Genomic DNA, 56,044 nt, shown 5'->3' with positions numbered 1-56,044 from the left:
GTTCCAATGATCTTCTGATTCCCGTGGTTCCGGCTTTAGAAACTGACTGGATATACATAGTGGTATTCCATTTTGGCTATTCAAATGTTTGCAGCATCTCTCTGCTCTGAAGCAAAAGTTTTTAAACTCATTTTATTGAAGGAGGTACATAAACACAGATGGTAAAAGAAACCTCTGGGCCCCCGCGCAGCGGAGCTCTGAAGCAAAAGTTGTGTAATCCGGCATCCTCTTAAACCCTTTAGAAACAGACAATTTTTATTTTTCCATCATTGCATTCCAAAAGCCATTACTTTTTTTTTATTTTTTCGTCTACAGCCATCATAACTCTATTGGGTTTCGTTTGACGACTTGTTTTTTGCGGTACGAGTTGTAGTTCTTAATGGTCTCATTTAATGTACTGGGAAACTTTGTGGGGTGGAATGGGAAAAAAAAAACAACGATTTCTTCGTGTTTAGTTGTTACGGCATTCACGTGTGACAAAAACGGCATGCACTTTATTCTGCGTGTAGATCACAGTGATAACAAATTTATATAGTTTCCTCCATGATGTAATATTTGTTTAAAAAAAAAAAAAAGCCTTGTTTTGTGTCGCCATTTTCGCAGAGCCATAACTTTTTTATTTTTTCGGCAATTGAGCGGTGTGGGGGCTTTGTGTTTGTGGGACGAGCTCCTAGTTTTAATTGGTACATACATCTTTTTGATGACTTTTGCTTATTCCATTTTTTTGGGGAAGCAACGTCACCAAAAAACGACAATGCTCGTGAATTATTATTTTTTTTTAATACGGTGTTCACCCGGCAGGCTAAATAATGTGATATTTTATTAGTTCTGACATACCTCCATGGCAGGTATTTTTTAGAATAAAAAAAGTTCTGGGCGGGTGATGTATTGGGGGTCTGCCTCGGACAACAGGACAAGGGAAGTTCTTATCTTTGATGTAAACTGTGAAATCTCAACTCTCTGATACGGAGGGTAGGCTTATACAGTGAAGGAAATAAGTATTTGATCCCTTGCTGATTTTGTAAGTTTGCCCACTGTCAAAGTCATGAACAGTCTAGAATTTTTAGGCTAGGTTAATTTTACCAGTGAGAAATAGATTATATTAAAAAAAAACAGACAATCACATTGTCAAAATTATATATATTTATTTGCATTGTGCACAGAGAAATAAGTATTTGATCCCTTTGGCAAACAAGACTTAAAGGAACAGTGTCATCACAAATAATTTGTTTATATGTTAAAGATGTTAGTGCCTTAATATAAACGTTTATTTACATTTGTGTGTTTGTGTTTTACTGTTTCTTATTTTCACACTTTTTCTTCCCTATGGGGGCTGCCATTTTTTGTTCCATTTCTGTGTGTGTCGATTAACGACACACACAGACATGGAATACGGCAGCCACAGTCCCATAGGGACTGCGAACGGCTCCCGTCCCATTGACTGCCGTGTACGGCGTCTGTGTGGGAACTGCGCATGCGCCGCTCCCACACAGTCCTATTCGAAATTGGCGCCGTCCGGCGCCATTTTCCTGTGGACCGGAAGTCGCGGCTGGACAGTAATATTACTACTTCCGGTCGCGGCTTCCGGACAAGTGCACATGGAACAGCGGCAGCAAAGGGAGCGGACGGGCCGCGGCGGCAGGAGCAGGTAAGCGATTTCAATGTATGTTAGTGTTTGTGTGTGTTTACTACTGCATGTAAACCTACTACACTGTGGGTTACCTCAAAAAATGGCGACACACAGTGTAGGAGGTTAAACCTTTCAAACCCCTCGTTTATCCCGGCACTAGCCAGGATAAAGGAGGGGGGGATGCTGAGAGCTCACTAGAGCGTTAGCTTTTAACCCAATGTTGCAATGCTGCAATTTTGTGAACTAGCTCCAAACAGCTCCATCTAGTGACCAAAAATGGGTAGTATTATAAATTTGAAAAAATGTATAATATTTCCTGACTCGCGAAAAAAATAAAAAAAATTTGAACAATGTTTAATCACCCACACACTAAATGTTTAAATTTTTAAAAAAAAACATGTTTTTGGGGCGACACCATGCCTTTAATACTTGGTGGCAAAACCCTTGTTGGCAAGCACAGCAGTTTAGCCGTGTAGTTTTCGGCTGAGCTCTCACCTTCCTCAGGATCAAGGATACCCCACGAGGTGAGATTTTGCATGGAGCCCCAGATCGATGTCGATTGACAGTCATTTTGTATGTCTTCCATTTTCTTACTATTGCACCAACAGTTGTCTCCTTCTCACCCAGCGTCTTACTTATGGTTTTGTAGCCCATTCCAGCCTTGTGCAGGTCTATGATCTTGTCTCTGACATCCTTAGAAAGCTCTTTGGTCTTGCCCATGTTGTAGAGGTTAGAGTCAGACTGATTAATTGAGTCTGTGGACAGGAGTCTTTTATACTGGTGACCATGTAAGACAGCTGTCTTTAATGCAGGCACCAAGTTGATTTGGAGCGTGTAACTGGTCTGGAGGAGGCTGAACTCTTAATGGTTGGTAGGGGATCAAATACTTATTTCTCTGTGCACAATGCAAATAAATATATATAATTTTGACTATGTGATTTATTTATTTTTTTTTAATATAATCTATCTCTCACTGGTAAAATTAACCTAGCCTAAAAATTCTAGACTGTTCATGTCTTTGACAGTGGGCAAACTTACAAAATCAGCAAGGGATCAAATACTTATTTCCTTCACTGTACATGTTGTCCTTGAGATACCTGCCCAATAGATTGCATATCCACTGTAAGGCCTCCGATAAGATTCTCCAATCTTTCACCTCTGATCTCCAACTGCTGAATAGTTGGTGAGCATATAACCCTGATCGCAGACAAGTCACGCATTATTTACATGCTCAAAGGTCCAGGATTGATTACATTTTTGTTGGGGTTTCGCTGCTGCCTCAAATATCCAATCCAGTTACAGAACAACTACTCATCTCAGACCATTTACTGGTCTGCATAGACATAGTTGAAATTCATGTTTGTGGTACACGCTACATTTGGCGCTTCCCATAGTTTCTTATTAAAGATTATGCCTTCATAGAACTTTTAAGTAGCTAGTGGCTTGAATCCGATTCTTTCAACAATGGCCATAGAGAGAACCCTCCCTTTTGTTGGGAGACGGCGAAGGCTGCATTACGAGGTAAATTGATAGCCTAGGTCTCTAGACTTAAGAAAATCACTCAACAATAATACCAGGCAAGCAGTGTTGCCCTCAAAGAGGCATTTAATAGGCACTTCTCACAGCCCACAGATGACACTTTTTTTTTGTAAATTCTATGTTTATTAATTTTGAAAAAACAACAGACATTGATAATGCAAATTTCATCGGACATAGTTATAGTCAATCACAAAAAATAACAGTCTAGAAGAAGTCACAAGCAATGAAAGAAATACATAGACTGAGACCCATAAACTCACTAAGATATTAGACAATCAAATCCAATTACTAGTAAAGTGGAGAATCCAAGAATATTAGGACCTGCAGGTACCAAGGAACTCGCATAAAACACAAAACAGTGACATACACCAGCAAAAAACGACAATCTTTTGTAATCTCTCAGAAACATCGGGAAATAATATTATTAGGAATATTAACAGTCTCCAATGTATATTCAGGTACATATGAAAACAATATGAATAAATTGTCACGAAAAGAATGCATAAATAAGAATTACACAAACAAGAATTAAACACAGTGATAAAGCCTATCAAAATGAATAGACATAAATGAATAGATATAAAACCCCCAATCTCCATTATCTTGCTAGAAAATCATTCCAAGGTTGCCAAGTACAAAGGAAAGAATCTCTCGTGAAAATATTCCATCCCACTAGTTCCTCCAACCTATGGATTTGATGCATCTTGTCCCACCATTGCTCAATCGAGGGAGGGTCAGTATCTCTCCACCTCAATGGAATCAACATTTTCGCTGTGGCTATCATAAATGTGATCAAATCCTTTTTTGACGGATTAAAATCAGATGTAGGCAACCACAGCAGTATCAATTTGGGGTCAAGTCGTATTTCCTTACCCGTAACATCCTTAATGGCCCTTTCAATCTGAGTCCAGAAGTTTACAATCCTAGAACATGACCACCAAATATGAGAAAGCGACCACGTGGCTTGGCCACATCTCCAACATAAACTCGTGGGTATAATGTGCAATTTATGAAGCTAAACCGGAGTGCGATACCATCGCTTGACTAGTTTATAAGACTTTTCCTGGTATTTCACACAGCGTGAAAAACCATGACTACGAGACAACACAAGCGACACCTTCTCAGACAATGTAACACCTGATTACTTCTCCTATTCCACCAAGAAGGGGGGTTTCAATGGGGTAAGATAAAGAAGACCCTTATATAAGGTGGATAGTGGTTTAGAAGGCATTGAAGGTAAAAGCATATAGTTTTCTAACCAAGTCGGGTATGGGGAGGGTTTGGTAGTGTTAAATTTGCAGCATGTTGAAGTAAAATCACATGTATGGAGGAAAGTCAATGAGGAAGCATGCAGACTAGTACCGGGTAGCTGTGTCAAAAGAGAATTCAAATCTGAGGTGGCTGGAAATTTAGCAACATCATAAATTTTTAAAACATTGAGTAAAGGCCATAACGAGGAATTTATAGCTGTAGTCCCATCAGTATAGATGGGAAGTATCCCCAAGGGAGCTAAAGAAGAGACTTGCCTCGTGGCCAAGGTCAGAGCCGGTGACTTCTGACACGTTTTTGAGCATACCTCTAGTTAAATCACTGACCAGTATCCCCTTCGGGGGAAGAGGGAGTTTAAAGAGGCTCTGTCACCAGATTTTCAAACCCCTATCTCCTATTGCAGCAGATCGGCGCTGCAATGTAGATAACAGTAACGTTTTGTTTTTTTTCAAAAACGAGCATTTTTGGCCAAGTTATGACCATTTTTATATTTATGCAAATTAGCTTTTCTTAAGTACAACTGGGCGTGTTTAAAGTTATGTCCAAGTGGGTGTGTATTGTGTGTGTGTACAGCTGGGCGTTGTGAATATAAGTGTATGATGCTGACGAATCAGCATCATCCACTTCTCTTCGTTAACACCCAGCTTCTGGCAGTGCACAGACACACACGCTGTGACGTCACTTCCTGCCCCAGGTCCTGCATCGTGTCGGACGAGCGAGGACACATCGGCACCAGGCGACAGAGGCTACATCGACTTACCTGCAAACGCCGATGCTGCTGCAGAATCAACTGTAGCCTCTGTCGCTTGGTGCCGATGTCTCCTCGCTCGTCCGACACGATGCAGGACCTGGGGCAGGAAGTGACGTCCCAGCGTGATCTCTCGAGAACACGCTGTGTGTCTGTGCACTGCCAGAAGCTGGGTGTTAACGAAGAGAAGTGGATGATGCTGATTCGTCAGCATCATACACTTCTATTTACAACGCCCAGCTAGTAAAACAAGTAAAAACGCCCCGATGTACATACACAATACACGCCCACTTGGACATAACTTTAAACACGCCCAGTTGTACTTCAGAAAGGCTCATTTGCATAAATATAAAAATGCTTATAACTAGGCCAAAAATGCTCGTTTTTGAAAAAAAAAAACGTTACTGTTATCTACATTGCAGCGCCGATCTGCTGCAATAGGAGATAGGGGTTTGAAAATCTGGTGACAGAGCCTCTTTAACCCACAACAAAGGAAGCAGCTCTTCCGAGAAGATCTCCCGCTCAATATCTAGATAGATTGTTTTAAGTGAAGGATTAGCTAACTGTGCCGAACGCAAAAGTTGAATAGCTTCATAATAAGTTCTCAAATATGGCAATGCCATGCCACCTTTCCCTTTTTTAAGGATAAAAAATCTGTATGCTATCCTGGAATATTTCCCATTCCATAAGAATCAGATAAAAAGACTTTTAAAATGATAAACGAAACTGGATGGGAGATCAATAGGTAGACTCTGCAAAGTATACAGGATCTGAGGAAGCATATAAGTAGCCAAAAAGTTATTTCTGCCTATCCAGGATGAATAGGGAATTCTGAATTGGGAAAGGAATTTTTTTTATTTTCGGAAAAAGGGGGGCAAGATTCAGGGAGTAAAATTTAGTGGTATCAGCCGGGATCATCACCCCCAAATATTTGATAGCAGTAGGGGGCCGTTTAAAAGGAGCAATGGTTTTAAGTCTCGAGAGTTCATCCATGGGAAGGGCAATGCCTAGGGCTTCGGACTTTTCATAATTCATTTTAAAATTAGAGATCAGCCCAAACGGACTGACTATATCTAATATCAGAGGAAATGCCTCCACAGGGTTCGTGACTATCAGTAACAAATCGTCCACGAAAGCCGCCAATTTATGTGTATGATTACCCAATTGCAGACCACCTATGCCCTCTGTTTGTCTGAACTTAGAAAGAAGAGTTTCCATCATAAGAATAAACAGGGAAGGGAACAAGGGACAACCCTGTCTGGTCCCATTAAATATAGAAAAAGGCTCTGACAAGGTACCATTAATTTGAAATCTGGCTGAGGGTCATCTATAAAAAGTGAAAAAATAGCCTCAATAAATGGAGGAGGGAAATTAAATTTAAGTAAAGTGGCCTTCATGTACTCCCAACAGACCCTGTCAAAGGCGTTCTCGGCATCGGTACCCAGCAAAACCATCGAACGTTTTTGCTGTTTCACATGGTAGATAGAATATAAGATTCTACTGACATTATAATTACCCTCTCTGCCCTTTACAAAACCTACAGATGACACTCTTAGCACATGGAAAACTACCAGGGCACAGTTCGAACTCTGGCTGGATCGTAAAGAAAGATTTAATCGATCTATGTTTAAAGCTGAACTATTTCGCTATGGTAACAAGTCTGGCAGACTCTCTAACCTGGTTGAGGGCTCCAGAACCCACACTCATATAACCAAGCTCTGAGATAACACTGGCACAATCCACACCAGCCCATCAACCCATTATATACACGTTTAAATAATTCTACCGTCAATTATATGATGACTCTGCTCCTTTTGACACAGACCTTGGCCAACAATATTTGCAGTCCATACAACGGGACGAGGTATCACATACAGCATTTACTATGTAAAGAATCACAAAGTCCCAGGGCCTGACGGCTATTCGGCTGAGTTTACAAAGCTCTACGTCAAGAAGCCTCTTCTGCCCTAGCCGCCTACTTTACTTTACATGGCACAGCTATTCTTCCTGCTGCAAATTTAGCCTATATTAGAGAAATTCCTAAAACTGGTTTCCCTAGTCATTCCACCCAATTTCCTCGATAAACCAGGACCTGAAACTTATAACGAAAATATTTGCTGATCGCCTTTCCCGGATACTACCTGACTTAATTACCCTGACTCAAGTGGGCTGTGTGCGCAACAGGGTGGAGGTTTCTAATATTAGGAGAATTTTGACAGGCAGCAATATATTTACAGGGTTGTCGGTCCTCCTTATTCACTCTTAAAAACAGCACTAGACAGGGTTGCCCCTTATCCTCTTTGTTGTTCAAGCTAGTTCTAAATGCCCTAGCTCGCAATTTATAAAAGTCCTTCATATTTCTGGTAATACAGATAGGCTCCCTTATGACGCACAGCACCCTGGTTGCAGATGATACTCTGCCATTTATGGCAAACCTAGCAAAGCATCTTGGAGCCGTGTTCCAACACATTCAAGATTTTGGGAGGATACCTGAACTCAAAATTCTTCCTGACAAACTCCATAGTTTACATTCACTTGACCGCACTGAGATGTCGACCATAGACTCAGTGGGATTGAAAATAGCTTCCTCTCATATCACCTAGTTGGGGGTTAAGATTGGGAAAACTCCTAACTCCAACTACACTCTTACTTATCCACCTCCGAATACTCAAGATACAAACCAAACTCCAATGCTGGGAATCGCTCCCTATTAATTTGATGGACAGTGTACACCTCATCAAAATTATGAACTTTTCTAAACTCCAACCTATACCGCTTCTTTTGAAACATTGTGACATAACCACCTTGAATAAAGCATTTATGAAATTCTTATGGCATGGTAAATGACCCAGAATATTCTTGGCTAAGGTGTCCCGGAACAGGGAGGACTGAACTTACCTAATATCCGGGGCTACAACCTAGCGTGTCTGGAAAGACACATTTTAGACTGGGTACACCATTCTAACTATTATTCCAATTATTACCTGGAGTCCACTTTAGTGGAACCCCATGACCTAACACGACCTTTTACACAACACATATGCTACTCTCGAAGAACTCGGTTGTCATACGAGATATGGTATCCACGTGGAAGGAGCTCTCCAAGAATTTCAAGCTGGACAGCATAATAAATTGTTTGAGGGTTGGAAACAGAGGCATCTATACCGTAGCACACATACTGCATGACATGGAACCCTGTATAAAAACCTGTCTAAATTTACACAAGATTATGACTCACCAGGCAACCAGACCTTCCAGTACATCCAACTCCAAATCTTTTTGCGAAAATAAATGACTTAACTTCTCTAGTGAAATTTCTGTCATTGCTTTTGATAAAATAGTGGGATCACGCCCATTTAGAAAAATCGGTTTCTGATCTGTACTCGGCTGTCCGAGACAAATGTGGGCTGCAAATACATACACTCTTACTGGGAGAAAGTACTCCACACTTCAGAAGTCTTCAACCTGAAATTCAAGACCTTATGATGAAATTTCAACATTCCACATGGTACCATACTGAAAATCGGAAGGATTCTTTGGGGATTCTGAAGCAGCCAAACTGATTTACCCAAATCTGTTCATTACAATGTTTCTTTTCACTTAGGTGCTTATTGCGGGTCCTCTCTGCACATTGTTGTATTGTAACATAGATGCTTATTTGTTTCGTCTTCTGCGATGCTTAAAGAGGCTCTGTCACCAGATTTTGCAACCCCTATCTGCTATTGCAGCAGATAGGCGCTGCAATGTAGATTACAGTAACGTTTTTATTTTTAAAAAACGAGCATTTTTGGCCAAGTTATGACCATTTTTGTAATTATGCAAATGAGGCTTGCAAAAGTCCAAGTGGGTGTGTTTACAAGTAAAAGTCCAAGTGGGCGTGTATTATGTGCGTACATCGGGGCGTTTTTAATACTTTCACTAGCTGGGCGCTGTGAAGAGAAGTAACATCCTCTTCTCTTCAGAACGCCCAGCTTCTGACAGTGCAGATCTGTGACGTCACTCACAGGTCCTGCATCGTGACGGCCACATCGGCAGCAGAGGCTACAGTTGATTCTGCAGCAGCATCAGCGTTTGCAGGTAAGATCGACTTACCTGCAAACGCTGATGCTGCTGCAGAATCAACTGTAGCTTCTGGTGCCGATGTGGCCGCCACGATGCAGGACCTGTGAGTGACGTCACAGATCTGCACTGTCACAAGCTGGGCGTTCTGAAGAGAAGAGGATGTTACTTCTCATCAGAGCGCCCAGCTAGTGAAAGTATTAAAAACGCCCCGATGTACGCACATAATACACACCCACTTGGACTTTTACTTTTAAACACACCCACTTGGACTTTTGCAAGCCTCATTTGCATAACTACAAAAATGGTCATAACTTGGCCAAAAATGCTCGTTTTTTTAAAATAAAAACGTTACTGTAATCTACATTGCAGCGCCTATCTGCTGCAATAGCAGATAGGGGTTGCAAAATCTGGTGACAGAGCCTCTTTAAGCTCAATGTCTGTCATTTTGTATGCTGCCTGGTTTGAGCGCTTGTTGTACTTCCAGTTTATTTATGATTTGTATATTGGAATATTTATGGTACACTGTTCCTACATTTTGTCCATGTATTTACTTTTCCAATAAAGTTCTTTTAGGAAAAAAAAAGTAGAACAAGTGGTATCAATTCACAAAATAAACCACATAAGGGAGTGTATTCTAACAGTTTGGGTGCGGTTTTTTTATTGCAGTTTTAACTAAACCTCAACTGCAATGTCTGAATACACCCTAAAAACCCCATTTAACCCCAGCCTTATCATAAACAAGAATTAACAGAGCTCAAGGCCTGATGCAAAAAAACAAAAACACTTTATTGGAGGGGGAGGGAATGTGTTGCTGCTTGAACTAAAATAAAGAGAATTTGCAGTAGAGTAGAAAATATGCTTTCCGTGATGTCCACAACAGCAGCCGCAATGGGGATTTAGGACTGAAAGGGTTATTCCCAATGGCAAACAGTACCTGCAGTCAGCCGAGCGGTCAGTCCGGCTCACTGACTGATTCGGCTTACAGCAACGTTATGCAGCTTCTATGTAAAGTGGATATAGAGAAGTTGCACTACTGCAATGCTATAAAATGTTTAATAAATATATATTGAAAAAAGTGATTATAATTACCATATACATACATTACAATAAAAAAAAATAAATCAAAAATCAAATGTTTAGATAGCCTTTAGGAATAGTAATAGCTTCGTTTGCATCATTTAAAGAAAGCCATCTTGATCCTTAACCCCTTCCCGCTTTGGCCACTTTTGACCTTCCTGACAGAGCCGCATTTTTCAAATCTGACATGTTTCACTTTGTCGTACTAACTTCGGAATGCTTTTACCTATCTGCGATTCGGAGACTGTTTTGTCATTACACATGGACTTTATGTTACTGGCAAAATTTCAAAATTTGCTCGGTACATTTAGTATTTATTTGTGAAATACACCAAAATGTAGTGAAAAATTGAAAAAATTAGCATTTTTCTCAATTTAAATGTATCTGCTTGTAAGATAGGCAGTTATACCACACAAAATTGTTGCTAATTAACATCCCAAATGCATCTACTTTAGATTGACAATGTTTTTTGAACGTCCTTTTATTTTTCTTGGACGTTACAAGGCTTAGAACTTTAGCAGCAATTTCTCCCATTTTAAAGAAAATTTCAAAAGGCTATTTTTACAGGGGCCAGTTCAGTTGTGAAGTGGCTTTTTGGGACTTATATATTAGAAACCCCCAATAAGTCACCCCATTTTAAAACTTCACCCCCTCAAAGTATTCAAAACAGCATTTAGAAAGTTTCTTAACGCTTTAGACGTTTCACAGGAATTAAACCAAAGTAGAGGTGAAATTTACAAATTTCATCTTTTGTTGTTGCAGAAATTCATTTTTAAACCATTTTTTATTTAACACAAACGCAACTCAATATTTTTTGCCCAGGCTCTGCAGATTTAGGAAATATCCCACATGTGGCCCTAGTGTGCTACTGAACTGAAGCACCGGCTTCAGAAGCAAAGGAGCACCTAGAGGATTTTGGGCCTACTTTTTATTAGAATATATTTTAGGCACCATGTCAGGTTTGAAGGGCTCTTGCTGTGCCAAAACAGTGGAAATCCCTTGAAAATTGACACCATTTGGGAAACTTACACCCCGTAAGGAAATTATCTAGGGGTATAGTGAGCATTTTGACCCTACAGATTTATTGCAGAAATTATTGGTTAGTAGGCCGTGAAAATGAAAATCTACATTCTTTCAAAGAAAATGTAGGTTTAGCTAATTTTTTTCTAATTTTCACAAGGACTAAAGGAGAAAACCACCACAACATTTGTAAAGCAATTTCTCCCGAGTAAAACAGTACCCCACATGTGGTAATAAACGGCTGTTTGGACACACAGCTAGGCTCAGGAGGGAAAGAGCACCATTTAGCTTTTGCAGCTCAAATTTAGCAGGAATGGTTTGCGGAGGCCATGTCACATTTGCAAAGCCCCTGAGGGACCAAAACCGTGAACCCCCCCACACGTGGCCCCATTTTGGAAACTACACCCCTTTAGGAAATTATCTAGGGGTATAGTGAGCATTTTGACCCCACAGTTTTTTTTCAGAAATGATTGGAAGTAGGCCGTGACAATGAAAATCTACATTCTTTCAAAGAAAATGTAGGCTTAAAGGGAATGTGTCTTTTAGTTAAATAGTTAGTGTATAAATGATTAAACATTGTTCTAATTTTTTTTTATTTTTTCACGAGTCAGGAAATATTATAAATTAGATTCTAATTTATAACATTTCCCAGTGCTGGTCACTAGATGGAGCAATTCCCAAAATTGCAGTATTGGCATGTGGTAAAGCAATCACATTGCTTTATGCTGCAAAATTTGAGAATACACACTCGCTCTAGTGAGCTCACAGAATCCCCCCCTCCTTTATCCTGGCTAGTGCCAGGAGAAAGGAGGGGATTGAACGTTCAAACCTCCTACACTGTGTGTCGCCATTTTTTGAGCTAACACACAGTGTAGTAGGTTTACATACAGTAGTAATCACACACTAAAACACGTACATACACAGAAATAACTTACCTGCTCCTGCCGCCACCGCTCCCTCCGCTCCGTCTGCTCCCTCCGCTCCAAGTGCTTGCATTAGAACACAAGTCCGGAAGCCGCGACCGGAAGTAGTAATCTTACTGTCCGGTCGCGGCTTCCGGTCCACAAGAAAATAGCGCCGGACTTCGCTTGCCCGAAGACCTTCAATTTGGACTGTATGGGAGCGGCGCATGCGCCATTTCCACACAGACGGCGTACAGCATAGTGAATGGAACGGGTCCCGTTCGCATTCACTATGGGGCTGTATGTGCCGTATTCCATGTCTGTATGTGTCGACACAGAGATGAAAAAAAAACTGGCAGCCCCCATAGACAAGAAAAAGTTCAAAAATAAAAAAAAGTAAAACACAAAGACACAAATAAATAAAACATTTTTTAATAAAACACTAAAAGCAAATTGATATAAAAAAATTTTTTTTCACGACACCCGTCCTTTAACACATTTTTTTCACACTTCCACAATGACTAAAGGAGAAAAAGCACCACAACATTTTTAAAGTAATTTCTCCCGAGTAAAACAATAACCCACATGTGGTCATAAACGGCTGTTTGGATACACGGCAGGGCTTAGAAGGGAAAGCGCGCCATTTGGCTTTTGGAGCTCAAATTTAGCAGGAATGGTTTGCGACGGCCATGTTGCACTTGCAAAGCTCCTGAGGGACCAAAATGGTGAAAACACTCAAAAAAGTTACTCCATTTAGGAAACTACACCTCTTGAAGAATTCATCCAGGGGTGTAGTGAGCATTTTGACCCCACTGGTGTTTCATAGAATTTGGCAGTGAAAATAAAATCCTTTTTCTTCAATAAGACGTAGCTTTAGCTCAAAATGTTTCATTTTCTCAACAAATAAAGGAAAAAAGAACCCCAACATTTGTAAAGCAACTTTTCTGAAGTACGGAAATACCCCATATGTGGTCATAAACTGCTGTTTGGGCACACGGCAAGGATCAGAAGAGAAGGAGCGCCATTTGGCTTTTGGAGCACAGATTTTGCTGGATTGGTTTCTTGACACCATGTCGCTTTTTCAAAGCCCCTAAGGTACCAGTACAGTGGAAACTACCCAAAAGGTATTCAATTTGGGATACTACACACCTTGAGGAATTAATCTAGGGGTGTAGTGAGCATTTTGACCCCACAGGTGTTTCATAGATTTTATTTGAATTGGGCAGTGAAAATTAAAATACAATTTTTTTCCCAATAAGACGTAGCTTTAGCACAAAATTTTTCATTTTCTCAAAAAATAAAGGAGAAAAATAAGCCCAACATTTGTAAAGCAATTTCTACCAGGGACGGCAATACCCTATATGTGGTCATAAACTGCTTTTTGGGAACACGGCAGGGCTCAGAAGGGAAGGAGCACCATTTCGCTTTTGGATTGCAGATTTTGCAGGATTGGTTTCTGGTCGCTAGGTCGCATTTGCAAAACCCCTCTTGGACCAAAACAGCGGAAACCCCCCAGAAGTGACCCCATTTTGTAAACTACACCCCTCAAGGTATTCACCTAGGGTTGTAGTGAGCATGTTAACCCCGCAGGTGTTTTTCAGAAATTGGTGTGCACTTGATGTTGCAGAGTGAAAATGGGATTTTTCCATAGATATGCCAATATGTGGTGCCCAGCTTGTGCCACCATAACAAGACAGCTCTCTAATTATTATGCTGGGTTTCCCGGTTTTAGAATCACCCTACATGTGACCCTAATCTTTTGCCTGGACATTCGACAGGGCTCAGGAGTGAAAGAGTACCATGCAAAATTGAGGCCTAATTGGGCGACTTACAAAGTATTGGTTCACAATTGCAGGGCTCTGATGTGAAGTAATAAAAGAAACCCCTGAGAACTGACTCCATTTTGGAAACGACACCCCTCAAGGCATTTATTAAGGGGTGTACTGAGCATTTTCACCCCACAGATCTTTTCCATAAATTAATGCGCTGTGGATGGTGCAAAGTAAAAATTTAACTTTTTCCCCAGATATGCCAATTCAGTGTCAAATATGTCATGTCCAGCTTATACCACTGGAGAGACACACCCCAAAAATTGTTAAAAGGGTTCTCCCGGATTTGGCGGTGCCATATATGTGGAAGTAAACTCCTGTTTGGGCACACTGTAGGGCTCAGATGGGTGGGAGCGCCATTTGGCTTTTGAAGCGTAGATTTTGCTTGGTAGTAGTTTTTAGAGTTTTACTGGTATTTCAGTTTATAATGTGGGGCATATGTAAGCTGGGCAGAGTACATCAGGGGCATAGTCATTTTGCGGTCCGGGCTCATTGAAATAAATGTACACTGCCATGTGCACGGCCCGTGATTTGCGGGCGGCCCGCGGATGACACTCTGTCCGAGCCGAACTAGAGACCAAACTCTTAAAGATATGGAAGCGACTTACTTCGCTTTAGTTAGACAACAGAAAGCGGACGCTAACCTGGATTTGCGGTCTAAAATTGAGGATGCCCATACTGAGCTTAACTTATACATTACAAGCATAGCAGAACGTCACATGCGATGGACGCGATACCGATTGTTTTGCCCAAAGTGACAAACCCGGCAACCTATTAGTTCTGAAACTTGCTCCAACGTCTCGTAATTTTATTGTCCCTAAACTAAGGCTAGCGAATGGTAATCGCACGCAGCATCCTGAAGAAATTCGTAATAGGTTATTTTCATTCTATTCCTCCCTATATAAATCCCCTCCCCATCTAGATGAAATGAAAGCTGATAAATTATTTAAGGATTGCCCATATTATCAGATCCTCACAGAGATAATATGGATGGCCATCCTCCAGACTTAGAGAGCAGAAGCCTGATGCCGCACTCAGACCAGGAAGCCCCAACTGCTATAGTGGAATAAGCCTTAACTCGGAATGGGGGATCCCTACCCTTGACCCGGTATGCCTCACTGTTGGTCAACTTGATCCAGCTTACAATGGCGGCCTTAGAGGACGCCAGGCCAATAAATAAGTAATCTGTTCAGCAGTAGGAAGATGTGTGAGACACAGGAAAATATGTAAAGCACAGGCAACATCCAGGCTGTAGATAGAACATTCCCTAGGATGAACTGGGGACAGGTAGAAAGAAGGCAGGACTAAAAATTCTAGAAAAGACCTGGCCATCAGAATCGTCTGGATAACACGCTCCAACAAGCTGCGAGCCCCCAAAACGGCTCCAAACGCTGGTGGAAGAGCCGTCCCCGAGAGAGAGCAGATTGTGCCGAAGGGGTATGTGACAGGGAGCATCGGCCAGTAGAGATACCACCTCAGCGTACCAAGATCAGTAAGGAGAATTTTGTGCCACGAAGATGCCAAGAGATATCTGAGGTAACTTGCTTTTTTTGCTGGCGAATACGGTAGAAATAACCGACTCTGAAAACTCTCTTTCTAAGGGTAACCATTTCTGTTTCCAGGCTGTCAAATGTAGGTTGGATATCTACAGATGGACTACTGGACCATAGAACAGGAGATCTGGCTTATCTGGAAGAAGCCATGGTTGATCTAATGACATCTTCCTTAGGGGGCGAAGGGAGGGAATGCAGAATTTTGAAAATTGTATGTAAATTACCAGAGAAGAGTCCTGAGATGAGTCCGGGTGTACTGACCTCAGGCTTCATCTGAGTACTGAGCATGTGCAGGATGCCGTCTGACTCATCTCAGGAATCTTCTCTTGTAGATTACATACAGCAAACGCTGTAGAACAACTTCTTTTTAGGCTATTGCTTCCGGCAAAGCGACGGATCCGGTGCACAAAAAAGACAAACAAACCAAGGGGCACCGGCTATGTGTCAGTTTGTGTCTGCTCAGGGTCCCGTTCCGACGGAAACCTCAGACGGAACGTCAGAACGGGACCCCAACACAGATGTGAACAGAGCCTTAAATGTACACATATTACTAAAAGTACTAAATATAAAATGTTTTTAATAAATATAGAAAAAACACACGTAACAATAACAACACATATACAGAGATATGTTAATCCAAATACTGCTAACTGTGCAAAATAGTTTCTTGACCTCTTAGGTCAAGATTACACTCAGTTTTGATGCAGTTTGTCTCAGTTTATTTAGCCAAACACAGAATTGGACACAAAAAGAAAGAAGAAGCATCAGTCTTTTCTTTATACCTTTCCTTAATTTTTTTGAGCCAAAGCAAGAAGTGGATCCAAAACAGAGGCAAAAACTTCATCAAAACGGTGTGTGATACTGGCCTTAAAAGCGTTGTCCTTTTTCAGACATCTCAGTGGGTCTAGTTATTCACTCTATTAGCCTTTATGAACCCCTTAAAATCGATGTGGTCTGGAAGAGGTCACGGCATGAACAATTGTGCTCATAGGACAAATCTAATGTCACATTTTGTCAGTCATTTTGTCATTATTTGTGTATAATAGCGTGTTAGGATAAATATAATTATTATAAAATGTATATTTTACAGCTAAAATTATTAAAAATATAGATTAGAAAATACATTTGCATTTTTAACCCCTTGATTTTTTTTACATCACATATTGTGCAGACTACAAAGGCTATGGGGACACTTAATTGTACTTCATCTGTGACACCACTTAACTATGTATAATAAATAATTATACAAGGAGTCATCCACAAATAAAATGTACCAAATGTTCTAGGAGTCATATCTCCAGATCAGCACCGATACTTAAGCCTCTGAGTCACAGAACAAGTGGACGTTATAATACAGTAAAGTCTACTGTGACAGCTTCTCTTAGGCCTTATTCACAAGAGCGGATTTCACGTCCGTGTTACGCGCGTTAAAACAATGGACATCACAGGGTCCTATGCAATTTAATGGGGCCATTAAGAAATTGTGTTTTTCAAAAAAACACCTCCTTCAGTTTTTTTTGCTGACATAAACGCGTGATACGGCTGACATACGCGCGTAAAAAACACAAACGCCCCACACGTACACGTATGTCACACGAAATTGCAACGCTGGAAGAACGCTGTATTTTTTTACGCATGTAAAACGGACACGTTTGTGTGAATAAGGCCTGTATCTGCAACAAAAAAAAAACAGCCAAAAATGATCATCAGAGATGTTACGAATACATCACGCCACAGGAAGCCATAAGCTCAAAAACCACTGAATTACACAATCAGGAGACTGCAATTTTATAAAAAAAAAACAACAATTTCCTTAGTCATCATTCAGATTTCACAAACCAAGTAGGGTATATTATAAATTGAAGTGCAGCCTCATGGACTACACAGCTGCTCTCTTCCGATGACTTGTCAGAAGATCGATTTTGGGCAGATTTACCTTTTAGGCCAGGATCACACACAGTGTTGATGCAGTTTTTTGAGCCAAAGTCAGAAGTAGATTGGAAAGGTATAAAGGAAAGACTGACGCGTGTATTCTCTTTTGTGTCCACTCCTTTGTTTGGCTAAAAAAAACAGACAAAAACTGCATCAAAACGGTGTGTGATCCTGGCCTAAAGGGCACACCTTGCAATATGTAACCTTTTGACAATTTGTATATACATTACAGAGCTACACTATTATGTGGAAAAAGAAATGCTTGCAATCTGGCACGTCAGGTATTCAAGCTGTTGACTGCTCAAGTTGTAATGTTTTTGTAGAGCTCAAAAGGTCCATTGGAAGGCTCTCTCTAGCCTGTTGCATTCGTCTCCTTGCTCTCTGGAAAGCATCTGCAGAAGATTAAATGTTGCATTAACATAGATGATAATATATATATCCTTGTCAGACCCCAAGCTCACTTTAAATCCTGATGGATCTTCAGCAATTCTAGCACAATAAGACTTCATCAAGAAGCGCGACACAATTCTTCATCAATTCACAATGAAAGTGTAATGTTATTTTTGTGTATTGTATTCCTCTTCTTGCAGCAGCCCCTATATTTTCTACACCGGAAAACTCTTTGGCTTAAGTGTACAAACATACTTTCAGAAATGTTTATTCGAAATCAAGGTGTAGTGACATGGATAGTTATGATGCAGGTGTAATAGTGGCAATGGAATAGTGGCACTTGAGCAGAGGTATTGACACAGCAGTAATGAAGCAGGAGTGGTTGCAATGAACAGTAGTAACATTATAGTGGAAGCAGAGATGCCGGAGTAATGATATAAGGGTACTAGTGATAGAGTATTAGTATGTGCTTTGTGAGAAAGTGGCAATACAAAACACACAAGACTCTCTAAGAACCCATCTCCAGCACCTACAATCTGTATACCAGTTTCTACTTCCGGTTTTTATTAGTCATAGGCAAGAGTGAAACCTAAAATAATGGGGGGGGGGGGGGTGACAAAATTGGAAGCTTTATACTTCTACTTGTTTTGGGATCCATTCCCAGTTTGTGCTAAAAATAAACTATAAAAAAGCTGCATCAAAATGTAAACTGTGAATTAAGCCTAAGAAGATTAGTGCTGACGTCACCGCTGACCTCCTATTAGTAACTCTGCTGGCTAGGCAGTAGAGAGTCTCTTTCCTGCAGTTCACCAAGAACTGTCCTAAGGAAGTGAAAAAAATGTGTGGTGCAAACACATTTTTTTTGTATATATCAATAATACTTATTATAATGAGCCAAAAAAAGGCAATAGGATTCCATTAGGAAACCTGTCACATTCGCCACAGTATAAACTGCAATATAACAAGTGACCACTAGGTGGCCCTCTGCTACACACAAGCCTTTAGAAAGAAACACGTACCAAGGACATTGAGTATAGAGCTTTGCTGGCTGGGGCCTCCCAGACGATCCAATACACTTTGCATTCTTTTCCTCAGAGAGCTCCTGTCAAGGAAGGATCTACAGAGCACAACACATACTTTAATGGAGAGAAGATACAGCTCAGAGATTCAGTGAATTACAAGTCAGATGGAAAAAGTGTGCCAAGGAAAACAGTCTTCGCATCAGAGAACATTTAAAGTACTCCGTTATTTACTAAAGTTTTTCTTAACACCTCACCAAGTACCCTAAGGTGATTTCATTCGTGTCAATGCCAGTGGTTAGCACAAGTGCTTTTTCTATGGAAAATCCTCAAACATGACCTGATGGGTGCGCCTAAGAACTGGGAGTTGCTGAAAGCAGTAAAGCCTTGTTAGGCTAGGGCTCCTCAATATAGAGACGTTACAGCAACTTGCGCACAACTTCAATGTTTCCCTATGGGCAAAAAGTCGCAAAAGACCCTGTCACCATTGCAAGGGACAATTAATGTGGCGCAAGTAGCGGTAATGCCGTGTTTTTACCCTGTCCATTTGTAAAATGGACCTACATGGGTCACTCAACATATCTTTGTCCTCCAATTGCCACTTATATGTCCCACAAATGCTTATTTGCTATGGGTATTATTCCAGTAAAAGTCCAGGTTTTCCAAGGATAAACCACTGCTGCTGAACGGCTCTGAGGCGGCAGCAGCGGTTGCCAAAGTGACATCCACCGCATTTGTGGTATAGCCAATAGCATCAGAGCTACAGGTACCGGGTACTAATATCATTATTGACTGCCCGATTCATCACCCACCTGTTCTACTTCATGTTGGAGAGCGCCCCCCCCATTGTTATCTATTTCTCGTAAACAAATTTAATATTTTGGCTATTGAATCCTCACCCTACAAACACGCGACTCATCACGGATTAAATAATTTACTGGATTCAACTCCGGTAGAGAAGTAACACATTCATAAATTCCTAAACCATTATTCATGCAGAAAATAAGCATTTCACATATTATAATGAGTGGAGGACGAGTCTGCTTTTATTCTCTGTGTGTGTATGGCTGTAAATGTTTGTTGTACTATTGGCCAAAGATGCAGTCGGACAAGCAATCGATTACGCGTGACGTCTTGTTTAAAACTCATGTCTATCGTTAGTTTTGCACGATTGTCTTATTCCAATATTTTCAAGACTAATTGAACATTATATGTTCTCATACCGTGATTGATGTATGGAATGGAAGCGAAATGTCACTCTGCCGGTTGTCTCTGTCCTGAAACCGAAGCGACTGAGACGTTCCCCCTGTACGACACAAGGAAGACACAATGTAGTTATTGTCTGTTTCTGTAAGGTATGATTTATAGGGAAGAGGCAACATATTTAAGCAAAGTATTTCACCTGGAAGGTTCCAGGTATCCGGACATAAGTCAGGTCCTCCAGTTCAGGGGAACCACCGATGAAAAACCTTCTGAGCTCAGATACTGTTCCCTGTTCCACAGGTCGCCATGTTTGTGCTGTGATGTCGTGCATTCCTGTAAAATATTAGGTGTTAGAATAATTCTCCTACATCTCTTAGGCCTCATGAACACGAACATATTTTTTTCCTCCCGTAAATACTGGAGTAAATAAGTGGTCCTTTGTCACACGTATTCGACCCGTATTCCACCAGTATTTACGGACCCGTGCCCGTAAATACGGGTCCAGTGTCACCAGTATTTCACCCGTATTTACAGACCCGTTTTCTCTGCACTAATCGGCAGCCCCTTCTCTCTATCAGGATAGAGAGAAGGGGCAGCCCTTTCTGGCAGAGTTTCCGCAGCGTTTGAAAGTTAAAAAAAAAGTTAATACGTACCGTTGTCTTCTTGACGCGTCCCTCTTTTGACATCCAGTCCGACCACCCTGGATGACGCGGCAGTCCATGTGACCGCTGCAGCCTGTGATTGGCCTGTGATTGGCTGCAGCGGTCACATGGGATGAAACATCATCCCTGGAGGCCGGACAGGAGGAAGAAGAAGAGGAGTTCTGGGTAAATTAACTTTTAAAACTATTAACTCCAGCGGTAGTCACTGTCCCGGGTGCTGAAAGAGTTACTGTTCATCAGTTAACTCTTTCAGTACCCTGGACAGGGACTATCCTTTGACGTCGCCTAGCAACGCTCCCGTAATTACGGGTGCACACACGTAGCCACCTGTAATTATGGGAGCCTCATAGACTTCTATGGGCCTGCCTGTGTCGTACTTACGGCCTGAAATAGGACATGTTCTATATTTTTCAACAATCCGGGCACCTTCCCGTAAGCAAACGGGAAGGTACCCGTGGCCAATAGAAGTCTATGGGCCCGTAATTACGGGCGTTTTTACGTTCGTGTGCATGAGGCCTAAGTAGAAGCGATGTGTATGGTCTACTCCGGACCATTAGATTGCTTTTGAACTGACAAGAGAATTACATCATACATCAAAGTACAGTCACTTAAATTACTTAGTTGGCCCATTGTAGTCAATTGTCAGCAATGCGGCCTCTGGGAAAAATGAGCAGAGCGGACAGGAGACAAAATGGCATGGCGCTATCCTAGCTCTACTGACACTTCATTCTAGTGACTGGGAGTGGACACGGTGGTCAGACCGATGGCCTACCCAAGTAATATGGCACAAATGTTTGACCAGTTATCTGTGACACGGTTATACAACTTAAAATTAAAGGGTAACTAAACGTTTGACAAACTTCTGACGTGTCATAGTGACACGTCAGAAGTTTTGATTGGTGGGGATCCCAGCAGAGACCCCCACAAATCACTAAAACAAAGCGGCAGAAGCGCCCGCGTGAGCGCTCAGCCGCTTCGTGTCCGTTTTACGGAAATCAATGTATCGGAGTACAGACTCGATAGAAAGTCTATGAGCCCGTACTCCGATACATCGGCTTTCCGAAGAAAGCCGAACAGTAACGAAGCAGCTGAGCGCTCACACGACTGCTTCTGCCGCTTAGTTTTAGTGATTGGTGGGGGGGTCTCAGTGCTCGGACTCCCACCAATCAAAACTTCTGACATGTCACTATGACACGTCAGAAGGAAGTTTGTCAAATGTTTAGTTACCCTTTAAGAGTACCAGTGTGCTGCCTTTATACAGCTATACTAGTAATGTCATTGCATCCACTAAATATTCTCCACTTGTCCCTAAATTGAAAGACATGGGGTCTGAAAAAAAAAAAAAAAAGGAGCACTGCTTCTGTGTATACAAGTCCACTGTCCAGCAGCACCAGTGTTCTAAAATATGGGAGGGTGCACGCCCCAGGGATCTGACCAATATTCCCTATCCAATAATATACAAAAGTAGGCAGCGCTCCAAGTAATGGTGAAAAAAGTGAGTTTCTTTATTCGCCCTGGCGCGACGTTTCGGCTCAAACACTGGAGCCTCTCTCAAGGATGATGCTTGTGCTGCCTTCTTTTGAATATTTTCTCATACTTGTTCAGTGTAGTTACATGGTGTATCACATGATCCCTCTAAGCAAGTCAATCGCTCTGAAAAGGATCACGTGATGCAGTCTGTGACTCCTGTTTGAGACGTTGTGGAGCGTATACTAATTTATCCTTTCAGATCTGGTAACCAATCAAGTGGGATCATGTGATACATCATGTGACTCTGCAGAACCGGGAAGTGGGGGATGTTTGTGAATGCAATTACACTCACTAATATTTGATGCAGATTTTGCATGCATTTTTTAAAGGCAAAACGAGAATTGGATCCAAAAGAGAGACTTTTAAGGCTTTCCTTTGTGTTTTTCTTCTATTTAGGTACCGTCGAAGGTTTTGTTTAAAAAAAAACACATGCAAAATCTGCATCAAATCTGCACCGTGTGAACAAGGCCTGACTATTAGGGCATCACATTGATGCTCTAATTTAAGAAGGTATGTTCTCTTGACATAGGCTAGACAGATTTTGAGCACAGAATAAAGTGAAATCAGCTTTTTTTTTTGTTCAGACTACTTGCCTGGGGTTTGTGGAAGCACAACGGATCCATATCCTTCTACACGATATCTCTGCCAAAAGTCCAGAGAAAGGACCTCAAAGTACAGAACTGGCCATTGTGGGACATCTGGAATGAAGAATTACAAGATGTTAATTTACAGCATTCCCTATGTGCAGAACAGTCGGATTCCTCTTGAACCTACCCTCAGACACCACCTCCTCCTCTGACAGGAACATCTCCAAACTAAAAGGATGGCAGAAATACGCAACATTCTCCTGGAGGACGAGAGAATAGTGAATAACTCAGACAGTGGCTGCAATGATCTAGGAAACATGTTTTATAAGAAAATTAATGAGAAAGACGGATGCTCCAAGAAATGCTACTACTTCGTTTTTAGTAAAAAAAAAATTCCTAATTTTCTCCTCACTGACTTAAAGGGAACGGGTCAGCAGTTTTGACCCCCTCAAAACTGCTGAAAGCGATATATACAGAACAAGGCGTGTTGTTTAACTATGCTGGTGTTAGCCATGAATGTTGCTTGACCGCCCCCGGCGCCGCAACCGCAAGTAACACGGAGGCAGCCGTAGGATGTTTAAGTGCTCCAGGCTCTCCTCACTGAACGCCGAACAGGGGCTGGTAGCGTTCAGTAAGGAGAGCCTGGAGGACTTAAACATCAAGGGGCCACCTCTGTCACTTGCGGTTGCGGCACCAGGGGCATTTAAATGTTGGTTTCTCGGTCATGCCTTTCATGACCATCACCATGGGTATAGTTACACTACTCTCTCCAATCCGTATGTAGCGATGAAAGCCATTTTGAGCGCTTAAAACTGCTGTCGGGTTCTATTTAAATCAGAAGTAAATATTTCACTACAATGGAAACAATTTATATTACAATTTCTACCGATTTCCTAGACAGGGCACATTACATTCTTTATACAAATGATCATAAAAACTTCTCTGTGTCAATCTAATGCATGACATGAGAATATAGCAGTGGTACAGGAATTAAACCACAACATTCACGTATAGCAATATAGAATCAAAACTGCACATGACAACTCACAGCGGGCACTTACCCTTTCATGAGTTTTAGATCTACAGCTATGAGTAACTCCTGAAAGTTCCTGGAAGGCAGGACTGGACCAGTCTGCAAAGGAAATATAAAAAATAATAGAAAATGGTTGCTTTATTAAAATGTAATTTGAAATGTTACATCATTTTTTAGGCTGTGAGCTTTGCCATGGGAGCCCCAGCCCAGAATCAACAAGAGGTTTTGCAATGCTGTATTAGTCGGATATCACATTACTGCTTTAGGGTGCATGGTTATTGCAAAGATTCCAGAACGAAACTCTCGCGTGATCTTAAAATGGGTTGTTTGGTTTACAAAACTAATTTTAAAGTGCATCAGTCAGCAATTTTTGGGGTGTAATCAGTATCAGTTTATGATATATTCCATTGTAGACATGAAGGTCAATGATATCTTTTACTTTCTTAATGCCTTTTTATCTAATTTTCAGTTACTTTTACTTTAAAACAAAGGAGTCTGAAAGGTCTATTTGTGTCTGAACGAGTCTAAAGGCCGGCACTGCAGTGAGGGCTCCAACTAATCAGATTCAGTATAGTATGCCAGGAGACATGATGGACCAATCAGCTGCTTAGAAGGAGGGCTTAACAAGGCAGATTCCATCAGGAACATCCATGAGCAGCCATTTTTGTTAAGATACATAGATAAAATTGAAGACAGCCGCAATGTAGGTTACTGGAAGAAAATAACAGTCACATAATGGAGAAAATATTTATCATATTCTAGAATGATTGCTCCAAAAACACATAAAAGGGAGCAGTTTGGTGACAGACTGTTTTTAAGTTACACTATTAGGGAATTCCGAGTTAAAGGGGTTGGCCACTATCAGCATACAATTTCAAAAGTGCCCCAGACAATAAAGAAAGCCCTATGGAATTGTTATGAGGGCAAATGATGTAAATAATATGTGATTTATGTCGCCTCCCTGCCTTACCATAGTCCAGTAGAAGTGCCCTCTCTGCAGGCTTGTGTGGGCGGGACATGTTAAAAATCCCAGCATGCAACATTCCCAGCACAGCACAGCCTTCTCTGCCTGTCATCTTGTGAGACGTACACCTCAGTCAGCGGCTGCTTCACCTCAGCTACCACTGTATAATAAAGTGTACCTCACTGTACACCCCAAGAGTATAATAGAAATGATACGATTCTCCAATTCCCATCTCTGAATAAAGATTTATTATATCCCCCCAAAACTGTGATCTCTCTCTCTCGCTCTACACACGAATATATACATTTACACACACAAATAGATATATATTCTACATCTCTCAGGTAGTGCTTCAGGCAGTGTCTACGATTGCTCTATAAATGTATAGAGAGAGAGTGGGGGAGGCAATAGATAGATATATATGGATATATACATAGATATGTATGTATCTATCTCTCTCTCAGTAGCGTCTCTGCAGGCATCTCACGTATTTCTGGAATATGTGCATTTTCCCCCTAACCTCTAACAAAAAAAAAAAATATTTTATACATATATATATATATATATATACATATACATACATACACACACATACACATACGCACAAAGTTAGATAACCATATATAAATATAAATTAGAGAATATACACTACCGTTCGAAAGTTTAGGGTCACTTAGAAATTTCCTTATTTTTGCAAGAAAAGCACAGTTTTTTTCAATGAAGATAACATTAAATTAATCAGAAATACACTCGATACATTGTGAATGTGCTAAATGACTATTCTAGCTGCAAACGTCTGGTTTTTAATGCAATATCTACATAGGTGTATAGAGGCCCATTTCCAGCAACCATTACTCCAGTGTTCTACTGGTACATTGTGTTTGCTAACTGTGTTAGATGGCTAATGGATGATTAGAAAACACTTGAAAACCCTTGTGCAATTATGTTAGCACCGCTGTAAACAGTTTTCCTGTTTAGAGGAGCTATAAAACTGACCTTCCTTGGCTGAGGACCCAATGCCTAATGCGGAACTCCACTTATCCCATTTCCTTCGGATCCCTTCTTTGTGGCCCATACTTGAGCCGCATGGATATAGCCCTAGGCACTCCTTGCCAATACTCAAACTAGCCAGGCAGGTCTGGTCCCACGCTAAGAAAGTCCTGAACTGGGAAGTACATAGTTGCAGAAATGCCTCTTTGGTCTCATCAGGGTTTGTCTCATTTTGGGGGGATGCAGGATTCCGATTTTTGGATCGAATTAGGCATAACAAAGGTGCAAAACCTGATAGATGATGAGGGACATATGATATCCGCCGGAGAGATACAGGATATATTCCGGGTACCTGAGAGAGAGGCATTCCGATGTGTTCGGATTAGGCATGCTCTACAATCTCAGTTCAGGGAAGATCAGAGATCCATTTCTTCGCTTCCACTTATTGGTATTCTGAGAACACAGGGACCAAGGGGGATGGTATCGGCCCTTTATACTTACCTTCTGTCTCAGAGGGTCGCGCACGCTGAGATGTCGGTTGAGGTCGGATGGAGGGGTCTTATTCCCACATTATCCAGTGAGGATTGGGGGGAGGCCATGGGGTCGCATCTCTTGGTCTCGCCTGCTGCGAATAACAAATTGACGCAATTGTACATCATACACAGATGCTATATTACCCCTATTAGGCTATATCGGATGGGAAGGGCGTCCAGCACACGATGCCTTAGATGTTCTCAAGACCAGGCCGGCTTTGATCACATGATGTGGTTATTCTGTGTGAACCAGGTCTCTGCTTATTGGGGCTGTTGGGAGACGGGACTTGGACACACTATGAAGGTATCCTCCTGGAAGTCCTGTTCTTAGCTAGAAAAGCGATAGCTATCCGGTGGATGGGGGACACTTTTCCGGATGCATCACAATGGAAAAACCTGGTAAATGCTATTCTCCCATATGAAAATATAGTGTATAAGCATAGAGGATGCCAATATAAATTCTTGAAAATTTGGGGAGGGTGGTGCTCCTCACCTCTCACTTCTTTCAGCGTGGGCGACCTTAGAGAATCCTTACCACTTAATGAAGGGGGAACTGAGATTTATTTGGCTAGATATTTGCTATCCTATTTGTGATACTGGAGCAAGGCTTCGGTAGATGATTGCACTCTGTACTACTGCATGTTCACAATAAAAGGGACACTGACCTGCCTGCGTGCGTGCAGTGGATATTCGGAGTCTCCTGTGACTCACACCCTCATGTATAAATGTACAAATGTATACTGTGATATTATTGTTTCTAAATGTGTATTCATTGTATGCAGGAATGTTAATGTTATTGTTTTTGTTTTAATAATGATTTCTGTATGTACTATTACAATAAACAGAGTTAAAAAAAAAAAAAATGACCTTCCTTTGAGCTAGTTGAGAATCTGGAGCATTCCATTTGTGTGTTCGATTACACTCTCAAAATGGCGAGAAAAAGAGAGCTTTCATGTGAAACTCGACAGTCTACTCTTGTTCTTAGAAATGAAGGCTATTCCATGCGAGAAAATGCCAAGAAACGGAAGATTTCCTACAACGGTGTGTACTACTCCCTTCAGAGGACAGCACAAACAGGCTCTAACCAGAGTAGAAAGAAGTGGGAGGCCCCGCTGCACAACTGAGCAACAAGACAAGTACATTAGAGTCTCTAGTTTGAGAAATAGACGCCTCACAGGTCCTCAACTGGCAGCTTCATTAAATAGTACCCGCAAAACGCCAGTGTCAACGTCTATAGTGAAGAGGCGACTCCGGGATGCTGGCCTTCAGGGCAGAGTGGCAAAGAAAAAGCCATATCTGAGACTGGCTAATAAAAGGAAAAGATTAATATGGGCAAAAGCACAGAGACATTGGACAGAGTAAGATTGGAAAAAAGTGTTATGGACAGACGAATCGAAGTTTGAGGTGTTTGCATCACACAGAAGAACATTTGTGAGATGCAGAACAACTGAAAAGATGCTGGAAGAGTGCCTGACACCATCTGTCAAGCATGGTGGAGGTAATGTGATGGTCTGGGGTTGCTTTGGTGCTGGTAAAGTGGGAGATTTGTACAAGGTAATGTCATGAAGGGGGGTATGGAAACAGACAAGTGAGCCCTAATCTACGCGCCACTCAGTCCCTGCCTACTTGCAACGACCCGCCCTAGGCGACGGGGTACAACTGGGCGACGGCCCCTACACTCAATAAGTGCACGACAGACAAACAGACAAGGGTACACAAAAGCAAGGGAAAAGGGGCAGTTGCCCACGGCAACACCGTGAGCAACAAGAGTGGTGAACGAGCGGAGTCAAACCAGGAGTGTACGAGGTACCAAACGCAGAGCAGGAGAGTAGTCAGTAAGCCAGGGTCAATATGAAGCAGGGTCAAATAGTTCAAGAAGCTGCAGCAGGGCCAGGAAACCAAACGAGAAGAATCACAAGCAAGGAGGAACAGGAAAGGCAGGTATAAATAGACAGAGGGCGGGAGCTAGCTCTATCTGGCCAGGCTGTGATAGGCTCTCCCACTCCTAAGCCTGCCATCCTGAGTGGTGGAAGATGGAGTCAGTCTCACAGACATAGAAGCAGGTGCAGACTGATTACCTATGGGCGTAGATACAGAAGCTGTGCCTGGCAGATCCTTAACAGGTAAAAAGGAATTTGAATAAGGAAGGCTATCACTCCATTTTGCAATGCCATACCCTGTGGACAGCGCTTGATTGGAGCCAATTTCATCCTACAACAGGACAATGACCCAAAGCACACCTCCAAATTATGCTATTTAGGGAAGAAGCAGGCAGCTGGTATTCTATCTGTAATGGAGTGGCCAGCGAAGTCACCAGATCTCAACCCCATAGAGCTGTTATGGGAGCAACTTGACCGTATGGTACGCAAGAAGTGCCCATCAAGCCAATCCAACTTGTGGGAGCGACTTCTGGAAGCATGGGGTGAAATTTCTCCCGATTACCTCAGCAAATTAACAGCTAGAATGCCAAAGGTCTGCAATGCTGTAATTGCTGCAAATGGAACATTCTTTGACGAAAGCAAAGTATGAAGGAGAAAATTATTATTTTAAATAAAAATCATTATTTCCAACCTTGTCAATGTCTTGACTATATTTTCTAGTCATTTTGCAACTCATTTGATAAATATAAGTGTGAGTTTTCATGGAAAACACAAAATTGTCTGGGTGACCCCAAACTTTTGAACGGTGGTAGTGTGTATATATATATATATATATATATATATATACACATATAGACAGAAGGGTATATAAAATTGATATGTACATAGCTAGACATAGATGGACCTATGTATCTCTCTCTCTCTCTCTCTAGCGTCTCGTGTGACATTTGCAATAAATACACAGACACACACGGGCACACGCAGGGGGAAGGGGGGTTTCCAGTTGCCCGGAAACCCCCCTGTGACCAGGGCCAGAAGGCCCTTACATACTTTGGGACTCAATACAATTGACAGCGCTGGCTGGGCAAGAGGAATCATCGATTCCCTTTACCGCCATTCGGCACTTTTCTTGTGATGAGGACGGCGCCAGGGCTGGCGTTATGGGACAGCAAACTGGGCAATTGCCTAGGGCCCCCATCCAATAAGGACCCCCTGCCCACGGCTGCTAACACTTATGGGCCGACCGGCACATGCTCCCTCATGCCCGGTGATGTCACTAGCACCAGAGGGGGCCCCGGTGCTAGCGACAGCCACATTCACTTGTATCTGCATCCTCAGTACGCAGATACAAATGAATACAATACGCTGCAGGCCACGTTAGACCTGCAGCCTATAAGGCTCTGGAAAGACTCCCTGCGCAGACGGCAGTGATTATGTCACTGCATCATGCTGGTCTGCGCAAATCTCCTGCCCGGGGGCTGTGCAGCGCTCTATCAGTTGCGGGAACGAGGTAAGGTAAGTGCAATATTTTTTTTTAGGGGGGGGGGGGCTGTGTGTCAATATACAGGGGGGGGGGTTACTGTGTGGCACTACATACAATGGAGGGGTGCTGTGTGGCACTACATACAAGGAAGGGGGTGGTACTATATACCTATATCTCACATATATATATATATATATATAAGATGTGTATATATTTATATCTGTACAGTATGTATGTCTCATATATATCACATATATATGTGAGATATATACATACTGTAAAAATTAAAATTATTGACATTTCAATTTATTAATATTTAGATTTGCTCTTCCCTAAATAACAATATATAGACCCTTTATGGGTAATCTTTATTAAAATAGTTTTTTTTCCTCTAGCGCTGTTCCTCCTCAGCTGCGCGTACGATCGTCCTGAGGAAGATCGCACACGTGCATAACGAACTTATAAAGAGGACATGCGCAGATGCCTCATGTGGAGTGACCAGTGCGCTTGCACAGTTCCTCGGCAAGTAAGAAGCCAGCGCAAGCGCAGAAGTGGAACCGGAAGTTCTGGCATGGACAAGCGGAGTCTCCATGTCGCGTGCTACCATGGACGAGGGCGGCGTGATGGCGGGGAAAAAGAGGAATTTTCACCAGGGGGAATGGCTTGTCGAAGCTGGCAAAGAGGGCCAAAGAGCTGAAGACATTGCGAGTATGTTATTTTTCATCAAGACACAAATTAAAAGCATTTTTTTGTAAACTGGCCAACCCCTTTAATAGGGACTCTTCCACCAAAAGGTATTTTTCAAAGCACACAACTCCTTTAACCCCTTAATGACCGCCGATACGTCTTTTTACGGCGGTCATTAGTGGGCTCTATTCTAGAGCGCCGCCAAACTACGTCGGCGCTTTAGAATGAGATCGCGCTGCAATCAGCGCGTATATCTCCAAGCCTCAGCTGTTAGCTGACAGCGGAGGCTTGCAGACAATGTTAGGGGAACCTCTGATAGGAGGAGGTGACCGCTGTGAACAGCCTATCACAGCGATCACCACCCGCTGTTAGTGTAAACAGCGGGCTCTCTCCTCTGCTCTCCGTCTCTCCTGTCAGTTGTGGTTTTGTGACAGGAGAGACAGAGACCTGTGAAATCGAAACGAACAAATCGTTAGTCAAGAAACATCACATTATATTGTAACAACTCCCCCCCTGTTTTTTTAGTTACTTTTATTTAAATTTTTATAGTAAAACTCATAAAAAGCAAAAAAAAAAAAAATTATAATTTTTAAAAAAAAAAAAAAATTTTGTTACAAAAAAACTGTTACTATTAGAGAGGAAACCTATTAGAATGGCGCGCAAACTTTATAGCGCAGAGCAAGCTTATGCTATTTTGTGCCCTGATTCAGGCAGTGACACAGGAACCGCATCAGAAGGGGAAATATGCTATGATGGAACTACAAGTACTGCTTCGGACGCTTCCGCAACAACTCCCCCTATGGAAGATGCCGCTGTTGCCGAATCCACAGGCGCAACTGCGGGAACTAGTAATCCAATAGTACCGCAAATTTTTTGGGATCCTGCAGCAAACTTTATCCCTCAGGTGCCCCAATTTATGTCAACTCCGGGCATAAACCTTGACACCACGAATTTTGCCCCACACAATTTTTTTCATATTTTTTTTACGGATGAGCTGTTACAATTAATTGTGGACCAGACGAACCTTTTTGCAAGGCAGTTTTTGACGGAAAAGCCTGCATGTGGTTATGCAAGGGTCTGGGTTCCTACCAATGTCCGCGAGATAAAAAAAATTTTAGGGCTCATTCTGAATATGGGCATTGTAAAAAAACCGTCCACCCGTTCTTACTGGGCAGCAAGTCCTATTCATGTAACCCCAGTTTTTTCATCAATAATGTCCCGGAGCAGGTATGAGGTATTAATGCGTTTCCTGCATTTTAGTAACAATTTAGAAAGCCTGCCAAGAAGTGATCCCGGGCACGATCGCCTTCACAAGCTGAGGCCCTTTATTACTGCGCTAAAAGACTCATTCCTAAAATCCTACACTCCTGACATGAACTTGAGTGTGGATGAATCCCTATTAAATTTTAAGGGGAGATTGTGTTTCAGGCAATACATACCATCAAAGAGAGCGAGATATGGCGTAAAGCTATATAAAATATGCGAGAGTAAGACCGGTTACACATGCGGCTTCAATATATATGAGGGCAGAGACCGTGAAATAAATCCCCCAGGATGCCCACAAAACCTTGGTGTCAGTGGAAAAATCGTCTATGACCTTATGCAGCCGTTCCTTCAAAAAGGCTACAGAGTATACACGGACAATTTTTATTCTAGTGTGCCACTTTTCAAAAGTCTTCACGCTGTCAAAACAGGGGCCTGTGGGACGGTTCGCAGAAACCGCAAAGGATTGCCACCACAACTTCTCTCAATGCGCCTGGCAAAGGGGGAATCCATTGCTTTCGCAAGTGATGAACTTCTTGCACTTAAGTGCAATGATCGGAGAGAGGTTTTTATGCTGAGCACTATACACACTGACACCAAGGTCACTATCAGAGAGAGAGGCGCTACTGCGAACAGACAGAAACCGCTCTGTATTACAGAGTACAACAAGTACATGGGTGGCGTCGACCTTTCAGACCAGGCTCTCCAACCTTATTTGATCAAAAGGAAAACTAGAGCCTGGTACAAGAAAGTGGCAATTTATCTGATGCAGGTTTCTATGTTCAATTCCTATATAATATTCAAAAAGGCCCAGGGAACCATGACATATCTGGAATTCCAAGAAAAAATTATTGAACATCTTTTATTTGAAGGAGGGGAAGTAGGACACCATGAATCAGAAGATGTCAAGAGACTCACGGAGCGTCACTTCTTACATCCTATCCCTGCCACTGAGACGCAAAAGTATCGGCAGAAGAGATGCAAAGTTTGCCGAAAACATGGCCGAAGAAGAGATTCACGTTTTTATTGCCCCTTTTGCCCTTCAAAACCAGGACTGTGTAATTACCCATGCTTTGAGACCTACCATACAGTAGCACATTACTGAATTACCAAAAGCCAAAATAGGGAGGGATTCCTTATGCAAAAGTGAAACTGTCAATGATAATTCTGGGTGGGGGGGTCTTTATATCTGTGGGGTCTTCTTTCCCAGATTGGGTAATTTTTAAGTGTATTTTTATTTTCCGACACCACAGGGCCTCTGCAAAGACTCTCTGGTGCCTAAAAATCAGCTTTGGAAACAGTCATCCTTAGGCCAAATTGGACACCTTTAGTTTGAGGCCTTGCCAAGTGCCCGTGAGATAACAAACACCAACATATTTGGTATCCAAGTAATCAGAACAAACTCAGAAATAAATCTAGAGGCATGCAAAAGTAAAAACATTATTTATTTAAAAAATTTTACACAATAAATTGAAGAAAACATATTTTTTGTCTACATTTTTTTGCATTTTGGTAAAATTTAAAAAAAAAACAAAGAAGAAAACCTATAGTATAAACCACCAAAAGAAAGCCCTGTTTCTGCTGAAAAAAACCATACCAAATTTGTAGGGATACATTTGATTCCTACAACGTTATAACCAATTAAATAAAGACCTAGTGAAACTGCTAATTTTGCTTTGGTCATTAAGGCCCAGAATGCATGCAGGGGGAAGGGGTTAATGCATTTCCACAGCCTGTGATATAGCACCATGAATGCTCCCACAGCCCATATCACAGCCAAAGTCACCATGTAACCCTAGCGTTCGTCATCATAAATGGGGGCTGCTTCAATAAGATATGAAAAAGATTACAGAACATTACGTTTTGCTAAGATAACAAGACTTTTACACAAATTTTAAGGGGGATAAGCATCTTAGAGTTAGTTGCGGTTATAAACATGAAAAAGCAACATCAGCTGCTGCTGTACTACATCTCCCTTTTGATTCCCACAAAAACACTGGATGTGACCAAATGAGACCTACATAATCTTTTAAAACTTCATTCTACACAAATACTTACATTTTGGTAGCTCCATGAAGAAATGAACGTAGATATTATCATATTCATATTCATGTGCAGACACTAGGGTAAGAGACAAAATTAGGAATAGGATAAAATGTTTAAATAAATGACAGTTTCTCTAAATCATACACTTAGTGGGCAGTTTATTAGGACCACATCAATTCCCATAAGTTGTAATGTACAGCATTGTATATTTTAACAGATTGAGATGTGACTTCCTCCCCAATCTAGATTCTCTGTTATGTGACTGTTACATGTCTCTTTATTTGTACAAGTCTGACAACTACCAAGTCCGACAACTACCAAGTCCGACAACTACCAAGTCCGACAACTACCAAGTCCGACAACTACCAAGTCCGACAACTACCAAGTCCGACAACTACCAAGTCTAACAACCCTACGCTCAGCTCCACCGTCCAATAGCTATTTCCCACCACAAGCAATGTGTTTAGTTCAGCCCCTGTTTTTGTCTTAGAAAACCTTAAAATCTGCTGCTCTGGAACAATTCATGAGCTGAAAAGCTATATTCAGCCTCAACTTTTTAGTTCTATGAAAATGATAGTGGCAGTCATGGTGACAGATGTTGCAATAACTACAGGCTACTACTAGGAAGCTGGATTATAAAACCACCAGCAGACTGTACTGGCGCCTAATAATTGCCATCAGCACAGTCTCTAGTATGGAGCAGACGGGCAGAGGCTGGTAATATCCCTCACAAAGTGTCTGCCCGCTCACTCGACATGGCAGTGCCAGGCAGATAAGGAATGCTTGAGCACAGGAACAGAGTTTTACTAGGCAAGTATAGATTTTATTAATATTATAATTTGCAAGTATAACAATATTTTACATGGTGAATAAAATTTAAAATGAATGTCCAGCTCCAGGAGACTGCAATTCTACGTTACCTATTTTGTCTTGTACTGAAAACTCTACTAGTTGCTCAATGATTCCACCTTCTTATACCACTTCGTGATCTGACGTCAGCAATATCTGCGCAATAACCACTTTGCATGAAATGTCCCACTGCTCATAATACAATCGCCACTATGTGTATAATAATAATAAATAAGAAAGATCAACAAGTTATTCACTCACCAATCTCCCCGTTGATAAAAACTCGCAAAGCACCACTGGGTGGCTGTAAAAAGAAAAATATATTTATATTAGTCAATCCCTTAAGGACACGGCCAATTTTGGCCTTGAGGACAGAACAATTTTTTTAGATTTCCCTCTTTGCATCCCGACGCTCATAACTTTTTTATTTTTTGTATGACGTAGTTGTATGAGACTTTGTTATTTGCGGGACGAGTTGTACTTTATGTAGGTACCATTTTTTGGTACATTTCCATTATCGTTTCATTTCTATAAATTTTTATTTTGGCAACAATTTTTTTGTTTTTTACAGCATTCATCATAAATAATGTTATACATTTGTTGTACAGGTTGTTACCATCGTGGCAATACCAAATATGTCTATATTATTTCATGTTTTGGGACTTCTATTTTAAAAAGTTTATTTAGTGTAAAAAATTTGTATTTATGTATTTTGTTTTTACTATTTCTTTTTTATTTAACATAAATTTTTCTTTATTAATTTAACTTTTTTGATTTTGATATTTTAACTGTAAAGTACTGGCATATATCTATACTTATTGTACACAGGCAGTTGTTAGAGCATACCTCAGTATGCCCTAACAACAGGAAATATGGTCAGACAGCCATGGGGTCCTTCAATGGACCCTGGGCTGTCTGGCCATACAAGTTATGGGCTTTGATTGCGTCACAGGGATTTTCTGTGACGCAATCAAAGGGCAGTCCCCCCTCCTCTTATTTACTTTGAATGCCGCGATCGTGGTATTCAAGGAGTTAACAGCAGAGAGAAGAGGTTTGTCTTCTCTTTGCCGTTAGAGCGGGGCTGCGGCTGTGTATTACAGCCGTTGCCCCGCTCCTGATCACGTGCGGACACAGCTGTCACACAGGATAAGAATGCTCGTCCTAATGCGCAAAGTCCCCGCCGCTCAGGACGAGTATTCTCGTCCTGTGTCGGCAAGTAGAAAAATAACAAAAATTATAAATATTTTAAAATAATAAACAAAGATCAACTGTTCATCTGAAATAGCAAAATATGTATTTGGTACTAACCACTGCTGTGTTATCCTCTGCGTTTACAAAGTGATGGGCTGAACGCAGATAAGACTGCAGCATAAATGACAGCACTGCTTTCTGATGCTGGTTTGCCATAGTCCTGTGTTGGGAGACCACTGCACAATGTGTATGGGAATATTATGTTTTACAATGCTGTGTGCAAAATCAGACAGGCATACAAAGGAACACAGTATACATTTAATATAGGTCTGTGAATATGATGACGAGGACAACATTGCAGGTTGTGTGAACTGATCTTCCGACGCAGCATCAAGGGATGTAGAGACAGCACCAGCAGCAGGTACCAATGAGATCTATTGGATGAATTAATAATGTATAGCCTGACCTCTTGTGGACAGGCAGGGACCTTTCCCTTGGATACCATATGACAGCATTTTTGCTTACATACAGTATGCTAAAGCAGCGTGAAGAAACACTGGTGGTTTGCCACACTTGGTAAATTAGTATTTATTTTTATCTTTAATGATTCCGGTCTATTAAACTTGAATCCCAAGCAGCTGGAGAATCCCCATAAACAGGGCTGGCCTGTGAACATTTAGATAGAGCTAAAGCGAGAACGGTTATAGAGGTTAAGACACACGATAACTTACCATCTCAAAATCTGAGCCCACAAGATTGTTCAGGTATTCTTTATGCCTATTATACAGCTGTAAAATAAATCACATACCAGAAAAGTTATACATAATAAGAGTTAGTCAAAAGTTTCCGCTAAAGATAAAGGCAATCATAATATACTATTATACATTGTAATTTATTAAAAAAATAAACTAAGTGAATGAACAGAAAAGAAAATCTAAATAAAAAAAACATTTGTTGTGACCACCCTTTGCCTAGGATTAAAGTCAGGTGCATGATTAACCAATTATACCAAACAGGTGATAATGACCATCATTTTCATATGTAGGTTAAAACAGTCATTAAAGGGAATGTGTCGCGAATTAAACCTTTTTTTTATTTTTTTTTAAGTAAGTTACTTATTTCTATTATATTTTTTAAGTTTTTTGCTTTCACATGGTGGAAAGTATTAAAAATTAAATAATAATTTGACATGTTTTCCTATGTTGGCCACCAGAGGGAGCACTTCCCAGAATTACAGCAAGGTGAATAAGGCAAAGCAACCTGACTCACAGCTGCCGTAAATGTGGGAGGGAATCTCACCCCCCCCCCCCTCCCACAAGCCAGGAAAAGGTGTCTTCAAATTGCTAAGCAGTGTCCGGCTGGCATTTTGGGTGTGATTGTTGAAATGCAGCTCGCAGAAGCTATACACCAAAAGGCTAATGGTATTTTCACACGCTTACTAGAAAAAAAAAAAAGGGAAAACAGCTCCTGATTTTCAGCCATTTTTTAATCAAACTCGCGTTTTTAGAGGCGTTTTTTACGGCCGTTTTTCTATAGACTCAATGAAAAACGGCTCCAAAAACATCCTAAGAAGGGACCTGCACTTTTTGGCAGGCGTCTTTTTACGTGCCGTTTTTGGAAAATGGCCGCGTAAAAAACGCCCCGTCAGAGAAGAACGCTGTATTTCCCATTGAAACCAATGGGCAGATGTTTGGAGGCGTTCTGCTTCCGATTTTTCAGCCGTTTTTCGGGACGTTTACGGCCAGAAAAATGGCTAAAAATAATGCGTGTGAACATACCCTTAGAATGATGAAAGTGAAGTGAATGACTTTTCAGTTGAGATTTACACGGCGTGGGGGGGGGGCGGCCCGTGGGGGGTCACGAGAGCGGGGGGTCTGTGAGAGAGAGAGGGACAGTGCAGCTGGTCTTCATAATGGCGCCTGCTGTCTCTGCGCAGTAGAGCCAGATAGCAGAAGCAATGAACGGCTGCCGTTCATTGTGCCCTATAGCTGCCGTATTCCACCTGTGTATGTGTCGTTAATCGACACATACAGAGATGAAAAAAAAATGGCAGCCCCCATAGAGAAGTAAAAGTATGAATACATTAAAAAGTAGAAAGTGACAACACAAATAAATAAAAATTTTGTTTACATTATATTAAAAGCAATATAATAAAAAAAACACCTTCCCTTTAACTGTAACAGAACAGCTGTGTAAGAGGCTTAAAACTAGGTGAGGAGCAGCCAAACTCTGCTACAAATGTGAGGTTGTGAAAGACCGTTTCATGTCACAGGTCCACCATGGCAAGACTGAGCACAGCAACAAGGCACAAGTTACACTGCATCAGCAAGGTCTCTCCCAGGCCAATATTTCAAAGCAGACTGGGGTAACAAAATGTGCTGTTCAAGCGATCTTGAAATTCAAAATGTGAAATATTTGGCTGTAACAGAAGGCAGTTTGTTCGTCAAAGGACTGGAGAGCGGTACAATAATAGGTGTTTGCAGGCAACGGTGAAGCATGGTGGAGGTTCCTTGCAAGTTTAGGGTTGCATTTCAACAAATGGAGTTGGGGATTTAGTCAGGATTAATGGAGTCCTCAATGCTGAGATTTGCAGGCAGATACTTATCCATCATGGAATATCATCAGGGAGGTGTCGGATTGGCTCCAAATTTATTCTGCAGCAGCACAACGACCCCAAACATACAGCCAATGTCATTAGGAACTATCTTCAGTGCAAAGAAGAACGAGGAGCCCTGTTAGTGATGATATGGCCCCCGCTGAGCCCTGATATCAACATCATCGAGTCTGTCTGGGATTACATGAAGGGACAGAAGGATTTGTGGAAGCCTACATCTACAGAAGATCTGTGGTTAGTTCTCCAAGATGTTTGGAACAACCTCCCTGCCGAGTTCCTTCAAAAACTGAGTGCAATTGTACCTAGTAGTATTGATGCTGTTTTGAAGGCAAAGGGTGATCACACCAAATATTGATTAGATTTAGATTTTTCTTCTGTTCATTCACTTTGCATTTTGTTAATTGATAAAAAAACAAAAAACGATTAGTACTTCTTTTGTTGAAAGCATTCTTACTTTGCAGCATTTTTTTCACAACTGCCTGTAGGGGTAATGTTGGAATATTAAATTTTGAGGTGGAGTCCTCAAAATTTTAACTTGCTTGTAATAGACCTGATGTACAGAGACTGTAGAATTAGTTTCCTTAACATACACTCACATCTTTGTACAGAATCTCTTCCCGCTCCTGTTCTTCTCGTTGGACTGACTCTGAGACATGCTGCAGGGTGTACCTCCACAGCTCACGCTTGAGACTCTCCAACTCCAGTCTTAAGACAAATGAAGGACAGTTAGCAGGTGTAACAGAGGCTGCATAGTATTCTTCTATTTTTGTATGGATATAGGACAATTAAATATTCAGATTCTCAAAATTAAAGAGCTTCTAAACAATGACTAATACCCATCCTGAAAAATCCATGATCGGTACAGCAAAAAAAAAATGGGGTGCATAAAAGAAAGTCCCGAAATGTCCAAATTCCATTTGGTTAGCACCCGGATATTATGTTATATTTTGTATAAACGTTTCTTTTTGCTCTTTGATTACCTGTATGGTCCTTTAGTGCCAGTGATATCAGGTTTGAAAGTGAGGACTCCATTACTGTCTACACGTATAGTACAAAGAACATATTCATTCTCCTTCAATCCTAATCTGTAAAGTGAATATAAATAAACAGAAGATGACAGCAGCTATATGTTGTTTACTTTTGGATTACATGTAGAACATGTTAATGTTGTTCTCAGGAAACATGCATACTAAGATTTCCCCGAGCTCTGATTGCTGCAACATTCCCACTATAAGAATCTCTCATTTCTTATGTACTTCACCCCACTGGTCATTAATCTATCTGTTTCTACAGCATATGCATATACAGTGTGTCATATGTGATGCTAAATACAGGTTCATCTCTTGTACTCAAGTGCACCAAACATCATAATGGTAGGTAAACTCACTTTCCACTTGGTCCTAAATCTGCCATGATGTACATAGTCTGCACTGGTGTATTAATGATGTGATTATTCCTTATAAAGTCCTCAGATGGTTTCCACGTGACAAGACGATTACGTATCCCAACTGCATCTCTTTAAATAACAGACCAGACAAAGAAAAAGGTTTACTTTATATCACAGATTAATTATAAACAAAGGATTAAGGTTTCGTTTACATCTGCGTCAGGTTTCCGTTTATGGGTTCCGTCACACATTTCCGTCTGGGGAACCCATGAACAGAAACAAAACAGAAACTATAGCTTCCGTTCGCATTACCATTGATTTCAATGGTAAGGCTTCCGTTGCAAACGGTATCAGTTTCTCCGTTCCATAAGGTTTCAGTTTTTTGGGCGAAAACAATAGCGCAGTCGACTATGAAAATGATTCCGACAAAAAATGGAAACCTTACGGAACGGAGACAAATGAAAACCATTTGCAACCGAAGCATTACCATTTAAATCAATGGTAATGCAAACGGAAGCTATAGTTTCCGTTCATGGGTTCCCCTGATGGAAAGGTCGGACGAAACCCATAAACGGAAGCCCGACGCAGTTGTGAACGAAGCCTAAGCGGGACACAATATTGTAAGAGCTTTAAAAGCATGTTACCCCCCCCCCCCCCATATTTCAGTGGGATCGTCCAACAGTCTAATGTGATTGGGTGCAGCTCGATCCTTTGTTCCCCTGGCTTATGTCCCTTTCCCTATTAAAATAAATATATAGGCTAGACCAGAAATACTCAACTACTTTTAGTAAAGGTCCACTTACCTGGGTTTGCCGTTAGATGATGGCACGAACTGAACACCAACAGGCAAGATCTCGTCTCATTAACGTTTCACAAACTTTGTATACTAAAGTGAGACACATAGTGCTGCCAAACTGGAAACCATAAGGTTGGGTTCTCAGTATGCGCACGCAACATGGCTGAGGTGCGCCCAGAATGCGGCCAAAACTGTGCCGACATATAGATCAGCAAAGTTTTCAAATTGACTGCAGGTAAAGCACTTTCATAGTTAATGGCTGCTCGCTAAACTGACGTTTAGCTGAATAACTGCACAGCCATATACAATGAAAGTACTTTTGCCTGTAGTCAAATTAATAAGAGCAGAGGCCCGGACGGTGGGCGTCCGAGATACGGATTGAGGTCCGCCAGTTGAGTACCCCTGCGCTAGACTGATCCAAGTTTAGAGGGAGTTGGGAGAAATAGGTGTCAGCCGAATGCTTATTCAGCCATCATGTGTGTAGCCAACTTTAGACTAACTGAATGCACAATAATTTTTTTAGCCCACATATTCCCTTACAGTGCATTAAATAAGTTCTCTGAGAATATACTACTTAAAGTGCATCTGTCATAAATCATGTCTACGAGATGCCAATAAGGAGTTAATAGACCATGCAGCCTCCCGATTAAGAGTCAGGAGCGCTGTAGCCAATCCTGCTATTCTCTGGAAAGAAAAACCATGGGGCGGACCATGAGGAGTTGCCTGCTGTACAGCCCCGCTAGACACCACTGATTGGAGGAGAGGCACTGATTGACAGGTTATACCCACTCAAACTTCACCCACACATTTTTTAAACAAAGGCTGGCAAAGTGGCAAGCAGCACCCCTACAATTTAAGTGGCAGTACAGCACCAGTCCCTTAAAGATCCGTGCATTTAAAGTGCCATGGTCTCATGACTCTGGCACTTAATTACTCAGGACTAGCTGTGCTCTGCCTTAATATACTCACTGTGATCGCTGATCTTGGGGATTGCAGAAGGGGGATTAGTGCTTGTTTATTTATACATTAATCCCTACGTATAGATACCGTGTCTATGGACAAAATATGTAAACACCACAATGCCTGACCCCATTTCACACGGTCTACCATTTCAGCAATCACAGTAAGTGTATAAAAACTAATTAGAGAACACCCATTTCTCATAGAATTTATATATCCCTAAAATTCCCCGATCCAGAATATATCAACTGAAAAAAGGTTTACTATTTAGGAGTCTATGAAAGCTGGGTGACAACTGGTGACTTTTTGGGTTTAGATCTAAGCAGACAAACCTCCAAAAAAAGGGACAATGTTTCTTCACTTTTTCCGTGTTATAACCTTACTGTATCCGACCACTTACAATGGTCTTTTGTCTTGCCGTCGTCTCCTGACATTTGCCATGCGTTCAGCCAAGAATGTGGGCGTCTGTTGTTCAGAGGTGGTTACTGACTGGCAGTGCTGTAAGAGGGAAGAATACCTGTCAATACAACGAATAGCACAAGTAAAAACAGAAAAACACTGCATAGATCCATAATACACATTTAGGACAGGCATTTCCGAATGTCGGGACACTTTTTTCTGATGTGCCAATTTAAATAGAACTTAATTTGTTATTTTTAATTACATTTGATTTTCTTATTCAGTTAAGCTCATAGATAAAAAGTGACAGTATTTTATGAACGGCTATTAAATAGTTATAAAACCCAAGTACTAGAGTTTTCCTTTTTCCTTTTATTAAATACTATTGTTGTATTTACGGCACATGCTCAAAGTCTACAGCGGGTAGTACCTGAAGCAGGAACTATGCAAGTTAAAACGGCACATGATGCAAGGTTCGCGATATGAGTTATCTAATTGGCGACAAGTTCCCTTTTAGGGATTTAATTCATTCTTGCCATTCAGCGCTAGGGCCAATCTTTCAGGTTATAATCGTAATCTGTCATTAGACAATACACCCAGGGATATAGAGGATGTTCAACCTTATAACCTATGCACCCAGGCTGGCATTTTAAAGGGTTTGTCACATCAGATCAACTCCTTCTAGAAGTGAGAATTTGCTGGAGAAAAGCCGTGATGGTCAGCTGTTATCACCAGATGTTTCAAGAGAAGGGATTACATTTTATACTAATACTTTATACAATTTATATAAATACTTTTTACAGAAATGACATTTATTTGGTTTATGCCCACCTCTTCTAGGTTGGTGTATCGATCATAGTCTGTGTAAGTAAAGACACGTATATTCTTCCGTCCTCCTCTCCGCTCCGATGATATGATGTCCTGATGATACTGACGGTCCAGGGGTGTGCAACAAGCTGCTTCATTTTTGTACAGCTCATATTCAAACTGAATTGTAAGAAAAAGGCATAGAAGAACAATAGTACCAACAGGTCAAGGTTTTCATGCTTATCTTCAATACACTGTACATATATAAACGGATGACACACTGGTGTACCTGTGACTAGACCTGTACATGAAGATATAATATGAAATATATATTTCGGCGAGACCGACTGACTGTGTATGTAATGTGTATGGTGGCTGCCAACTCTCCCCCAACGGCAGATGTCGGGGGAGAGAAGGGTCGGGCATAGCGAGCATGCATGTATATTGGGAAGGGGGGGGGGGGGATAGCTGTTGGCCGAATAACAGCTATCTTAAATTTATGGCCAGCTTATCATACATCCCACCTACACCAACTGTGCCACCCCACATTGTACTATTATACACATTATTCTTAATCTCTCCACTGGAAAACAAACTCTTTTAGGCAAAGAAAACAGAAACAACATAGATAGACCTGAAATACTGATAGGTGAAAGCCCTCAGGGATGATTACCTCACTAAAAAGCTTCTCCTGCCAGGAGATCACCACTTCTTCCTCATCATCACCTGGTCGGTATCCACCTTTTTTATTATTTGAGAAGAAAAGACAAAATGCTGAACAGTTCTCAGAACAACAGAAAAGAATCTACAGGCTCGGTAGGCACGGCGTTGACGTGTGAATTGGTCCTTAGGTCTGTCTAAATTTGACATTCCAATAATACTTCTCTGTACAAAAATGACAGCTGTCAAACCTAAAAAGCATGTCACAGGACTTATACATGAATCATCTCTAGACTGCCAAAATGACGTTGCCCAAACTGATATCATGCGTTCCGGTTTTGCTGGAGTCCCAACAGATGGACAGATCAATATGATCCATTTTGTAACAGGTGTTGACAGATCTTATTGAGCGATAATGGTTCCTTTGAGTTTCAGGAAACATTGAGGTTGTGGTGATTGTCACATGGCATCTTAACAATTTAATGACTGGGCCTATTTAAGCCCTCTTAAAGGGGTTGGCCAGGAAAAACATATTTTCTAAAAAGTGTCCCCCAGCCTTGGTGTGCCTTCCCTAATACCCCCTACTAACCAGTTTCTGTTTGATCACCATTGTCACTGCTGCTCTGTTTGTTTACATCCCTTGCTTCTGTTCCTGTCTGTTTCCGGTCTTGTAACCCACCATACCCATGATCCCTTGCTGCATCTGAGGAGACAGCTTACACTCCCCCTCTTCCTCCACAGCATCTCAGTTATTTACATACTGCCACGCCCCTCTATATTCACAGGTCATTCCCTGCTCTAATTACAGTCACCTAGCTCCCTGCACTGTCACACACACCCAGTAATAATCACACAGGGGGGATGGGGGTTATATACAGGGATGATGGGGGTTATATACAGGGATGATGGGGGTTATATACAGGGATGATGGGGGTTATATACAGGGATGATGGGGGTTATACACAGGGATGATGGGGGTAATGCACAGGGATGCTGGGGTTATAAACAGGGATGATGATGTAATACACAGTAAAAAAAAGACATGTTCATTTTATTCTGTCTAAAGGGGGTAGCCATCAGCAGATGAACAAGCAAACGCTCGATCATCTGCTGATCGTATGATTTAAAAAAAGTTAAATATTATATTAACTCCATCATACCTGTATACAACCTGTATCTAATCCCCATCATCCCTATGTATAACCCCCATCATCCCCGTGTATAACCCCCATCATCCCTGTGTATTACCTCACCATCCCTGTATATAACCGTCATCATCCCTGTGCATTACCCCATTATATAACCCACAACATGTGTATTACCTCATCATTCCTGCATATAACCCCCATCATCCCGGTGTATTACGTCATCATCCCTGTGTATCAGCCCCCATCATCCTATACAGGGATGAAGGCGGTTATACACAGCGATGATGGGGGTTATATAGTGTGTTGATGGGGGTTATACACAGGGATGATGACCCCATCATTCCTGTATATAACCCCAGTATCCCTGTATATAACCCCCATCATCCCTGTATTTATATAACTCTTGTTATAACTTTATATATACCATCGGGGGGGGGGGGGTGGCAGGCAGTGCAGGAAGAGAGGGGCAGGCAGTGCGGGAACTCCGAGAGAGAAGAGGAGGGGGTGTGTACTAGCATTCCCTGTCTTTGCTCAGCCACCACTTCCAGGAGAGCAGAGGCATGGCGCGCCATCAGCTAGGTTTACAGGCAGGGGGCCTGGTGGATGTTTTATGAGCTCTTCAGAGCTCCGCCTCTGGTCCCACTGCCTGTAAACTTAGTTGATGGGACGCGCTGGCTCCCGGAAGTGCTGGCTGAGCAAAGACTAGGAACGTCAGAGGAAGTGAAAAATGTACTCTGGGTGCGGTCAGGTGACCGCACATTAGAAGTAAGTAACGCCACAAGATATAAACAGACATTATATTAGGAAGTTAATTGTACATGTCACATTAAGTTAAAATAGAAATAAAATTGATTCCTGGACAACCCCTTTAGCTCTTTGTTGCTGCAGCCATTTTTTTGTTTCATTTGTTTCCTAATCAGGTTTCAAAAGCTATAACTTTTTAATGTTTCTGTCGACATAGTTATATTAAAAAAAAGAAACAATGATATCCTTTTAAATAACCCCAAAAATGCAATTATTATTGCACGGTGCCGTCCAATATAATAATATAGCAAAAAAAGAGGAAAATAAAAATTATTGAACAAAACCAGCACACTTTGGGTGGAAATTAAGTACAAGATACAAATTATTTAACTTTTTAAAAATATTTGACAATTAGCATAATTATGAAATAACATTACACATGGTATCATGTCATTAACATTAATGCGGGTGCTATTTAGATATACCGAGAAATAGATGCATCCAAACATATGTTTAAGCAATATATTATTAGAACAGTATATAGTTCTGGGGAGATAGTTATCCCATAGCATCCAAATATAATTGGAAAAGGCCAGATATTAAAGGCTTTATGCCAAGACAGAACGAGACAAATGATCCCTTCCTAAGATTCAGCTACATACAGGTCACTTCATGCATTTGCGAGAGAGACATAAAAGACACTCCCAAAATATGTTTAAGGAAAATTATTTTTAGCTCTCAGCTAGAGGTTCATTCACTGGTATTTTGGAATTACAGGTATAGTCCAGGTTCCAACACGTCTTTTAGGACGGGATCCAGCTGGCAAAAGGTCCAGAAAAACCTCTCTCTCTAAATGTGCCGCAAAATAGATGCATGCGTCCAAAAATATGTTTAGGCAATATATGATGAGCAGTATATAATTCCTGGGAGATATTCATCCACATAACATCCATATGTACCTGGAAAGATATCTGGCCCTTTCCAGGTACATATGGATGTTATGTGGATGCATGAAGTGACCTGTATGTAGCTGAATCTTAGGAAGGGATAATTTGTCTCGTTCTATCTTGGCATAAAGCCTTTAATATCTCCCCGGAACTTTATACTGTTATAATAATATATTGCTTAAACATATGTTTGGATGCATCTATTTCTCGGTATATCTAAATAGCACCCGCATTAATGTTAATGACATGATACCATGTGTAATGTTATTTCCTAATTATGCGAATTGTCAAATATTTAAAAAAAAATAATACATTTGTATTCTATTAAGGCTTGTTTTTTTACAAACGAGTTGTAGTTTTTGAATGACAATTTTATGTACCATATAATGTACTGGGAAACTTAAAAAAATTATTTGTGGGGTGGAATGGAAAAAAGAACAGCGGTTCCTCCATTGTTTTTTTGGGTGACATGTTAATTTTATTCTGTCTAAAGGGGGTAGCGATCAGCAGATGAACAAGCAAACGCTCAATCATCTGCTGATCGTATCATTTTAAAAAAGTGAAATATTATATTATCGTTGTTGGCAGCGCATCTCCGTGTAAACAGGGGGACGCGCAGCTGACATGATAACGTATGGGGATTAGCGATGGGAGTAACGACTGCTCGTCCCCATCCATAGCTCCATGTGACAGGAGCAAACGAGCGACGATCAACGTCTCGTTTATCGGCGCTCGCTGCACCGGCCGATATAAAAGAGACTTAAAGAGACTCTGTCACCACATTATAAGTGGCCTATCTCCTACATAAGGAGATCGGCGCTATAATATAGGTGACAGCAGTGCTTTTTATTTAAAAAAAACTATCTTTTTTCACCACTTTATTAGCGTTTTTAGATTTATGCTAATGAGTTGCTTAATGCCCAAGTGGGCGTATTTTCACTTCAGACCAACTGGGCGTTGTACATAGGAGTGTATGAATCTGATCAATCAGTGACCAATCAGCGTCATACACTTCTCCCCATTCATTTACACAGCGCATAGGGATCCTGTTAGATCCTTATGTGCTGTCTTAGGCCTCATTTACACGAGCGTAATATACGCGCGTGCGACGCGCGTGCTTTTCACGCGTGTCGTACGCACCTATATTACTCTATGGGGCAGTGCAGACAATGCGTGAATTTTGCGCAGCGCGAGTGCGTTGCGTAAAACTCACGACATGTTCTATAATCGTGCGTTTTTCACGCATCACGCACCCATTGAAGTCAATGGGTGCGTGAAAACCACGAAGGTTGCACGGAAGCACTTCCGTGCGAACTGCGTGATTCGCGCAAGAGCTGTCAAACTGAATGTAAACAGAAAAGCACCACGTGCTTTTCTGTTTACAAACATCCGAACGGAGTGTCTTAGAGATGAGCGAACCGAACTTCACCGGGTTCGGCCGAACTCGTTTTGACCGAACCCAGCAGGAGACAGTCACTGTCCAGGGTGCTGAAAGAGTTAAACTGGTTCAGCACCCTGGACAGTGACTTCCGATCCCAATATACGTGAACGTGTAAAAAAAAAAAAAAGTTCTGACTTACCGATAACTCCCGCCTTCTTCCTCCAGTCTAACCTCCCGGGATGACAATTCAGTCCAAGTGACAGCTGCAGCCAATCACAAGCCAAGCACAGGCTGCAGCGGTCACATGGACTGCCGCGTCACCCAGGGAGGTGGGGCCAGATGTCAAGAGAGGCGCGTCACCAAGGCAACGGCCGGGAAGTTCTCGGTAAGTACGAACCTCTTTTTTTTTAAACAGGTTACTCGATATGGTGATCGGAATTCACTGTCGAGGGTGCTGAAAGAGTTACTGCCGATCAGTTAACTCTTTCAGCACCCTGGACAGTGACTGACGTCGACTAGCCTCATCTCCATGATGGCGGCTGCGCGAAAATCACGCAGCCGCGCATCATACACTGATGACACACGGAGCTGTCAAGTGCCTTTTGCGCACGCAAAACGCTGCGTTTTTTTGCGTGCGCAAAACGCACATGCTCGTGTAAATGAGGCCTTATACTTACACATTAACAATACTGAAGTGTTTAGACAGTGAATAGACATTCCACGGGATGTCTATTCACAATCCCTGCACTTCGTTACGGTTTCTATGGTAGTTACAGCAGAGGAAGCGTGATCTCGGTGTAACCTGTCATTTACCACGTAATCTCGCGAGATTACGTGTCCTCTGCTGTAACTACCACAGACAGAGTAACGAAGTGCAGAGATTGTGAATAGACATCCCGTGGAATGTCTATTCACTGTCTAAACACTTCAGTATTGTTAATGTGTTAGTATAAGACAGCACATAGCGATCTAGCAGGATCCCTATGTGCTGCCTAAATCAATGGAGAGGAGTGCAGGACGCTGATTGGTCAGCGTCATACACTCCTCTGTACAACGCCCACTTGGTCTAAAGTAAAAACACGCCCACTTGGACATTAAGCAACTCATTAGCATAAATCTAAAATCGCTAATAAAGTGGTAAAAATAGATTGTTTTTTTAAATAAAAAGAACTGCTGTCACCTACATTATAGCGCCCATCTCCTTATATAGGAGAGAGGGCACTTATAATGTGGTGACAGAGCCTCTTTAAGGCTCCTTAGTTGATGCTTTTCGGGTCATAGAGATCGATGTTTATATCTTTGATAACCTCACTAATAAAAATTGACTCTCCTATATACTTACTTGTTCCAGCGTTGGAACGGAGAGTCCGGAGCGCGATGTCCCCTCTGCCTCCCTCCTCCTGGACCTGCTGTACCAAGGCACTGACCGGAGACACCCGCTGCAGCTTTACCCTGCAGACGCAAACATTTCACCAGGCGTGCTCACTAATAATGACGGCAGCCATTCAGCGTCACAGCGCTCCCTTACCGGATCTTCAGGTTCTTGATGGGGTCGCGGGACCTGTACACAACCTCCCCGGAGTCCTGGTTCCATTCCTCCGCCATCACAAGGCCGCGCGTCCTCGTCTCCTAGGTAACCACTTCACGAGCGCGCTCATCTCCTTCAGCGTCAGAACGTTCTCAGCATTTCGGAATACCCGCGCACGTCAAGGTCTTCTGCGCCCCCTTCAGGTGAAAATCCAATTGACGGCATTGTAAGGGTATGTTCACACGGCCTATTTACGGACGTAAATCGGGCGTTTTTGCCCCGAACTACGCCCGAAAATAGCGCCTCAATAGCGCTGACAAACATCTGCCCATTGAAAGCAATGGGCAGACGTTTGTCTGTTCACATGAGGCGTATATTTAGGGTATGTTCACACGGCGGGGGTCCGTAACGGCTGAAATTACGGGGATGTTTCAGCCTGAAAACATCCCCGTAATTTCAGCCGTACCGGCATGTGCAGGCGCTTGAACGCCGCGTCAATTACGGCCGTAATTAGCGCTGCTATTCATTGGAGTCAATGAATAGCGGCTCCAATTACGGCCAAAGAAGTGACAGGTCACTTCTTCTACGCGGGCGTCTATTTACGCGCCGTCATTTGACAGCGGCGCGTAAATATACGCCTCGTGTGAACAGACAAACGTCTGCCCATTGCTTTCAATGGGCAGATGTTTGTCAGCGCTATTGAGGCGCTATTTTCGGGCGTAATTCGGGGCAAAAACGCCCGATTTACGTCCGTAAATAGGCCGTGTGAACATACCCTTACTCGCCGCTGTCAAATGACGGCGCGTAAATAGACGCCCGCGTAGAAGAAGTGACCTGTCACTTCTTTGGCCGTAATTGGAGCCGCTATTCATTGACTCCAATGAATAGCAGCGCTAATTACGGCCGTAATTGACGCGGCGTTCAAGCGCCTGCACATGCCGGTACGGCTGAAATTACGGGGATGTTTTCAGGCTGAAACATCCCCGTAATTTCAGCCGTTACGGACCCCCGCCGTGTGAACATACCCTAAGGGTATGTTCACACGGCCTATTTACGGACGTAAATCGGGCGTTTTTGCCCCGAATTACGTCCGAAAATAGCGCCTCAATAGCGCTGACAAACATCTGCCCATTGAAGGCAATGGGCAGACGTTTGTCTGTTCACACGAGGCGTAATTTACGTGCCGCTGTCAAATGACGGCGCGTAAATAGACGCCCGCGTCAAAGAAGTGACCTGTCAGGGTATGTTCACACGAGGGCGTCCGTAACGGCTGAAATTACGGGGATGTTTCAGCCTGAAAACATCCCCGTAATTTCAGCCGTAACGGCATGTGCAGGCGCTTGAACGCTGCGTCCATTACGGACATAATTGGCGCTGCTATTCATTGGAGTCAATGAATAATGGCTCCATTTACGGCCAAAGAAGTGACAGGTCACTTCTTTGACGCGGGCGTCTATTTACGCGCCGTCATTTGACAGCGGCACGTAAATTATGCCTCGTGTGAACAGACAAACGTCTGCCCATTGCTTTCAATGGGCAGATGTTTGTCAGCGCTATTGAGGCGCTATTTTCAGACGTAATTCGGGGCAAAAACGCCCGATTTACGTCCGTAAATAGGCCGTGTGAACATACCCTCACTTCTTTGGCCGTAAATGGAGCCGTTATTCATTGACTCCAATGAATAGCAGCGCCAATTACGTCGGTAATTGACGCGGCGTTCAAGCGCCTGCACATGCCGTTACGGCTGAAATTACGGGGATGTTTTCAGGCTGAAACATCCCCGTAATTTCAGCCGTTACGGACGCCCTCGTGTGAACATACCCTTAACGGTGGAATAGCGTGAAGTTTCTGCGCTTCCTGTTAAATCAATGTAGACCTTGGTGTTTGTTTTTTTTAAAGCAATGGGCTGACGTTTGTCTGTTCACACGAGGCGTATATTTACGCCCCGCTGTCAAAAGACGGCGCGTAAATAGATGCCCGCATCAAAGAAGTGACCTGTCACTTCTTGGGGCGTAATTGGAGCCGTTATTCATTGACTCCAATGAAAAGCAGCGCCAATTACGTCCGTAATGGACGCGGCGTTCAAGTGCCTGCACATGCCGTTACGGCTGAAATGACGGGGCTGTTTTCTCCTGAAAACAGCCCCGTAATTTCGGCCGTTACGGACGCTGTCGTGTGAACATACCCTTAGGGTACGTTCACACGCAGTGTTTTCAGACCTCGTTTGGGCGTTTTACGCCTCGAATTATGCCTGAAAAAACGCCCCTAATACGCTTACAAACATCTGCCCAAAAGAAGTGCAGGAGACTTCTTGGGACGTTTTTGGAGGCGTTTTTCATTGACTCCATTGAAAAACAGCTCCAGAAATGGCCCTAAAATACGCTGCGAAAAACGCGAGTTGCTACAAAAACGTCTGAAAATCAGGAGCTGTTTTCGCCTCCAAAAACGTCCCAGGAAGTCTCCTGCACTTCTTTTGACGAGCCGTCATTTTAAGCGCCGTATTTTCAGAAGTTTTTGGTCACTGCGTGTGATCATACCCTTTGAGTGTAATTGTCATTGTAAAAGAATAACCTTTTTACCAGTTCCAAAAGCCTGAAAAAAAAAAAAAAGTACCTTTCAACTGAATGCAAAAAAATGTGGTGTGAACAAAGCCTGACCACTAGCACGATGGGGCAGAAGTGTTCGGGAGGCAATAAGTGGTAGATCTGGTTTTATGAAACTCTTTTCCCTATAAAATACTTCCCATCCCGCAAAAAAAGTAAGGGTATGTTCACACGGCCTATTTACGGACGTAAATCGGGTGTTTTTGCCCCGAATTACGCCCGAAAATAGCGCCTCAATAGCGCTGACAAACATCTGCCCATTGAAAGCAAAGGGCAGACGTTTGTCTGTTCACACGAGGCGTATATTTACGCGCCGCTGTCAAATGACGGCGCGTAAATAGACGCCCGCGTAGAAGAAGTGACCTGTCACTTCTTTGGCCGTAATTAGAGCCGTTATTCATTGACTCCAATGAATAGCAGCGCTAATTACGCCCGTAATTGACGCGGCGTTCAAGCGCCTGCACATGCCGGTACGGCTTAAATTACGGGGATGTTTTAAGGCTGAAACATCCCCGTAATTTCAGCCGTAACGGACGCCCTCGTGTGAACATACCCTAACTATATTTTAATAAACAGTTCTGCCAGGAAATCATAGAGAATATTAATGTAGAGCTTGCGCCTGTCCAGATCTGCACATTAGACATTCTCTCACAGAAAAGCTGCTGTTGAAGGGACAGTCCATTGTGTTGTAAATAAATGAGCCGGTGCCATCATCGCCGGATCTCAGCTGTATTTTACAGCTGACATCCGGCTGTAACGGCGGGGACCGAAATTAGCTTCGATCCCCGCCGTTAACCCCTTAAGTGCAGCGCTCAAACGCGAGTGCTGCACTTAAAGAGGCTCTGTCACCAGATTTTGCAACCCCTATCTGCTATTGCAGCAGATCGGCGCTGCAATGTAGATTACAGTAACGTTTTTATTTTTAAAAAACGAGCATTTTTGGCCAAGTTATGGCCATTTTTGTATTTATGCAAATGAGGCTTGCAAAAGTACAACTGGGCGTGTTGAAAAGTAAAAGTACAACTGGGCGTGTATTATGTGCGTACATCGGGGCGTGTTTACTACTTTTACTAGCTGGGCGTTCTGATGAGAAGTATCATCCACTTCTCTTCAGAACGCCCAGCTTCTGGCAGTGCAGATCTGTGACGTCACTCACAGGTCCTGCATCGTGTCGGCCACATCGGCACCAGAGGCTACAGTTGATTCTGCAGCAGCATCAGCGTTTGCAGATAAGTAGCTACATCGACTTACCTGCAAACGCCGATGCTGCTGCAGAATCATCTGTAGCCTCTGGTGCCGATGTGTCCTCGCTCGTCTGACACGATGCAGGACCTGGGGAAGTGACGTCACAGCGTGATCTCTCGAGAACACGGCTGTGTCTGCACTGCCAGAAGCTGGGCATTCTGAAGAGAAGTGGATGATACTTCTCATCAGAAAGCCCAGCTAGTAAAAGTAGTAAACACGCCCCGATGTACACACATAATACACGCCCAGTTGGACTTTTACTTTTCAACACGCCCAGTTGTACTTTTGCAAGCCTCATTTGCATAAATACAAAAATGGTCATAACTTGGCCAAAAATGCTAGTTTTTTAAAAATAAAAACGTTACTGTAATCTACATTGCAGCGCTGATCTGCTGCAATAGCAGATAGGGGTTGCAAAATCTGGTGACAGAGCCTCTTTAAGGTGTTTGCAGCTCATCGGAACCCCAGCAATGAAATTGCCGGGGTTCCGGTGACTGCAATGGCAACCGGAGGCCTAATACTGGCCTCCCGGTCTGCCTAGCACCGAAGCCGGTCAAGATCCGCCCGGCGGCGGAGCCTGATTGGCTTCCGTAGCCGCCGGCAAGATGGCTCAGGAGCTGATCCGGCGTCATCAGCGGCGGACGTCAGCTGTATGTTACAGCTGACATCCACCTGTAACGGCAGGAACTGGAGCTAGCTCCGATCCCTGCCATTAACCCCTTCGATGCAGCAATCGAAAGCGATTGCTGCAACGTAGCGGTTACTAGCAGATCGCCAGCCCTGACAGGCAATCAGGACTGGCGACTGCTGCTATGGCAACAGGAGATACAATGGCCTCCTGCTCTGCCATTACGGAAGCCGATTAGGCCACGCCGGAAGGCGAAGCCTAATCGGCTTGCTGTCAGTGAATAACGGACAGATCTAATACATTGCACTACATAGGTAGTGCAATGAATTAGAAAAAAATTAATCTGACAGCTCGACCTTCAAGTCCCCTAGTGGGACTTGAGAAAAAGTGTAAAAAAAAGTGAAAAAAAGTTTGAAAACAATAAAAGTTTCAAGTAATAAAATAAAACACAAACCCCCCTTTTACTCTTATCAAGGCCTTTATTATTGAAAAAAATAAACCATACGTATTTGGTATCGCCGCGACCGTAGCAACTTGAGGTATCAAAATATAATATTATTTATTGCACGCGCTGAACAGCGTAAAAAAAAAACGTCAAAAACTATACCAGAGTTTCTGTTTTCTGGTCACTTTGCCCTACAAATACAGGAATAAAAAGTGATCAAAAAGTCGCACGTATCCAAAAATAGTACCTATAAAAACTATAGCTCGTCTCGCAAAAAACAAGCCCTCATACAGCTCCGTCGACAAAATTTTTTAAAAGTTATGGTTCTCATAACTTGGTGACAGAAAAAATACATTCTTTTTACGAAAGTAGTTTTATTGTGCAAAAAGTTGTAAAACCTAAAAAAGTTCTATAAATTAGGTATCGCCGGAATCGTACTGACCCGCAGAAGAAAGGTAACGTGTAATTTATAATGCATGGTGAACACTGTATAAAAAAAACTAAATAAAATTATGCCAGAATTGCATTTTTTTTGTTTATCTGGCCTCCCAAAAAATAGGATAAACGGTGATCAAAATGTTGCATGTACTCCAAAAGGGTACCAATAATAACTACAGCTCGTCCCGCAAAAAAAAGCCCTCATACCACTACGTCTATGAAAAAAAAAAAATTTTGTTATGGACCAAAAGGGGGATAAGAAAGGACGCCAGAAAGGATTGCTTCACAGCGTAACACACATCTATGGATCATTTTATTGTTTACCCCATTATTATACCACCTGACAATGCCCCTGATGTACTCTGCCCAGCTTACATATGCCCCCATATTATAAACGGAAACACCAGCAATACTCAAACAAATCTACTACCAAGCAAAATCCGCTCTCCAAAAGGCAAATGGCGCTCCCTCCGCTCTGAACCCTACAATGTGCCCAAACAACAGTTTCTTTCCACATATATGGCATCGTCATACCCGGGAGAACCCTTTTAACAATTTTTGGGGTGTGTGTCTCCAGTGGCATAAGCTAGGCATGACATATTTGCCACTGAAATGGCATATCTAGTGAAAAGTATAAAATTTTAATTTGCACCATCCGCAGCGCATTCATTTATGGAAAAGACCTGTGGGGTGAAAATGCTCACTACACCCCTTAATAAATGCCTTGAGGGGTGTAGTTTCCAAATGGGGTCACTTCTCAGGGGTTTCTTTTTATTATTTCACATCAGAGCCTCTGCAATTGTGAACCAATACTTTGTAAATCGCCAAATTAGGCCTCAATTTCGCATGGTGCGCTTTCACTCCTGAGCCTGGTCGAACGTCCAGGCAAAAGATTAGGGCCACACCTAGGGTGTTTCTAAAACCGGGAAACACTGCATAATAATTAGAGAGCTGTCTTGTTATGGTGGCACAAGCTGGGCACTACATATTGGCATATCTATGAAAAAAATCCTATTTTCACTCTGCAACATCGAGTGCACACTAATTTCTACAAAACACCTGCAGGGTTAATATGCTTACTACACCACTAGGTAAATGCATTGAGGGGTGTAGTTTCCAAAATGGGGTCACTTCTAGGGGGTTTCCACTTTTTTGGTCCCATAGGCGCCCAGAAACCAATCCAGCAAAATCTGCACTCCAAATGGCGCTCCTTCCCTTCTGAGCCCTGCCGTGTGCCCAAACAGCAGTTTATGACCACATATGGGGTATTGCCGTACTCGGGAGAAATTGCTTTACAAATGTTGGGTTCTTTTTTTCCTTTGTTTGTTGAGAAAATGAAAAATGTTGCGCTAAAGCTACGTCTTATTGAAGAAAAAGGATTGTTTTTATTTTCACTGCCCAATTCTAATAAATTCTATGAAACATCTATGGGTTCTAAATGCT

General features: G+C 42.1%; 1 protein-coding gene across 2 annotated transcripts; it reads right to left on the bottom strand.

Annotated features, from left to right (window-relative positions):
* Nucleotides 1–16,397: 16,397 nt before the first annotated feature.
* MKS1 (MKS transition zone complex subunit 1) lies at nucleotides 16,398–49,366 on the bottom strand. 2 transcript variants are annotated; one of them, XM_075854130.1, is made up of 18 exons: nucleotides 49,243–49,365; nucleotides 49,057–49,166; nucleotides 43,508–43,575; nucleotides 42,859–43,014; nucleotides 42,029–42,126; nucleotides 39,873–40,001; nucleotides 39,466–39,570; nucleotides 39,082–39,190; nucleotides 36,603–36,659; nucleotides 34,942–34,984; nucleotides 33,844–33,906; nucleotides 24,014–24,084; nucleotides 23,140–23,212; nucleotides 22,959–23,063; nucleotides 20,373–20,506; nucleotides 20,194–20,276; nucleotides 18,971–19,068; nucleotides 16,398–17,953 (listed from the first exon to the last, which is right to left on the bottom strand). In XM_075854130.1, the coding sequence occupies exons 1-18, from the start codon at nucleotides 49,317–49,319 to the stop codon at nucleotides 17,847–17,849; spliced, it is 1,686 nt and encodes a 561-aa protein (XP_075710245.1). In that variant the 5' UTR covers nucleotides 49,320–49,365; the 3' UTR covers nucleotides 16,398–17,846. The 2 variants fall into 2 exon arrangements, with proteins under 2 accessions (XP_075710245.1, XP_075710246.1); XM_075854131.1 differs by lacking the exons at nucleotides 43,508–43,575; nucleotides 49,057–49,166 and having other exon boundaries at nucleotides 49,243–49,366.
* Between the last annotated feature and the right edge of the window lie 6,678 nt (nucleotides 49,367–56,044).

The sequence above is a fragment of the Rhinoderma darwinii genome, chromosome 2, assembly GCF_050947455.1.
Source record: "Rhinoderma darwinii isolate aRhiDar2 chromosome 2, aRhiDar2.hap1, whole genome shotgun sequence".
Lineage (NCBI taxonomy): Eukaryota > Metazoa > Chordata > Amphibia > Anura > Rhinodermatidae > Rhinoderma > Rhinoderma darwinii.
Note: the sequence above shows the minus strand (reverse complement) of the source record. Positions and strands in the feature narration are given on the sequence as shown.

Excerpts from the sequence above, each read along its gene's own strand:
- MKS1 (XM_075854130.1), bottom strand. The coding sequence starts at position 49,319 with ATGGCGGAGGAATGGAACCAGGACTCCGGGGAGGTTGTGTACAGGTCC. Across the intron at positions 24,085-33,843 it reads CTTCATGGAGCTACCAAAAT|ACTGGTCCAGTCCTGCCTTC; the intron begins GTAAGTATTTGT and ends TTTCCTTTGCAG. Across the intron at positions 19,069-20,193 it reads CATTCCATACATCAATCACG|ATCCTTCCTTGACAGGAGCT; the intron begins GTATGAGAACAT and ends TGTGCTCTGTAG.